This window comes from Tigriopus californicus, chromosome 9, assembly GCF_007210705.1.
Source record: "Tigriopus californicus strain San Diego chromosome 9, Tcal_SD_v2.1, whole genome shotgun sequence".
NCBI classification, from domain to species: domain Eukaryota; kingdom Metazoa; phylum Arthropoda; class Copepoda; order Harpacticoida; family Harpacticidae; genus Tigriopus; species Tigriopus californicus.
The window spans coordinates 13,846,102-13,910,168 of record NC_081448.1 but is presented as its reverse complement, the minus strand read 5'-3'; the positions used below and the strand labels follow the sequence as shown (position 1 = coordinate 13,910,168).

General features: G+C 43.6%; 3 protein-coding genes and 2 long non-coding RNA genes across 6 annotated transcripts in view; 4 read left to right on the top strand and 1 right to left on the bottom strand.

Moving 5' to 3' along the window:
• Positions 1-7,510: 7,510 nt before the first annotated feature.
• On the top strand, positions 7,511-17,279 carry LOC131887443 (T-box transcription factor TBX3-like). The gene is given in 6 exon segments (XM_059236055.1): positions 7,511-8,253; positions 12,103-12,216; positions 12,771-12,924; positions 16,970-17,116; positions 17,198-17,233; positions 17,235-17,279. Coding segments are annotated over 6 exon segments (846 nt in total). The 5' UTR covers positions 7,511-7,903.
• A 758-nt stretch (positions 17,280-18,037) lies between these two features.
• Positions 18,038-20,940, top strand: LOC131886771 (optomotor-blind protein-like). The gene is made up of 3 exons (XM_059235171.1): positions 18,038-18,075; positions 18,652-18,815; positions 20,040-20,940. The coding sequence occupies exons 1-3, from the start codon at positions 18,038-18,040 to the stop codon at positions 20,873-20,875; spliced, it is 1,038 nt and encodes a 345-aa protein (XP_059091154.1). The 3' UTR covers positions 20,876-20,940.
• A 5,886-nt stretch (positions 20,941-26,826) lies between these two features.
• Positions 26,827-37,777, top strand: LOC131887447 (uncharacterized). The gene is made up of 3 exons (XR_009374037.1): positions 26,827-27,502; positions 33,698-34,004; positions 37,330-37,777. It is a non-coding gene; the product is annotated as an uncharacterized LOC131887447 (long non-coding RNA).
• Positions 37,778-39,710: 1,933 nt separating this feature from the next.
• Positions 39,711-42,827, top strand: LOC131887436 (uncharacterized). Its single transcript, XR_009374035.1, has 3 exons — positions 39,711-40,698; positions 40,804-40,955; positions 41,436-42,827. It is a non-coding gene; the product is annotated as an uncharacterized LOC131887436 (long non-coding RNA).
• A 15,149-nt stretch (positions 42,828-57,976) lies between these two features.
• The window catches only part of LOC131886850 (optomotor-blind protein-like), an 18,733-nt gene continuing 12,642 nt past the window's right edge, over positions 57,977-64,067 (bottom strand). Inside the window, exons 6-9 of one of the 2 annotated variants that reach the window (XM_059235276.1) lie at positions 62,198-62,344; positions 61,948-62,027; positions 61,238-61,437; positions 57,977-59,656 (exon numbers count right to left, since the gene is read on the bottom strand). In XM_059235276.1, coding sequence (XP_059091259.1) covers positions 58,917-59,656; positions 61,238-61,437; positions 61,948-62,027; positions 62,198-62,344 — 1,167 coding nt within the window. In that variant the 3' untranslated portion in view covers positions 57,977-58,916. Of the gene's footprint in view, positions 59,657-61,237; positions 61,450-61,947; positions 62,028-62,197; positions 62,345-64,067 lie in introns of both variants that reach the window. The other variant, XM_059235277.1, reaches the window with a different exon arrangement.

The following is a 64,067-nucleotide window of genomic DNA, read 5'->3' as shown; positions in this document are numbered from 1 at the left end:
CAATGTCATGAAGTCTATTCATCAAAAGGCCATGATCTACCTTGTCAAAGGCCTTGGCAAAATCAAGATAGACAACATCAACTGATTCATGGCTCTCTGGTCCCTTAATAACTTGCTTAATATGATCAATCAATTGGGTAACCGTGCTAAAATGTGCTCGGAACCAATGCTGGCTCGGAGGAAGGACTTCATTGACCTCAAGAAATTCAACAAGCTTGGACTTCATGATTTTCTCAAACACCTTCGCAATATTCGAAGTGAGAGAAATAGGCCAATAGTTACTGGGGAGCGGCTTATCTCCCCCTTTAAAGATTGGAACAACACGAGCTAACTTTAGTGAAGATTTTAGTGAATTTACTATACTTTACCATATGATTTGAGTCGGGGATTCATAATCCTGCTCTTATATCCGATTTGCTCTTATATCCGATGCTCTTATATCCAATTATTACTGTAGAATTAGCCCCACCACCGTCGGTGTCCATTGGTAAAGTCGTCCTTGCTCTCTGTGAACCTTTTAATGATAAGTGAGAAATCTTTTTTTCGGTAACGGTTCAAGCCCTGCTGCCAAGCCATTTTAACTAAACATAGATTAGCCTCATGGAAGTCCTGTTCATGACCAATTATTGTGGCAAAATTCAAACCCCATCAGATTTGAGTGATATTTCTTGATCAAAAAAACTTTGTGGCCTTAATCCCCCCTCTGGTCGTCATGAGCCCAACGAATCTTGTAGATTGAATGCTCAGGTGGCGGCCAGAGTTCCCGCTCCTCTTTTACCTTCTCCCCAAAGGTTCTCTCATCCTCCACCGATGATGAGTTTTGTCGAAAAGCAGGTTTCTTAACATTAGAAGGCCTCGTCAAAGATCTGATAGCCCTAGTCCATCGAAGGGCAATCAGCCCATAAAAGGGCTTTATCTGAATGTGCATTGTCTTATTTCCAAAAAAGACAGCAAAAAGATCGAGGTTCTTGAGGAACTAGCTATTGATAGGCAAGTCTCGTTCATTCCCATGACTGAAACTTGACTTCGACCAGGGGTCTTAGATGAAGAGCCATCCATAATTGGCTTCAATCTAGCTCGATTCGATACGATAGAGCACGTCCTGACAATCCCACTTTCCCGCATAGGGGCGTACATCTATAAGTTAGAAATGATCTGCACATTAGCCATGTAAAAATGTCTAATAGGAAAGTAGAGGTCTTAGTTTGTCACGTCCAAGGTCTTGATCTGTCCATTGTAACAATATACGTACAGGCCCCCCTCTTGTTCAGTTAGCTCGTTCTTGTCAGCCCTCAAATTCATAGGAAATGGGTTGGACCGGTCAATTTGCTCAAAGGTTTTCTTTGTAGGGGACTTCAATTTTCCCGCTAGTGTTGTAGAGTGGGAGGTTTGTCTAGATGGGAACATTCCCATTTCAAAATCGACATCTCAGTCGTTCGAGAAACTGGAGGAGTTTGGAATCCTGCACAATTTCTCTCAGCATGTTGCTGTAACCACCAGAGCAAATAACGTTCTGGACTTGGTCGTTTCCAACGACCCTGATCTGATCCAGTACCTCCATGTGACCCCTAGTGATCTGTCAGATTATCATGTTCTTGAGATAGAATAGACCATTACTCAGAAGCTGGCGTGTTTTAGAGTAAGCCCGGCATAAAAGGTCTGTCTGGCTAAGTTCAAGCTCAAAGCCAAACACTGGCCTCTGATTGTAGAAAGGTTACACGAGATAAACTCAATTCTGAAACAGAAATCTTCCATAGATTTTGAGGCAGTTTGTCCTAATCTAACAATCCTTGAATGTGTTCTGAAAGGTAGGACATGGACAAAGATTCCAAAATATACGAGAAAGACTTTGTTCAAAAAAAGTTGCAAAGTAGCCAAAATGCTTCAGAACCATTTCAATCTAGTAGTTGAAGCTAGCCCCTCCAAAAAGTTGGAATTGATTCTGGGTAAGATCAACGCCCCCATCGAAAATGACCAATTTCCAATTGAGAGTAGAGTGGTTCAGGAGGTAAAGTCGAATCCGCAGGGCTTTTTTCTCTCATGCAAATTCGAAGAGAAAGATAAAACACCATGTAGGACCCCTTGAGGTCGATGGTGAAGCGATTAACAATGTAGTGTAGAGGCTATGTCCAACATGCTTGGAGATCAGTTCTCTGGTGTGTTTCACTACTGAGTTTTGAAGCAAAATTTCATCGCTCTAATGACGAGGCTAGTCCACTTGAGTAGTTAGATGATCTTATAATCACAGATCAGGATGCTTTAGCTACCATCAATGACTTGAGGCTTTCGATCTCGCCAGGACCCGATGGTGTGACATCTCAGTTTCTAATGAGATGCCCACAGGTTCTTGCTCGTATTTTCTCGTACTTGACGCGTTGCATCTTAGATCAGGGCAACTTTCCATCCTCTCTGAAGTTACCTCATGTTGTTCCGACCTATAAACTGTGCGTAGGCCAACTTCTCCTACTTCGAATATTGCGAAGGTATTTGAGAAGATCATGAATTTCAAACTTGTTGAATTTTTTAAAGTCAATGAAGTCATCCCTCCTAGATAGCACGGGTTCCGAGCACATTTTAGCACGGTTACTCAACTGATTGAACATAAAGAACATATTATTGAGGAACTAGAGAGACATGAGTCAGTTTATGTTGTTTATCTTGACTTTGCCAAGGCCTTTCATAAAGTACATCATGGCCTTTTGTTGAATAGACTTCATGACATTGGGATCCAAGACAAAGTTCTCAATTGGATATGAAGCTTTTTCATGATAAGAATCCCATTGTTAAGGTTGAGGGATCCCTTGATAAAATGCATGATGTTAAGTCAGGTATTCCCCAAGGCTCCATTTTAGGGCCTCTACTTTTTATAATATTCATTACCCCGCTTCAAAAGCTTAATATTTGTTTCAGTCTCTCTTCTTATGCTGATGATATGAATTTAGTTTCTGGTAGGAATGGCCAGGATTCCAGTAGCCTTGCAAAAGACTTAGATGGAATCTATTCTTGGGTTACTGAGAGAAGTATGCCTTGAATCGAGCGAAATTCCGCTCAATGATCTTTGGGTTCAAAGCCTTTGAACACTCCACTCGTAGATAATGGAGGTAACGATATTGAGCAGGTCTCATCTATGAAAGATCTAGGTGTAGTCCTCCAAAATAATGGAAAGTTCGATGAGCATATCCAGTTGAAGGTGGGTAAGGCTTTTCAAATATGTGGTTGGATATATCGCACGTTTAAGTCCAGAGATAGCATCACGATGCTAACTCTGTACAAGTCGATTGTCCAGCCACATCTTGAATATGCTTCACCCATTTGGGCTCCATTGAGTTCAGCAGGTTTGCAAAAGGTCGAGCAAGTCCAAAGATGTTTCACTAGGAACATCACAGGATTGAGAGAGCTCTCATATTGGGAGAGGCTAAAAAAGTTGGCACTGAACAATGTTCAGAGAAGGTACGAAAGGTATCTGATATTGTATGTGTTTAAAAGCATCCATGAGATTTGTCCCAACCCAGGATTTAGGGTCAATTCTAGTGACCGTAGAGGCTAAATGTGCGTATTGAGAGCACCTTCAAGTCCTCGAGAATCAAAGCTAGTTCGAACAATGAAGTCCACATCTCTTCTTTCTCGGACTCCTTCATTGTTTAACTTGCTTCCCCTCTAATATTCGTAGGGAGTACGTAGGCCTAATTTATCCGGTAGCTTCTTTCAAGTCAGACTTGCACCAATGTTTAGCTAGCATTTCAGATCGGCCCTACATTCAAGGACTAGCTTGGTCTGCCAAATCAAATTCGTTGGGAGACCAATTATGTGAAGTTTAAAGGGTAAAAAATAGACGCAATATGACTTTTCATTTAATACTACTGGGTATTACATTCCTTCTACCGGTTAGAAAAGCTCGTGAAGAAACAAACCAGAAAAAAATAATCCCAAATAAGCAGATTTTATCAACAATCTCCTTTGGTGCTTGATGCTGACCCAAATGGCCTTAAGCCTAGAATTGTTGAAAAAAAGTCGGAACATTGAAAACATGGAAAAATGACTGGAACAGGTTCGAAAATTGGAACTTTGGTCCATGCATTTTTCCGGCCAAAAAGGCCACAAAAATGTTAAGGTTTTTGTTAGGATGTCACTTTGGTAACCTGCTGTCAGCTAAATAATGTCTAATTTAACTGAGAGCTTGGATTCAAACCATATTCAAATCAGTCAGCTAGGTATTGTCCATTGCTAGCGGGCCAAAACTGGAACAATAAGCTTTCTGTGTGAGAGGCCATTTTGTTTGTTGATGTTGTCCAATTTTGAGGGGCCATTTGAGTTGATACAGTACAATTTTAGGTGGAAGGAGTTGATTTTCGAATCCACAGAGACTTCAGATGTCAGTTTTCTGACATTCATTGAGACATCTAAATTCATCTGAATACTCGTCTTTGAAATGAAGGATTTACCTTTTCTACCATTTCCTCTATTTATTCCTTCGACTCAGTCATCGTTCCAATATATTTGAGCGCATTATCTGTAGAAAGGAAAAAATGGAGCTTTATTGTACTATAAAATGCAATAAATATTCGGCATTCAACGCCTGATTTCTCAAAATGAATCCGCATATTCGCTCAACAGGAAACCTTATCATTACATAGTTCACCAATTTTATAAGATGGTCAGGTTTTCAAGATTTTACGGATTTTACCTAGCCACGGACTGAAATCGTGGCACACGAAACCTAGTAATTCATTGATTTGTTTGTATACACTACATTCTCTGTGGAAAAGTAAAGAACAAACAATCCTCTCAATATAAATTTTTAGTTGCAGTTGATTCATCAATTACAAGCACGTAGTCATAAACAACAATATTTCAATAATAAACAACAATATTTTGCTGTCTCTTCAGTTCCAGAGTCTAAAGTACGAAAGCTTATAGCCAAATTTTCACGCAACCTTTGTTTTTATTTGCATTTCTAACAACACAATTCAAAAGATTGAATGTGAACTACGCTTAGTAATAGCTATAATCCTATAATCCTATGGCGATTATAAAAACAGTTACTCTTCAAATTTCGCACTTCCTTCTCGACTCATGCACACTTTTTGAGTTCAGCGGCGTTACGTCAACCAAGTGTAACGAAAGGTTGTCGTTCCATCATGGAATTGGATCAATCGGTCACGCGTGGTTAGAGGGGTCTTTTGTATGCGTATGAGCCCACAAATCTAATGTCCAGCCAATCGAAAGGGCGAGGCTTGAACCAATGGTGACAGAATTGACACCGGTCATCGTTTGGCCGTCCGAAACAAAAGGGGAAATCACATTATTTCTTGTTGATTGACTTTCCCGGTTTTGCTTTTGTTCAAGCCTCGCTTCACAAGATCTGTAGACGCAGAGAGTGAGAGCCCCAAAAGTGATACGCACAATCTGGAAACGTACGGAATAATGGATTGGGATGGATAATTGACACGAGCTGACTTTCCGTTAATGATCCAAAGATTCATTCAAGTGGACCACATTGGGCCACTTGCCTCTCCCCGTCCCTAAACGAGACAAGCAACGTTTCGGCTCAAATTATGAGAGTGGACCATTGGCGAATTTTCAAAAGACCACCCATGGTGTGCTAAAGATAGGGAGAAGATAGAGACAGGGGCCTCTTTACTTGAAGGATGACGTTTGCACCCGGAGCGAGAATTTTCAGGCCCATCTGAGACAGTGATGTTTAGAGAGCAATTTTTAAGGCAAGCAAGCTCCATCTTAATTTTTCTTACGCTAAATGATTATCTAACAGCTGAACTCGAGTTTTTGTAAGATTAGAAAACTTCAGTCAACGATATGAAGCAAAGTAAAAATATTTGACGCAAACATTTATTGTAAGATGGCTAATCTTTCATTGCTTTAGGATAGGTCTCGTAGGGAAATAGGGTTGAAATCAACACATCACTTTGTGGAGGTAACGTTCAATTTTGATAGTATTTAGAATATATGGGGGAAATTAAGTGGCTCAAAACTACAATGAAAACAAGCAGCTGCCGTGGTTCAAAAGAGCATAGTTATAGACAAGGTGCTGAGCTGAAACAGCAGGGGCTTGTCCGATCAAACAGTATTTTGATATTGAGTCGCGTTAGCAATATGTTGTCAAGCTAAACCAAAAGACATTCGTTTGAATTTCGTAACACAATTCAACTGATTAGTGAAAATATATCAAGTTGGCTTAAAGTGTAAAGTGGGCGTTGGTCATGATGTTTGCCTACAGGATGCGACAACAAAACCCAAAATCATAGCACCAAACTTGATTTTTCACTCCTCTTACTTCACTTCTAAACCAATATTAAAACCTTTTCAATTAGTTGAAATATTTTAGCTTAACATTTTGGTCTCTAGTTAAGGCATATGTTTAATGAGCCAAATAGCCTGGTGGAAAATAGGAGATAGAAAAGTAGAAGGCAAATGCAATATTAGTTTTAAGCAGGTGAAAATGCCTACAATTCACGTGGGATACAATGGAAGATGGCTTGGGTGGTTTTATGGACCAAAGAGATTCGAGTTATGAGCTTGAAGTGAGGGTCCACCTCTAAAAACACCACTGAGCTCGGCCATGAAGCATTTGTTATTTACTTGAGAGTGGTTTCTTGACAGGCTTGTTTTGCATTTGAAAGAACTGCCAATTATAGTGGCATGAAGAACATTTCCATGATTTGCAATGCATTTTTGCACAGTGCTACAACTGGACGGGAATGCAGCTCGATGCGGCAATGGTGAGCAATATACAATTTGAGAGCTTCAAAGACGTGAGGCTTTTTCAGTAATCGTCACTTGCGAAGGAGTGACCAAATAGTTACTTATTGTTTGAATTTTCAAAGAGGATGGTTGTCATTTTTCCGAAAAAAATGACAGTACTTGAAAGAGGCCTAAGCCCGACATTTAAGGAAATAACATCTGCTTCAATGCTAGGACTACCTAAAGAATCATAACGTGATCAATTCACATATACATTTGTTCTCCACCTTGAGGAAACAGGACTAAATGAACCCAGTTCAAGGCTTGTAAACACTAAGGCGCCAAAAAGTGAAACTTAGATTTACGAATGAAGAAACTGAACCTCCGAAAGTGACACGAGATCATGGATGCATGAATGAATATTTTGTTTAATTAGATGTCTTGAATTCGTGTCTGCAGATGAGTCAAAAGATACTAAATGATTCATGGATTTGATCTTTACAGCCTCTGTAATATTGTTGTTCAAGTTGTCCGGTAAATTAAAGGAACGATGGTGAATGCCATCAAAGTATCATTAGATTGCTTTGTTCAAGAGATACTTCTTTCACAGGAACTTGTTCGCATCAAAAGAAACAAAAATGTAATCATTATCAAGGCACTGATCAATTACGATTGTCCACCACAAATGACTTCAGTCACGATTTAGAGTGGGGAATGTGTTGGATTGAGAGCCATTGCTTGTTCTCTCTGAGCTCATGCTCACGGGGGACCAGCCAATGGACTTGGACAGGCAGATGTCGCTTCTGAGGACTTGAATTTGTCTCCTATGCTTGATCAAGAGACGAACGAGACAGGCTTCGAAGTCGAAACGGCGCAAGTCCTCACATCTCCTAGGCCAATGGGCCGGCCAACCAGCCTGGGAATCTCGTCCCAGTCAGTGGCGGCACCTATGGAAACGAGGCGATCGTCACGTTCTCAAGCAGCTCTGCGGACCCATGAAGCAGCTGCAACAAGAGAGAGGAGGGGACGAAGAGGCGGCGATTCTCGCGCTCTTGAAATCAAGTTGGGACAGTTTTACAGCAAGATCTTGTTAGTCGGCAAAGTTTTTAACCTCTAAGGTGTCTTCATTACGATTCCTGGTGGGGATTGATTCGTGGAATCAGTTAGTGAAAGTGTCAAGTAAAATGTCGTCTTGAGACTGGGCATGCCATTGATTTGTGATAATATGGCCTTTCATCCACCTCCATCGTCAATGATGCCCAATATGCGGTTGATGCATCCACCCACTTCTTTGGGGGCGGGGGTGGCTCCTCCTGGGGCGTTTTCCCTCTCTTCGGGGATGACGGGCTTACCTCCACCCTCCTTGGCCCAAAGTTATCCCGGATTGTTTGCGCGGAACATTTTTGCAGGGTTCCCGCAGAGACATCCGGGACCTTTGATGGAACCAAAAGACGATGGAGTGAAGGACGATCCTAAAGTGACTCTTGAAATGAAGGAGTTGTGGGAAAAGTTCTCGAGCTATGGTACAGAAATGGTGATTACCAAAAGCGGAAGGTAAGAACGAAAATGAATAGTCAACTGTTTCTGGCAAGCACATTCTTTAGCCTCCATGACTGGTTGAGAAAGGCGTCTTCAAGAGTTATGACTAGTTCCACACCCCGGTTCCATTACGCAAAGAACTATTTTTCAGGGTTCCTTGAGCTATACCAGTATAACATCTCAACCACGGCCTGCACATTGCTTGTAGATGATTGTTATTCAATCGCTTACGTTCTTTGTTTATTACAATTTCTAAACCACATTTTCAGCAACAGCTGAAATAAGCAACCCTTGTTTGTATCTTCATGCAAAAGAGTAGGTAACTAAAACATCCGTTGTTCAGATAGGATCGTTGAGTAAAGATCCCACTTCCACTCTGGCTGTTCTTGAGTTTGGCTTACTCTCATTGGATTCAGTCCTTGGGATCCCCGTGGCGAACGGCAATAGGGTTGTAAAGATGTCTCCCTGCCTCCCTCCCTCCTGAGGCTCTTACTGCTTCCAGCCAACCATCTTTCAAGTTTGCTTTTTAAGGGTTGGTTGTTAGAGACAAGACGGCAGCTGATTACTTTTCCCCATATCGTCAGTTATTTGATGGAAAAGAAGGAACAATCTGATACATATTATGCCATGGATATCCATACCCTGACTATTAGTTTGAATACGATTCTCGAAATACCTCTGAACGATTTAACATAAATGAATGGGATGTAGGGAGGGCTTCCCAGGGGGTTGGCAGTCCCAGTTTCATTCATTGGTTCGTACCTCAAGCTGATTTTTGAGACGTTTGAGGCGTTCTTTTCCAGGGTGAAAAAGGGGGGTCAAGACGGTCTTAAGGTTTGGGAATGTTCAAACGTTCCCGCGAAATAATTGCAATAAAAATTCATAGCCTCTAAATCAAAGTGTACTTCAAGTACCTGGCCTCGAGAAGCTTGCCATTATTCAAATTCCCAACTTGAAATCAATGAATTCATGTGTCTAAGAAGCTTGTTTTGGCATTAGCTCACCATTCCCATTGTAATGGCCGCCAGCCTTCTAAGGGATAAATTGTATGTGTTTGAGAGTCAACATTACATAACTGTCGTTATACCTGAACGCCAATTGAATATCCATTAACACTTCCAAGTTTTTCCCAACCCACAATGAACGATATCATTTGTTGTGTTCGAGGTTTCCGTTCGAAATTGCTTTGCTTAAGAATCGTATCCGTCACGAGAATTGACACGCTACTTCATGAAGCTCTGCGTCTTCTAGTCAAGGAACCTTATGGTAGATATTCAATTTTCTTGAATCTAAATGGACGTGCTTCGTCAATGGCTTGACGAATATTCCTGTCATTTTCCCTGTCAACTGTTTTTTTTCTTGAAGGCTTGAAGTAATGAATATTTGCCAAGGTTACCGGTTGAGTTCCAGATTACTTATGAAAGTTTTTTCGTTCCAATGTTTCTTATGGTGAGATATGAAGTGCTTTAAGGTGAAGTGGAATCGGAGGTGGCATTCAAGCATTGATAATCACGAAATTTGAAAACCAAGCTATCGGTCTTTGTTGGTGTTAATGAGCGATGGTTTCAAGTGGGAAGTCTGTGGTTTTGCCTCAAACCGCCTTTGCAGCGGACCTGTAAATAGAGACAAGAAAAATAAATGACGTCGCCAGGTTTTCTTCACTTTGAAATACTTGGATCACAGAGCCACGCTGACAACCAAATCAAATCTCTTAAGCAATTAAAACAACACGCCAAAATCATGTAATTGCCTCCACCTCCTCCTCCTCCTCCTCCATGGTGTTGTACGTCTGTTTTCGATTCAAGCCGTGGCACCAGATCCGACATCAAGAGAGTGTTACTCCCAGCAAACCGTAACTAAATATACTGAGTGGCAAAGGCAAACGCCCCGTCGGATTTTTGTCCCAGACAATTACTTCAAAAACACCATTTTAAGTTAGAGCTCCGTATTTGAAAGGCAATTACTGCCGGAGAGCTAGCAAATCCATGCTCTTATTGTGTGGCGATAAAATCTTCTAGCACGAACCTCATTTCCAACAGGCAAGTTCGCATTTCAATTAAAACTCTATTTAAACTGCATTTTTCGGGACACCTTTTCGCGATGCGTTTTTGGCAATGCCCCTTGACGACGATCCATCCACTTGACTGGCAATTGACCCAATGGCAGGTCTCTTTTAGAACAATGTCCCTCACCTGCTCAACCTGTAAGTGGATGGCGTTACTCCTTCTCTCAGAAAAAGGGCTGCGTGTCTCCATTCCAACGGGGGTCATAAATTGCCAGTCGGGATGACAAGTTCTAGCAATTTTTAGCTCGGGTCAATATCTACCTGATCCTATCGAAGAGGTTGATCACCAAATTGCCCACTCATTATCTCATCCTTCTCAAAAACAAACTTCCTCTCTCTCTCTCTCTCTATCTATCTATCTATCTCTTTTCCTTTTCGTTTATCTCGATGGGATCAACCGAAAATCGCCATTCGCCACCCAGTCCAAATCTGACGCCTGGGCAAGAGTCATCTGAGCTAATTGATTTGGGATGTGATCCTTGCCTATGGCACTCTCCCACTCACTCCAAACGGACAATCATCCATCAAGCCTGCTCTCGGTCTTTCTCGCCAACCACTGCTCTTCCTCTCCAATTTTGACGAGTACGAGGGATTCAATGGTTGTTCCCGGCACGATCTGGTATCAGCTGAGCCAAGGTGACGGTCAGCTTTTTGCAAGTCATCAAGGAACGAGCTAGTCTTCGGCAGCTGGACCAGCCCTCCCAGTCAGACACCTCTTGATTATGTTCGGTTCATCATTGGGCATTGGGGGCGGGTATTCTTGTTTGGCGAGACAGGCTAATGATACTCTCCATTCAATTACCCAATTAGGGTGTCAATTCTTGATTCTTGGCTCCAGCCTGTCAGTCAGTGTTGTATTGGAGGAAACAATACCGCAAAGGCGGTGATGGCGAAACAGAAGACGGAGAAGTGATCGAACCGATCGATTCTCACGATGACCTGCCAGACAGCTTTTTCTTGCCAATGTTTGGCTGTGTTTAGACCTCTCCTAAAGAGTCCTCTTCTAACACGCTTGATGTGAAGCGATGGCCTGGAAGTAAACTCCCGAGTAAATTGACCCTGAACATCACCATACACGGGCACTCCCACGCTACAAAGGCCCTTTGATCGGGATTGGTGTACAAGGATAACGTACTCCGTAAATGGGTACGTCCAAATATGATTTTGGAGAACCAGCACTTTTTCCGTGTGGTCCTTACAGAGAAGCTCCCAACACTCAGAAGGAAGCAGGGAGGGGTCTACGATCAGTACCTTTGTACACAAAAGTAGTGTTGAACTTGAAGAGAGATAGTGATGAGTCCAAGAGTTTCGTCAGAACGAGGGTGAAAAAACGAGTAGTCGCGGGGATTGATTCGAGGCTCCATTCCTCCGAGTAATAGGGATTATCCTTGTCGCTTCCTTTTGGGTTCTTATTTTCTGCCTGACTAGACCTTCCCCAGCGAGTCTCTCTTTCTGGCCCACGTGGGTTGAAGGAAGAGTCGTGGTGATATTTTGCCCCATTTGACACTGGATTTTTAGATCCTTCGTTTTTGGGCTCGGGGTCAGCGAATGGCCTGAAACGTGAAGGTTCCAGTCCGTGAATTCAGACATCAAACGAACGGTGTCTCAAATTGGAATACCACGTATCAGAAGGGGAAGAGAAAGAGCGAGTAATTTATCTTGGAACCCACACAAGGCACCCAAAAATCGCTGGATCCAATCTCACTCCCTCTTCTTTCTGACAATCGACGACGACGTCTTCGACGACGTCCAAATGGATAGCTTGATTTAAATGAAATTTTCTTACTCCTCTATTTCAGACAAATGTTTCCTCAACTCAAGTTTCGTCTGTCAGGCCTGGACCCAAAATCAAAATACATTCTTCTCCTGGACGTTGTGGCAGCAGATGATCTCAGATACAAATTTCACAACAGGTGAGACGTCATCTCAAAAGTATATATCCAAAGTTGCAGACGTCCCACGGGAAATAGACTCCCAGTACCTTATCAAAAATCGGTTTATCAGAAATGGCAATTTGTCGGCATCTCTTGAGCTTCTTTAAACCCATGTGGAATGCAGGAGTTTTGCATTGTGTTATTGTGTTTGAATGACTACTCTGCCCTAATCTGGCGTCACGGATACGAGATGAGCCCTTTGCAATCAATTGCACTTTGAAACTTGTTTGCAAACACTGACGAGTACAAATTCGAGAATTGGAGTCCCTCCCACCCATCTAGATCCTACCACCAAGTTTGAAACCACTGTGAGAGCACATCGGAATTTCGTCTTTGATGTGGTCTTGAAGGACAACAATTACATTGGTGAATGAGACCTAGATGTTTCGGCATCTCTCAAGCGATTCTTCGTGTTCCTTTGAGTGGAAGAATTTGCGATTTAAATCAAAGGAATTCTTGCTTCTACTAATGACATGTACCTAAGCGAGTGCTCAAATAATTGGCTATTTAAGGTCTCTTTTGAATGATTCCAGTCGCTGGATCATTGCCGGAAAGGCTGATCCCGAGATGCCCAAAAGAATGTACATTCACCCGGACAGTCCAGCCACAGGGGAGGTCTGGATGCAAAAGATCGTGTCTTTTCACAAACTCAAGCTTACCAACAACATTTCGGACAAAAATGGACTGGTAAGTTAACTTTGCTTCCTCTACGTAAACTTCTTGTATCATATATTGATTACCGTTTTCTACCCCAGGTGTAATTTGAATCAAAATTGGAGGCAGACAATTCAAATCAATGAGCGTGCTTTTTTTTCTTGTATACAGCAACTCTATTTAAGGCTCTATATACGTAGACCCCAGAATTCTTAGTTTACGTTTTAAGTTAGGCTTGGGCCGGGCCATAAACATTGTGAGAAGCACCTCCTTCAAAGGTGGAGGAGGCCAATGCTTTTTTATCTCCCTCTTCGTGCCGTTGGGCTATACCCTCAAATGAGCCCCTTAACATGGCGTCAGCTCATCTCATTGGCTTGGCCTGTCAATGGCATGATGATATCTTTCTTTCGCTTCGCGTCTTCCTCTGGATTTACAGACTAATCCAAAAATGGAAGGGAGAATCGGGCAAACTGGATCACTTGCCAAGTCTACAGTCACACCAACTAGCAGCATAGCATTCTGCATAGTGTAATCATGGTTGGTGTATGTAGCATGTATCAATTACGCCTTTCCATGCGATAGCTAAGTCAGCAAAGAACAGGGAAGAGAGTGTGGCCCAACCAGTTTTCCAGTGACGCCCATTAGTGGCTCATCGTCCGTGGGCTGAACCGATTGTCCGATTTGGCTCTCACAGACTTGTTTGCTAGTTTTGGCTTTGAAAGTGATAAATCCAACACTTTTTCAACTACCAATCCGAGGTGCAACCATCGTGGTTTTGGATATGGAGCCCTTTCCACATGCAGGTGTGAGGAAACGGGGGTGTTGTCGGCTGATGACAATTTGAGCGACACCCAGGGTTCCCATTGGACTCCGAACTGTAAATGTGGTTCTTTTCCAACGACTGCCATAACTAACGAGTAAATAGGAAGAGTTGGAGAGGTTTGTCGTTATTGATGGCATTGGGAAAAAGCGTGGGTTGTCCTCAAATCGAGCACATCCCTCACATTTATGGAGCGCCATTTCTTCAGGTGGCAAACCTGAAATCCCAGTGTCAGCTGATGAGGAGAGACTCATTTTTAAAGTGGCGATAGGTTCCACCTCTGACTGTGTGACAATGACAGCCCTCATTCGTCATACCAGACACTCGCCTCTTATTGCCGTGATCGTTTTGGTCTGCGCCATTACTTTGGGACCATTTCATCCATGAGGGTTGACGCGCACTGAACAAGGGCGATTCTATCTGGCTATTCCGAGTGATAATTGGATGTCGTCGGAGTGCTTCGAGCTTTAGTTCGACCACCAAAGCATGAAAACTCCTCATCATAAAATATTGCTTCAACTAGGAAGGAGACTTACATAATCCTCATGCTTACTTGGCATACCAATTAGGATGGTTTGAAACTCATCGTGGCATCAAAATGTTATGACAAGCTCAAAGATCGTCGTCCTTCATCAGAGTATTCGACGGGTGGATGCTTGACACTTTCCGATATGATCTCTTCGTATCTGAGATGTGCAGTTTCAAGTCCATTTTGTCAAAGACTAGCTCAAGTATTTGCTTCGATCCCCGAAATCTACCTCTGATGGCATCTTGTCAGGAGTGAACAGAAGCTTTTGATCTATTTCTGTGTCTCTCAAACCGCCAAAAGGAATACGGAGGCCAAAGGACGGTGGTTTCGAAGAATTCCTGGTATTTCGTCATTAGTTGCCTTGTCATTCGGATTTTTTTTTCTCCATTCTCTTGCATGCTTGGAGGTGACCATCAAAGACATCCAGATCCCGTCACCACTAGCACTAACTAACACTTTTATTTGTTTTTGGCCATTGGAGTGTGTGTACTACCAGAGTACCAACTCCTTTGTTTCGAATTCCATCCCCGACCAGATGCTCGCATCACACGTCCAAAGTCAATCATGACCTGAATCAGTCATAGAATGAACTGAACCGGAATCAAATTGAGTTTGAGAGTGCTATAGGAAACTGCCATTCAAGATGCCTTCGATCAAATTCAGTTAAATTAGCGGATTAATCTGGCTGGAGCTGGAAAGAAGGAATGTGATGGTTCTTTTTTTCGCTTGAGAAGGCTCTCTCAGTGCTTCCGAACATGGAAAACCACTCTAAGTGTCGCTCCCAATTGCTCAATGCTCCAAAACCGACCACCAAATGGTTCCGAAGCCGAAAACCTGCTTTTTCAATATCCCACTCTCGTTTGCCGGTTGTCGTGGCAAAGAACTCCTATCACCTGGTTTTCTCATTATTCAGAGTGTCATTTAGTCTTAGAAATACTTGCTTCATGGATGTTGAGATCCAACCAAAGGCTTTGACGACAACAACACCTTTAATTACGTCGTTGTACATTTCCGAAACAACTCTCGTATCTCAGTCCTCTGTCTTCCTGACTTCCCTTTTCTCACTAAAGACACTGATGATGTCTTCTTTATGACCGAAGGGCACCCCCTTGTCGCTCTACCCCTTCAAGCTCAATGATTCCTCAAGTAGAAGAGGAGATTAACCAAATCGCAAAGTCATTGGAGATCAGCACCACTGGGCTCGCTCTAAATTGTTTCTCGACTCGTTGGCGATGGCTTCAATTCAGTCAGTCTGTTGGGGTGGCCCAAGTGCCCTGACTAGATCTGAGGGCTTGGAAAGTGGTGAAGTTCGCGCTCAATCTGGCTTAATGGGCTTGGACTACGGGACTCATTCGAAATTCCGAGACTCGGCTTTTAATTGCCCGACTTGAATTATGACTGGATCATCTCAAATATTTTATCTTGTCAACTCTGAGAGCTTGATAGTGGTGGCTTTTTCGTCTCAGGGAGAAGCCTCCAAGAGCATGAAGCACACCAGGGCCATAACAATCTCTCTCCATTTCATTGTCAGCCAACCAGCCTACCAACCTACCAACCTACCAGTCTGTGAGTGAGTGAATTAGTGAGTGAGTGCGTCCATGCTGCCAGGAAAACAAGAAGACGATGAGAGTTAGTTGCCTTATCATGGGTGTGGAACCAAGCCGTTGATCATTTGCAAACGTTAATGATCCGGCTTTTCCTGTGAAACTCACTCTCTCCGACTTGTCTTTCTGGCAGTTCGTTGTAATGCCTCGTTATGCCATCATTGGCATTCATGCAAAAACACATTGATCCACCTTCAATCATGGCTGGGCTTCATAGCTTATAGAAACTAGGTTACACTTCAGAAACAAATTACCGAACAATCCTCAATTAATCTTCCTCCACCAATGCAAGTTCGCTTGCTTTCCTTGCCGAGTGCCTTGGGCCTGATTAGTTTGGAAACAGCCCAGTCATTAATTCCACTCAATGAACATGGACTCCACGCCATCCGAACTCGTCGAAGTGGTCCGTCTAATTCTTGCTCTAATGCAGGATCTTCTTGGGTTCTTGGGTGCCATTCAAGCCATCAGGCTGATTTAAATAGGCCTGGAGATGGAAGGCAGCGATAGGTCTCGGCAGGACGCAATTGTGACAAGAGAAGAGCCCCAAAGTGAAAACATGCGTATGGTCTTGAGAATGCCGCTTTAAAGCATTGTCATCCTACTTGGTGAAGCACAAAGCGACTCCTTTGGATGGACGCTCGTCAAGCAGGTCAAGTGATGGTGATGATGATGATCTCTGAATACTTACCAGTCATTATGGAAAGCATAGAGCTCCCGTGTTGGCCCATTCCACTTGTGAGAAGGTTTTTTTTAAAGATCCAATCCATCCATCTATACTTGTTACATGCCTCGAATGCTTGTTGATAGAAGAGGGAGGCTTCTGCTTTGGCGGCAGAATTGAAAGGTGACGATAGGAAACCTGACCGCGAGAAACAAGCATCACTGCTAATGCTACCTAGTAGTAGTAATAGTAGCAGTAGCTGGTAGTACGTAGACCACTCGAGTAGGGCCACTGGGTGACGATAGGCACTCAAATGCTACTGGCATTCTGGCATTCTTCTCAGGCTCGGATCTATTGTTCAGGTCACTGTGAGGAAAAAAATGTATCTCGGAAGATTCCAACGCCATGGAGTAATTAATGTTTCTGGTGACCGATGTATACTCTGCATCTTTCGTTCTTTCCAGACGATCTTGAACTCGATGCACAAGTATCAGCCCCGATTCCACATTGTCAGAGCCAGTGATATAATGCAATTACCTTACTCGACCTTCAGGACGTACGTATTCAGGGAGAGCCAATTCATCGGGGTAACCGCCTATCAGAATGAAAAGGTACAATCATCCTCTGCTATTGAGAGCATGTCAACAGTAGATCATGACAAATCAAGACACCCTTTTTCTTTCCTCTTGTAGATAACCCAGCTCAAAATTGATCACAACCCATTCGCCAAAAAGATTTCGTGAGAGCGGAGCCGGGAAATCGCAAAAGAAGTGAGTACAACCTCTCCCCCCCCCCCCCCCCCCACACACACACACACATACATACACGGGTAGCCATTCTCCATGCTTCTTGGAAGCGAATCGACTTAATCTGTCTGAATCTGAAATGTTGATTGCTGACATGTGAGGAAACTATCTCATGAACACCACGGCCCTCCCTCCTGCTAAGTCGTCTGAACGACTAACGAACAAGCGAACAAGGCTCAAGCATATCCTCACAAACAACTGTTTGTGACTCATTCTCCATCTGTTGTCGCCTTTCATTATCTTGAATTCATTATCCGCTCGACGTATATCTTCCCGCCTCAAACCGTCAAAGCAGCGCTTCAAAAAAAGGTAGTCTTTCGAAATCAAAATTCATATAGATAATCACTCCTTTGGTTCTTTTTTATCGGATCGGGATCCTTCACGGGATGTCTTTACATGGAGACATTCATTCACTCCAGGGTTTGTGAAATCGCTAGACTGAATGAATTTCTACAATCAAGCGACATTATACAGAGTGAAACAATGTGCAAAACTCGGCACATCATATCGCGGCTCATTTAGAAATAACTTGTCGCCAGGGAAAGAAGATTCCTAACAATGATCAAAGCGAAGAGATACCAAACGAGTTTAATACCTTGGCTTCGACGATGATGAGCTGGCTGACAACCAACAAATTTCCTGTCAACCCGGGCCAAATGTGCCATCAAACTTTTCAACTTCCTTGCAATCCAAGCAACTCGAATTAAGGGTCATTTTGACGGGAAAATGACGTCGAGGGGATATCAGGATTTCATTTTCCAGATGTTCGTGACACAAACACACTCTCTAGGCCGAGTTTGCCTTGTAGGTACAGGGTGAGGTTTCCAAGAAACAAAAGTTGGCAAACAAATCCAGACATCCGAACAAGCAATCAACATTATGATCAAGCTCTTACGAGTTTTGAAGCTTGAATACGAATCATGGACTGTTTGTTCATTCTAACTCACCCTGTGATATGATACCCAAGTGTCTGGAAAATGTGCTCCGTTTAAGTTGTTGAGAATTTTTGGGTGGCCTCACTCTGTCATCTCAAGTGAGGCGTGGATTCATTCCCTCTGCCTTTGCCACTGTAGAACATGTACTACATACGTAAAGAGTACTACTACTGCAACTACTACTACTACTACTACTACTACTCTTTACCACGCACAGAGGATTCCTCATCGCGAACCCCGCGTTTTGTTCAGTTCATTGCAACCCTAGCCTCGTTCAAACTCGTAACAAATATGCCTAAGCCTGTTGAGAAGCGAAGGGGGGGAAGGGAGAGACGAGACAAAAGAGAGCAAATTTTGTGGCAGCCCACGATTTCACGTCTGTTTTTTTGTCTCCAATTTGTGTAGGAAACCTTTTGCCAACGGTCAAGCCCTTCAAGCGTCTGTCTCTCGATATGGTTCGAACTCAACCAAAAGCGAAGCATCGTCCATCTCATCGGGCCCTGACGAGGACGACGAGGATGAAGGCCTAGACGTCGTGGGCCTGGACCAGCCGGACCTCAAGAATTCAGGTAAGACTTTTGAATCCTCATAGTCATAACCGTAGGTGGTCGAGGTTCTTTTCCGACGAGCTTTAAAGCATTTTAATCACGGGTGATCATCATTGTCTGGGTTTGCGTTCGAAATGACCTTCTCCGGTGGTTGGTTGGAGGAATGATGATGTCTTCTTTATCTTGGAAAGAAGCCACTTCGGGTCGGACCCGAGAGGGAAATTGCAGAGTCGACGTCAACCAACGTGGCTGTTTCGCCCCGTGTCGCTTCAAGTGGGCTTCTGCTATCTTTAGGATGCCCCCGGGACCACCCCGATCGAAAATGACTCTTTCGCCAACGAGATAAGTGTGTGTAATCTGTAACCTTTCAACGAGCCTTGTTACCTCACAACCAGACGAGCCCACTAAGATAGAGCGAAAAGGCAAAGAGTGAGCGAGAATTGAACGAGAGGAGAGTGAGCAGTTCGTAATTGTTGTTGAAATTGAGAGGAGCAATTACCTCTCCTCCATTTTCCGAGTCCAACGCATCTGGGTGGGTCATGTGATGATACAGAGGGAGGTAGCAGAGTGAACATGAGGAATACAACCATTCTCTTACATAAAGAAGTTAGGTGTGCAGTAAGTAGATTTGTTGCAGTCGTAGTAGTAGGCGACAAAAATTGTTTAGACTACTCAAACAACAGAGTGATGATTAAAGGGTATCGGTAACCGGAGCAGAGAAACTTTAGTAAAGGAACGAGGACATGTGGACATCGGTTCTCAACTCTGATCCATGAGAGGCAAGAAAAGAGGGCCGTTTAATTCGTAAAGGCGAGACCGCCTTCCTGAGAATGGAAGTTGGGAGGTGACATTCGTGAGGCGAAGGGCAATTGACTTGAGAAATGGTTCTCCAATTTTCCGGGCTAATCAGTCTCACAAATTCACTTGAAGCCCCCTCTCTTTCTATTTCTCTCGGAAGGAAAGAAAAATGTCTTCTCCTTACATCCATTCTCCGAGTCAATAAACCTACCACTTACCTACAAGATAACATTTAGTCGTTGGTAATGGTCCTCGAGGTTGGTGTGTTGGTTGGTTAGTTGGCTGCTTCCTTGCCGGCTTACCTGCCACCTAAGGTACGAGTGTGTTTGTCGGTATTCCCATTGTTCTTGGTCTCAGCCATTATTTGGTCATGAAAGTGGTAGGACATAAAAGGGGTGAAAAGGAACAAGACAGAACAAGCCATTCCATTTTATCTCTTCTTTGTAGATTCAAACCCCGGTTTGTTGGCACTAATGGGGTCAGGGCGGCACTTGGCTGCCACGTCGCCTTTGCCAACCCTTCCAAGTGGGACCCATTCATCCAAAGCACCACAACCACCTTCATTCGCTGGGAGAAGTTGTGGTAGTCCACCCAAGTCAAAGTCGTCAGCTTTTGATGTCAACTCATTACTGGCAACATCCGTCTCACCCTCGGACCGACTCAAATTGAAATTGCCAACTTCCTTACCCCGGCCCCATAAGACTCCCTCACCAAATTACCCTAGTCCCGGGATCAGTCTTGGACCCCCCGGTCCTCCAGCCCCAACGCAGTCCTTTAATCCTTTTCTGCTTCACCCCAACCTATATCAGCACTTCTTAGCCACCTCAGGGGCGACCCAAGCACCGATCAATCCAGCCATGCTGCTTAATGCTCATTTGGCCTTGGCGGCCCAACAGAATATGTTCTCCATGCATGGAAACAATCACCATGGCCCTCTGGGCCCATTTGGGGACCATATGAGATCGAATCGTTACTCGCCTTATCCCACTACGACATCACCGTCCTCAATGCCCAACATGGGTCGAACCTCGGCTGACCACTCAAAGACCTCAGGCTCCGCTTTCAAGTCCATAGCGCCAAGACTATCAAATTCGCCAGATAACAACCAAAAGGTGCCCGAAAGTAGTGAATCCAGCACCAAAGGAAGCCAAGGGGCCGACGACAAATCCAGTAACATTGCTGGAATGGAGAAACTCGTGAACGGTCTCAATGGTGGAGCCAGCAGTGGTGGCTCTCAGTTTGGGATATCCCACGCCTCAGACTCACGCGAGATCTCAGCCTAATTTTGTTTGTGTTCTTTGTTCAAGTTTAAGATGGAAATACGAAACGAATAAAGCTCGGTTTCTGACGTTGGTCAAGAATCACATTTCTGACCTCATTAGATGAGGAACTTCGATGGCGTTATCACGCGGTGATATCTGGTCAGTAAGTAGATCCAGTGCCAATAATTGGCTCTTACATGAGTTCTACATTAGACAGACCCCGAACTCGCTCCAAAGTGCGGGGCTGACCTCCTCCGAAAGCCATTCCGATGGCACCTCGTAGAGGTCGTTGTCGTTGCTCTGATCCATAACTCGACAACTCGACCCAATGCCCTTTATTTTGCCCGTTGAAGGAGTAGCGAGCGCATTGTGTAAATGCTGCGGTCGCACTAAAGTGAGATGCCATAAAAAGTGACTGGATTACTCTATCAAATCCAAAAGTAACCTCGGCCAATTGTCGTCCACTTTAATATTGTCCCCCGAACGCGTACTTGCAATGCCACCAAGGCAATAATGGCTCGATCATTTATTTCGGGCCCTATTAAGAGCCCACTAAAGGGTGTATCAAATGGCTTTTTGAGCATCGCCAAAGGAGCTGCCGGTCTTAAGTGACATTCCTCGGCTTAGCTACCCAAGAGTCCATTCTCGATTCAGGTTTTACGAGCGGAATGAAAAAACTGATCTCCTTTTTGCAAGAGTTATCCACACAAAAATCGAGTGACAAAAGGCGCCTTTTTCGAAAGTTTCGTTCCAAGTTGTATTCCGAAGTTCGCTACTAAGTAATTTAATAGCGACGACGAGCGTTTCGGCGACAACAAAGTCTGAGATGGAAGCACAAATCCTTTTAAATGAGACACATCATGGCTATTAATCGCGACTTGAGCTGCGCATGTGAATTTCAACTTCGGGAGACGAGAAAAAAAAACAGTGGAAGACAAGGTTGGTTGGCTGGGGGTGAGTTGGTTGGCTGGTTCACCTGAGGAGCTCTGGAGAAAAGGCTTCTTCTTGTCAGTTATAATCCAATCTCTGCTCCTCAAGATATCATCTTGGCGAAGCCTGAAGAAGTGTGTTGACTTGACACTGGCTTGTCAAGTTTGAGATATGGTGCTAGATCCCAAGGCAGGACTCCCATTAATCCTTTTAATCCAATTTAAGCGTTGCTGTTGTCGCATAAGGTAAAGAAAAAACCTTGCTCGACACTACTCTCCTGGGCATCTCTATTCATGTGGAATCCTGTGCATTGTTTGAAATGCGTATTTCTCGATAAATTAACATCTGAGGATGGTCAAAGCAACCCTGAGTAGTTAGTGGTTGGTTGATTGCCAAAAATGTGGCTTTGTGCTAGTTTTCGCTTTGACAAAGGAAGCATGACGGGAATTCGAGAATGTTTGAAAGTCCCGCCAAAATTTATTTGCACTCACTCCTCATTAACTTGGAAGGGTGATTCTGAAACTACTGGACACTTGACAAAGACAAAAAAAAAGTTTGCATCAAGGACTTTTTTTCCAGATTTTGTGCTTCCAACATTCCTCTGCCAACTTCGGAGATCCTATCTGACGGGTCATGTGTCTTGTTAGAATAAAGTCCGAAAATCGACTCAGAATTGGAGTGAACAAACTTCGAAACATTCAAGACTTCTTGTCAGAAAGGGGGGGTCAGGGGGCATGTTAGAGATAGCTCACCTGAAATGGAGAGGAAATTCTTAAAGATTCTCGCCAATGGCGTGACATTCCAAAAATAGGTTTTGTTTTTTCACTCCACGAGACAAATTTCTCATGACCGCAATGGCAGTGTTGCCACTCTGGATCCATTTCAGATTGACCTAAAGCTGACTGTGCCTGATTAATTGATTGGGGTTCAAGATCTTTGTTCGCATATGTCATTTCATTGTAGTAGGATAGTCTTAGGTAGGCGCTTCGTGCACCGTTATAGATAATTCAACGCCAGCTCATGGCGTCACTGTTGAAGTGTTGACAGTTGAAATATATGACCATTTCATGAGATTTTTGTCTCTTTAAATTATTTGGAGCCCTCGAAGAACAATGAAGTAAAGAATGTAGAATTCCATTGGCAGTTCCCAATGGAAGACTTCCTTGGCATGAGTTAACTTTGGATATATTCTGTATCACCGATTTGGATGGTCAATTTGATTAGAAGTGTGCATGCACTTAATTTAGAAAATCGACCAGATTGTGTTAAGAGACCAGATCTCCCCTAGTTGACACGATTCGAGTCTTTCTTCGTCTGTGCTCACAATCTTTCATGTCATAAGAGACATTTTGGATTGATAGAGACAGCAGTGTGTGACATTTAAGTGAGATTTTGATCAGGCGACATCCATGTAAGTCCAGGAGATGGTGGCTCGAATCTTCCCTGAGTTGGTAGGAAAACTGGCTTTTCTCGAAACACGAAACAATGAGTTGAACACTGGAAGCTATCTTCGGTCCGTCGTCTGAATTTCAAATACAAATGCATTCCACATCCACATCTCGATCTAGAGTCTTTCGCCTGTATTCGAGATGATTCGAGCTCGTCAGAGTTTCTTACTACAACCACCACCACCACCACCACTACCATTAGTAGTACAAGTAGATAGAGCAGCAGCAATTGGTTCTTGGTCTTGGGCACTTTTGAAAAGTGGAGGCTTCATATTCAAATTCACCCAAGTGTGGAGAGGTGATCGTTCAAGGCTCGTCGTGAAAAGACAAATACCAAGTAAATGCCTCCCTCCAAGATCCTCGAGGGCTGTTAAACGAGTATGGTAAAAGAACCCGGTGACATTTGACAGATGTCATCAATATCTTGTCGCCGGCTCAAAATTTTACAGCTCGACCGAGTCATGTTCGCTTCTGATCATTTCACCGAGCATAAGGCATTTTGAGCTACGCACTCGGCCATAAGCACTGCCCAAATCGGTGCCAAGCTCCGAGCTCGAACTCTCTCATTCCATCGGGTGGGTTCGAAATTGATCCAGTGCCTTTTATTCACAGTGCTTGAACGCTGGGATCTGGTCGGTGCTTGGTGGCTGGTCTTGTGTGCAGTTCGTGGCGGCATTTCTATCTTTGTCCAACCTTTTTCAGAGCCTCCACGACATGTGTACATGACATCTATGCAGTCAGCACCCATTTCCATAAACTATCAAGACTCCCTTCTTCGCGTCCAAAGACAAAAGATCAGATCTTTCAAATTTAAGACCATAACAAAACACTTGGTTTCCAGCCAACATATTCGATAACTCACATCAAATTTGCATCCCTCTCTTATAGAATGACACAGCACATAGTACAAGGAGGTGTCCAGAGTTCTTTCATGATTTCATACCTGTAGCTCACTTTCCGGGACCCGTTAGGAGTCCATAAGTGGAACTGTTTCACATTCTCTGAAACAGCATTCCGATTCCTACTATGTACTGTAGGTAGATGTGATAGGGAGATATCATCTACCCTTGACCATCGATATACCTACTGGATAACAGCCTCGGGTCCGAAATAAGAGTTACCTTTGTCCATGATGTGCAGCTAGGGAGACACATTCAAAGCCTCCATCTATCCGTTCGAAGCAATCTGTGAATCTAAATGAGAATCTCGATCTCTCGCTGAAAGTGACAAGAACGCAAGACAAAAAGAAAGATTCCAGATAACTCGGATTCCGATAACACGACAGACCTCGAATTCGAACGAGACAAGTGAGCACCTTGAGCTCCTTGATCCTGATATAATTAACGAATGTCCCAATCCGTGAAGAGGTATGCAAAGCAAACGTTTCGTAAATATGGTTTAGGGTGGCCATAAATGATGGAAAACGACGACCCGCTCTCTTCCTCATCTCGGCACCTTCTCTGAGAGATGAAGGTATCGACTGGGCCATAAACTAAAGATGATTAGAGAAAGTTCCTTCCCCATTCTGTCCAATCATGTCCTACATTTGGGAATCCCTACCGGAATATCTTTGACTAACCCAAAAGGGATCATGTCAATATCATCATTGAGATTGGTATTTCAATATAACTAATTGTTATTTCTTTAAAAGTCAAAGTTCTTTGCCCAAGAAAGATTGCGTCAGTAGAGCATTTATGAATTGATTCTCACGCCCACGGGCTTGGGTGGCATTTAAACCCGGAATGGCTTGCCTACTATTTAAATGTGACCCAATTCTCTCGGGAGTCGAACGAGAGAGGGTAGGGAGAGCAACTCTTGGATGTGAAAACCCAAAGTATGTGTCACCAAGCTGTCTCAGAATTCATTGGCATCTCAAACGAACGAACGATTTGCCTGCTTGTTCCTCCCTACCCCTCTATTTTTGACGCGCTATTGGGCTGTGCCTTGCATTGAAAAAAATTCAAGCGTTTCAGATCACTTCTCATGTCAACAAAATTCCGCTCGGCATTATCGGTCTTTGTCATCTCCTCTTGACTGTGAAATTGGGAGAAGAATTCCCGTTCGGAATCTCTGTCACGACCTCTCTGGATATATATCGAGCTTCTCGGGGTCCCAAATCAACTAATAGAAGAGAGCCCTTTGCTTCCTCGAATCAGACATTTTGTCAGGTTCGAGGAGTCCTGAAAGGTTCACTCTTAATGACCTCTAAATGGGCTTGAACGTTTATTAAGACCCCTTTTTCTTAGCCTTTCTCAGCCTCGCTCCAATCGAAGCGATTGAAGTGAAATTTACGGGAAGGGAGGAAATTGGAAACAGGGGATGTTCAATCTCTCTTTCTCTCTTTCTCTCTTTATCAGTCATGCTTAAGTAATTCTGAATGGTTCTTATCTCTTGCCTCCACCCAAGATGAAGACCACGATGTTGATGATGATTTTATCCATTGAGGAAATTTCCTTCAACCTAATTAAGCTATGGATTCCATCGATTTAGGTCAATCAATTGAGACGAGACGAGAGAGGAGAAAAATCTCAAGTGTATCGAAATCATGTTAATCCGAGAAGATACCTTTCAAAGATACTCCACACATCCATCCTCTTTAGACCAGTTTCAACAGGACCATGATTTCAAGGGGTTATTACATGAAAGTGAGTAAGAGATATAAATCTACATCTGCATAGCAATGGTAGACCGGTTTAGCAACTACTATCCTTTAAACATACATTGCATGCTTCCATTTCAATAGGAAATGGAAGAAGATAGAATTATGAGGGAGATACGACATCCAGTGAAAAAGTCCGCTCCTCATTTCAGAGAGGGGAGAATTCAATCGGAGTGCGACACTGAAAAGGTGTGACCGAATTAACATTTTGGGAAGTTGGAACTGACTGTGCCATGTGGACGACACATTTCGAATCGCATGTTCCTTGAGAACATTTCCTCGACTGAGATCGATGGCCAGATACCATAAGTGTACTGCAGTGGGTTGTTCGGCGGTTGCTATTTGCATGTCTTCTCGGTTTCAGAAAACCATCGGTTAATTGGGAAAAACACATTTTTTTTTCTCGACGGACACAAGTGGAATGCTTTGATTGGCAAGCCGCAAATACCACGAGAGCCACTCACATGAAATTCAATTAATTAGCATCCACCATGGAGGCCAAACCATCACCAATGTGGTTATTGAACCTTAAATGTCAACCGACTTGGTTTTACAGCCCCACTTCTTGTTTGTCTCTTTGGCAGAACCTCGATCCACAACGCACTTGCCAACCTTTTGACGGGAACCAAATCTCGTGTGTGGCTTTTGATTGGCGTCAATAATATGGTATTTCGTGTTTGTCAGCATTTCATGTCGGAGAAATCAGCGCTCTCTCACGTGAATGCTACACGGAGCCTTAGCCGTATTCCCATGACATTAGAAACGATGGTAACTTTATTCCCAATTCCTATTCCTGGAATGTACGTAGTTCGCTGCCTCCTTGTTCAGGCGCTCAATCCCAATCCTCCAATCACAGTAAGCAAGGTGTGAAAGATCTCACCTTCAGCGCGACGCTCGGCCAATCAGAATTCAAGTTCCCTCGTCAAGGTGTCAGATTTCACACCTTGAGAACGGGCAACTCATCCTGAAGAGAGGGCGGTACTTATGAAGGCGAACACGACGCGAATAGCATTGTCTATAAATGGAGCATTGATAATATCCACCTTAAGATGGGTGGGACAGAATTTTTTTTGGTAAACCATTCTTCTACTCAGGTTTGCTAGTATGAATGGATTAAATACCACTGAATGAAAGGTACTCGTACTACTTCAAGACAAAAGGCCACTTCCATGTTGCAGCTCTTTGCTCACCAACGCTGAAATCTGTGAAAGAGCGTGTTTTCCATTGATCAGCACCATACATTATGAGCCTTAGCAGACGGGTGGAATTCGGGAGAATGGTGCCATTTAGAGACCACCAACCCTGTCAGCACCAACCAATATGGCTTCACTCACTATGCATGGAATGGACGGAGAGGTAGAAGTGGTTTTACTCTTCAATCTGGGTGGTGGTTGGGCCGAATGCAAGGGAGGCGGGTTGAAGCGATCATCGCCTTTGTCATCATCATCATCATCAAGATCGCCGGCATTGCTGCTTTCGACGGGAAGTGCCTTGAAGCAAATTTAACTGGGCAAGCCAGTTGGCCGGGCACTCAGTGTAATGTGGCCGGTGGTGAATACCTACTTATACCTCCAGTACGCAACGTCTAACCTGATGATCACTTCAAGCTGGGTGAGAAGTTCATGTCATCCATCTCTTTGTTACGGAATTTCTAGTACACCTCTATCAATCAGGGTCGCTTAAGGTATTTGTCTTGGAATGGTTTCTTCGATTACATTGGATTAGGAACATATTTGAGAGAAGGTGTTACATATGATAAACATGTTATTGCCGGTAACACAATGAGCTAGTTTGCTCAGCTCAAGTCCATTCTCTATACTGTCACACAACATGCCGTGTTTAGTGGAAATTCAAAAGAGCATAATACGCGTATTTAGCATGAGGTAGGGTTTTAGGTTACCAGACATTCATCATTTGGCTTTGGCAATCCTGAATGGCTTGTAAGCAAGACTCCAAGGTAATTCTAGGTCTCACTAGACCGATACCCATTTATTTACTCAATGAGATAGTTAACAAGGCTACCCAGAGGGGCGTTCGATCGCCTTACGTGGTATTCAGGTTTGCCAAAAGAGAAAATCCCTATTCTTTGATTCCACAAAATTGTCATTCACAATTTCTCAAGTGAACTCGACATTCTTCAGAATTTTGTTTCGACTAAGGCGCACTTATTCCTAGTCCTGCTTTTATTCGTTTGTTTCATACATCGCTAAGTTAAGATTTTTCCCAATCAGACTCCGTGGGAAGATCCTGTGGATATTAGCATCCCTGAAATCTCTAGAAACTCGTGAATAACAGCTCAATCTTATGATTTATGAGTAGACATGAAAATTGGCACGTCACAACCACGACCTGGAATCCTCGACGTGAAGAAGGAACCTTATGATGCCCCCAGTTGATAACTAAACTTTCATAAGCCCTCCAAATAATAACGAATTATGTCCGGTTGAAATTTTCCTTCCTCGCCATCAAAAGACACAATTGAAAAGTTACTTGCTTGGAAGAAGAAGGAGAAGAAGTAGCCTGTGCACATTCAAGCACGGTATAAAGTGCTTTGGGTGCTTCATATCTCCCTATCAACACATCAAATTCCAGCCTGGCATTGGTCGACGACGTACCTGTGCACTATAATACCTTCGCTTGATCTTTATTTGAAGCCCTCCAACAACTATAAACACCAATCTCTAGCACGCAATCAGATAAAACACTTTCAGTTCCAAGCTAGATTGGATGGCAATAGAACGGAAAAGGCTCATCTAGCTCTGGTTTAAAATCTATGAAAGTTCTTTGAGTGCTATAAGAGAAGCGATTTGAGCTCTAAAAAGTGCCCGCAAGGCAAAGTAGATCCTCGTCGTCGTGGTAGTGGTCCGTCCACCTCTGGAGATGCACTGATATCAAGTTGAGCTTCACTTTTCATCACGTTTATCTGGCTTAATGATCATCATCCAGCCCCAGTCTCGGAGATGGAATCAAAATTAGGCTCAAATTGAAAATTGTTCACGCTCAAACGAGGGAATTTCGTTTCATCACTTATTCATTTTTTTGAGATCTTCATTCGTCGTCGCAGTATTCATCTCATGCTATTCCATTCACCATGTGGCCAATGGATAGATAGGAAAACAACAATGCCACCACTTGATAATAGACCAAAAAGTGTGTGGTTTGTTCCTCTTATCTGCAGTCATAAAATCTTGGGAAGCATGTTTACTAAAACTCACAGACGTGATCTTTCAAATTCAGTGAAAAAGTTCCTCTTTTTAACAGAAACAGCACATTAAAGTACGTACGTTCAATGCACTAAAACTTTAGTACAAATGTCTGATTCCAATGATGACGAACTTTGGACTTTGTATGAGAAAAGTGGAAAAAAACTTGATTCTTTCATCACGGTTCTAGACAATCAATTTAACTAGACATTCATGAAACTGGCTGGTTTTGAGCCATAACCTCATTGAAGATCCTTGTTACGTACATATCTATGGTCGTTCCTCAGCTGTCAATTCGAGCACTTCATTTAGATAAACTAAGTTGGTTGGTTATCTTCTCATTCGAGGGTGCCTTCTGCTGCCATGTCTCCGATTACTGTTTCAACAGAGGTCCTTCCCAACCCAATAAATCAAGGGGAAATTAATTATCTGTGGAATAAGGGGATGATGGCCACTGGATAGGTTGGCAGTTGGTTGTTGGTTGGTTGGTCCTCTCTTCTTCTCAGTGAGCTCAATTGAAAAGTGTCTAGATTGGTTACAAGAACAACTCAACCGAAATTCGAACCATCTGTCGTTGCATTGTTGGCAGTTAGCACGCCACCGGCAACACCACCAAACAAACAAGAGCTCCCAGACCACAGACTTAAACCGTGCCGAGCTCAATTATGTGTTCATTGATTGTTCAACTTAGATGAATCAATGCATAGGAGAATGGAAGAAAACAATCCTAAGATATTTGTTAAAGAAAGGATAGCTGTAATCTCAATGGAAAATTGAACATCTGTGAGTGAGGAAGGGATGTTTGCATTGAAATGAGGTAATCTGTTCTCTCCCAGTTTTATGTGGTAAATTCGAGCGAAAATGAATAAAGAAGTCTTCAATCTTGTTGAAAAATGGGCGGATGGGTGTGTGCACCGTGCACGAGGGGAAAACGCTCTCAAGCAAATAAATGTATACTGTAAATGATACTCCACACTTGCCAAAGAGAAGAGACCATAGTACTAAATTACGATCTAACTGCGGAACCCAAAAGAGAGACACGCGCTTTTCAGTTTCAAACTTTCAATCCACGCCCACACTCTAAAAGGGAATTTCATTTTTCCTTTTGGTGGCATTTGCGGAATTGGAGGTGGAAAATTCGCTCGAATTTTCTCTCCCAGGATTGGTGGCAAGATCAACGGTGTCAATTTGATTTTGATGCATGGATAAGCTCAACTAAAGGCATTGAGACCTATCCATGCATACCCAACAAGGCTCATTAATGAGAAATGCGAGCTTGAAAAATAGCGAAAGCCACATTTCAGTCTCCATTTAGGGTTTGGACCGGGTCCAAGTTTGCAATCCTTATTGAAAAATATCCACATTTTAAATTTCCATTCCCTTTTAGTGCTTCTCTCATGTTATGCCAGGAATTATCAATCCCGATGGGCGGCAAAACGGGTTGATTACTCGGATTTTTCCCCATCAACTCCGACAGCCCACGAAAGTGAGCAATAACCATTTTTCTTCACCGCCACGACCAAGCTCTTAATCACAAGTTCACTCTGCTCTACCTACAAACTATCTGACTCGTGAACAAATGTACATAGAGCGATGGTTAGAAGAGAGGAAGGCATGTCTGAATCGTGACCTGCCAGACTCGCTTTTCTGCTGGAAATCTTCATTCATTTGGGCCAAAACCTCGCCTGCATCCCCGCTTCGCTGAGTCAATCACTGTTACAATTACTTGAGACTCTGCAGCATAAATCCGTTGGTTTTTAATAGGAAAAAATACTATCCAATGTTCAATCCTTCGTGAAGGCGGGTGACAAAGCAATCTTAGGCAGTGGCCCCCTCTGTTGAGCCTATGATGAATTCTTCAACTGAATTTTAAGAGTGAGATGGGTGCCAGCCACTTGAGCTCCAAAGATGTGCAATTAGGCTATTGAAACAAGAGTGGAACTCACACAGATAAAACAAAGAACTCAAATATATGGGCGTAAGAGACCAACGACCACCCCTTGGTTTCCAGATTACACTTCGTTCTTTTGAGGATTTCAAAAGAGACCTAGTTCTAGCTTTTTCTAGGGATGCATTTTTTTCAAACTGTCTTCCGAGATAATTTGCATTATTTTAAGTTTTGCCATTATTTTTGGATCCCCTTACACAGAATAGGGATCGTCGTGTTTGTTTGTCCTTGATTCCCATGATCCGGTAAAGTGCGAGTTTGTCGGTCGTTTGGCCATTCTTGGGGTGGCATTGTAGGTTTTAATGGCAGGGTCACGCCAAACAAGTCTGTGTTGTCTGTTGGATTCAATGCAGGTTGGCCCTTTGGACGTGGAGCGAGAATGGACTCCTTGTGTACACTTGTTCTTTCTTTTCACTCTGGGTGGAGAAGTCCTTTGAGAGGACCAGGCTCATTTTGCATGGCTTTAATGGGGCTCTAGCTTTGTCACCTAACAATCACCCCATGCGGCGAAAAACAATATCTTATTCTACAACCACTCTATCTTTTCTATTTGAAGTGTCTCCTAACTTTTGTTTGAATTTCGGGCTCAGGCTCAGAAATTATTGCCTTTGGTCAAGGGTCACAGGATTTGTTTGGCCATTGACGACACTTGTTCCAATATGGCCATTGGGACTCGATGCTCAAATTTAGAAGCTCACTTTTGAAGCCAAAGTTGGAAACGCATTGATCCGTTGGTAAGCCTCTCTGAAAAATGTCGAAGCTAAAGTATCGAATATTGCCGGCTGGCAAATCTTCTGTCATCTTAACTTACCAACCAACCATCGAAACAAACCATCCACCAATGGAGTGAGTCTTCTTGAGGCCAACAAGGAGCAAATCTGTTGTGCCACAAAGCCCTGGTCGTTTACAGCGGCAATTAACGCCTAGCCAGGGCTTCTTCTCCTTGTACGGGAAACAGACCTTAAGATCGACCCTAGAAAAGTCCTAATTCTATCTCATCAGTCCCTGCAGCTACAAGAGTAGGCCTTGGTTCGGGTCGCTGAAGGAGCCGAGTCTATTACACTTGTAGGTTTGTGATGGAATTGGACCCTTGGGTGTGTGAGTGTAGGTGACTGATATTTGACTTAGCCATTGTTTTAGGCACATTTTACCCTCCCCAAATTCGGGTCATTCTAGCTTTTCGATGGGTCTCCATCGTCGTGTAGAAGCGCTTGCCAGATTGATAATTCTTCCATCCAATGGAAAAGTAGGTATTCTAAATGTGTATATTCTCTTGAGACAACCTGATACGTCACAAGGATCTTGGCTAGTTTTATCATGTTCCTTTAACAAAGAGAAGCAGTAAAAGCTGTAACATTTCACAGCTGTAAACCATGATGAGTCGTCCGATAAGCGAGCCAGAGGCTAGAAGGATAGGACGAACCAGTGGTTGGTGGGGACACCAATTCTAGGACACTTTCTGCCACGCAATTAAGTATCAAGAGAGAATGTCAACATTAAGAACAAATAGTATTGCATATGTAATAAGTCTTCTTCGGATTCCTCAAAAGCAAACCTGAAGCCCGAGGGTTTGTAGAATGTAAGGCCATCATTCTGGACCATTGTTGAAGACACGCTTGTAAATCCCAGGGATGCCACCATACCGGCCAAGGCGGCCAATAAATGCCAATGGTTCTTCGAAGGTTGTTGCGAAACGGAGCGACTCAACGAGTTGGGTTGACACGCTTCGCACCCAGATAAACAAAAATGATGAGAATCTGGAATTTGGAACACCACGGTAACCCGAGGTCTAATCCACTTAGTTTTTGTTGGACGTTTTATTGTGCTAGCCCAAGTGCGAGAGACCATTAGTTTGCTGGCCAGGGTCTTGTGTACAATCTTCATTGACATGATATTCATTTCCGTCGTTGGGAGAATTGGTTGACCTCCTCCTCCTTTGCCTGACAGCAGTGCAAAACCACATAAAAGAGTTCACAACGGTACAAACACAAATCAGGGATGCCATGCATCTTGCACAAATCTGGTTTTCTATCCTGTCATTCCCGCCAGATCTCAAAATCAGGAAGAACGGCAACCCTCCTGGTTTTTTTAAGGTGGAGCGCTAGAAAAACCTCACGTTTTGAGATCCTTCTTCCGGTCGTTTTCTTGGTTTTGGTCAACATGCGAAAGCAAAGTCTGAATTAACTTCTGACACGGATGGTTCCAGCTTGCTTTGTCTCCACCGTATTTGACCTCTTTCGGTTGTATCCTTTTTTTGTCGGAGAAAAGATCGGAAATTTTAAGAATGCATACTAATTGCATCCAACAAATTAATCCGAAAAAGGCGAATTCAATTTTGGTGTGTCCTCTTTTGCTTTTCATGTTCCAAGCTGGCTAAAAGTTACCCAGTTTCATTTTTTATGGTTGATTACTTCCTCCAGTCCACCTGGTTTCTGTGTCCTCCGTGACTCACAATGTTTGCCCGCATAATGAGATGAGAAGTTTTTGACCACTTTTTATGCCCCGGATTTCACGTGACACACTCCAATTTCGCCTCCATTTGGTTTTATGCCAACCTGAAGAACAATTTTAGAATTAGCTCCTTCTGCCTCTCCCCCGTCTTCACTTGGTGGCTTGAAATGTAACCATTAAAATGACGCGACTTTCTAATTCCAGATCATTTCATTAAAGCAGCCAACTACCGAGCCAAGAGTTCTTGGTTTCTTGGTGGCCATAAAACCAAGCTCGAGCTGTTTGAACTAATGTCCAACCACGAATGGATGCATCTCAAGCGAGCTGGTTCTCTAATTTAGGAGGTGGAAAGTAGGTTTGATTTGAACGAATCTGAGAAATGTTGGTTGGCAGGGTGTTTGGAATGGCTCTCGGAAAATCAGACAATGACGAGTAGTCAACGAACCCACAAACCAACGAGCGGATGGATGAGGCGTGTGGAGGCAAAAAGTGGCGGAGATATTTGTTAAAGGTAATTTACAACTCAAATTTCCCAAGCCTCTATTTACAACAACTTGTTTCGGGAATTGGTTAAGTTCTCCAACGTACCTAGCCACACTCACACCCACCTCAGAAATGCGTTGTGGTTCAAATCACTGCAAAGTATATCTTCCTCCTTCGCCTCTCTCTATTTCTGCCCCTTGGATGATAGTGCAATAATCATAGCCCTGATGTTGCGTGACATACTCGCGGCTATTTTGGCATGGAACAAGCAAAAAAGCCATGCTTCACAGTAGTTATAAAATGAGAGCTTGTGGACAAATCAAATTGGAAATAGTTCAATTTCAAATTTGAACTTCAACTAGGAAATGGTGGAAACATTATTTATAGCAAATATAGCAAACTTCTAAAAATCCGTAATAAATTTACTCTTTTTAAATGCTATTGAACATTTTTAAGTACTGTACACTCTACTCAGTCTAATTCAATGACACTCATCGCTAGGGCCGGCCAAAGTTGGCAGATAAGTATGGTCTTTATTGACAGCAATTTTCAAAAATTGCACAATAACTTGTAAATGAATTGTCCAAATCATAGGCATCAACACGTTCTGGGGGTGTAAGGGTTATATTTGCCTTCCATATCGAGCAAAATGTAGATGAAAAGAAAAATTATATCATAATATCGTCAAGCATTGGGATTTAAACCTGCTATCCATAGCGAGCAGATCTTGCCTTGCCCATGCTGCCTCCTAGACTGACCAGCATTTTGCACATCCTTAATATTTCGTGAAAATGATAAATAACAGCTCATTATCAGAAAAACAATAATGCCAGAGCGTAGCAAATTAATTGCAGAACAATTTTGATAAGAAAATCCCAGTAACGGTAAGGAAGTTAGCAAACAGAAAAAAAATGACAAGTCAATTCTTCCTAAATAACCCATCCATCTCAAAACCATTTACCCCATAAATCTTGAAAACACGTCAAGATGTGCCTGATTTACAAAGGAAAAGTTCACTACTCCAACATTTGAAGTAGAGTATCTTAAAAAATGTCAATGATAAAAGAGCTATTTCAGATGGATGGAATACATAAGCAGGTGGTTGGTAATATGTCTGGAATCTATTTCATATCTACGCGTACTTTTTTTCAAAAAGATTTTAAAAGTAAAATCAGGTAGCAAAATCAATAATTTTCTCTCAAATTGATATTACCAAAGGTTTCAATGTATTTCACTATTTCTGCAGGTTTCTTGATCAAATTTGGTTTCTCTGGGTGCTTTAGTTTAGCTTTCTCTCAGGGCGAAGAGACCTGGGCTAAAATGCAATTGTTTTTACATTTGCTCTTTTGTGAGAAAGTACCGAGGTTCTATTTGCATTTTTAGGATAAGCTTGAGCTTTTGTGAGAAATGTGAGAATTAGAGAACGACTACTAAATTGCAACAAACCAAGAAGATTTGGACAATGCAGGATGCAGTATTTAAAGGAGGTGCTAAAGGTTTCTTTTACAATACATCTTCAAAAGTATCCGTGAGCTTTTTCCTCAACTAGAATTCATAATCAACTGTCGTGAATGCCAAGGTTAACACTATTGAGGCCTTTTTCTCAGAAATTTCTTTTTGCCTGACACAAATCCTCCAAAATATTATTAATTTAATTTTTCCTTCTCCCAGCTCTAGTCGACGTCCAAGATTTGCATCCTGTATATTGTGCAAATTTTGCAAAAATATGCGCATCCAAGATTCTTCTGAAACTTTATTGCATCTGTAAATTTTGCAATTTTAAAAGCATATTTGCCATTCATTGTGCGCCCTCTGGTTCTACCATGAAGGAAGTGTTACCACACTTCTTTGTGATGACAAAAAGTTGGCACCAAATATTTTTTTCGAATTTTCTGCATGTTTTTGTCACTTGCCATGTAATATCATTTTTATCAAATGAATGTTGAACTTAAATGGTTCAAAATAATCGTCGAACAATATCCTAAAATGACGAACAATTTTGTCGATGAAAATTTGGAAGCACTGGATGTGCTAAAATCATGGTAATTCTTGCCGCGATTGTGGCGCAGCCTAACTAGCTCACACGGCAGAAATCCGATCCGGTACTTTACACGTCTTTTTAGTAACGTCACAATTAGAGGAAGAAAAACGACAACAGAGCAGCTAGATTTCTTCAAGAAAAAGCCCCGAATTCTTGCCAAAAAGGTGGTTTAGAGCCCATTCGGTGATTCTGGTCGCAATGAGCAACAACGTGCTGCTGTGCAGGTCACCGCAGGCTAGATTAGCAGAAGAGTATGGGAAATTTTTTTTTTTTATTATGCAATTTCGGCCATTTCGGCACAAAAATATTAATTTTTTCAGCATTTATGATTTTTAAAATAAATTCGTGTCAATTATGGGGAAGACAATTGTGAGATTGAAGTTTTCCCCACTTTTTCTAGAAATCTGTTTGATTTGAAAATGCAAAATTGGTTTCAGATATTTTTGCTAATTTAGCGAATGTTTTTATTTTTGAAATCATAACAATAAGAGCTTATTGTATTCATCAATCAATGAGAACGTTCCTGGAAACATTGAAAACGAGCGTAAATGAGAAACAAAACCTCAATTTTATTGACTATCAAAACGGAGTATTTGACAATATAGTCAAGGTTTTAACTGAGACTAAACTTCAATCAAACAAACTCAAGGTGCAATTAATAGAGCAAAAAAAAATTGCATTTTCCAATACCGATAATAAACGAGTTTGGATGGGGAAAACTTTAAAGTATTAATAATTTGGTGATGAATTAGCATGGGGAAATCATCGATTGCAGACAACTCCATTTTTAAATAAAGGGTAATGGCTAATCTCGACAATAGCACAAGGTTGATTGCAACAATGAGTTGACTGTGAGACTCGTTGAACGAGACTTACATAATAAAATTTAAGTGAGACTTACAATAAGTAAGTGAGCGTCTCATTCAATGAGACCGCCGCTGGTGGGACGGCACGCTCAAGCGATTACTATGCAGTGATTGAAAAAAGTTCAATACGTATTTAAAAAGAAAAAAATGCCATTTTAAAAGCCCATATGTGAAAGTTTTCATTAAATGAATGGATTTTGAACCTGGAATGATTGAAATAAAAAATTGAAAATCAACCATTTCCAGGTTGATTTGTTTGCTCATTTCATAACCATTTTCCACAAACATGATCGAGCCAGAGCAACAAAGATATTTGTTTTTGGACAGTGCATGGCAAAGGAAATGAGGGTTATAAGGCCGACAGAGTGTAAAATTTGACAGCATTTCGTGCGAAGATTTACACTCTATTTTGACGAAGTCAGATCTCACGTTCAAATTGCTTTCAGAGATGAGCCATCATGATCATCACGTTATGTACCTGACAGGAAGACGCCTTACCACTCACTCGCTCCACCACATCACACCACAATCCAGTACATAACCTTCATACCATACAGTAGTAATACAGTGCGCCGTTCATTCAAAGCTTGTTTAGTATCGTGCCTCAACTCTTTATTCCGCCGCTCAATTTGGGCAGGAACGACAGTTTGTGGAATATCGTTGAACCAGCTTACCAAATAGACCTGTATAGGGTGATTTCAGTGACACTGCGGACCCATGTTGTACAGGGAACTGCCGAGACGATTTCCTGAACAAGATTGAGCCCCGGGATTTTCCCCTTTCTTATCTTGACACCTTTGATTAATGATAGGTCAGCCGAGCACTGCCTGATAGAGAGAGAGAGAGAGAAAGAAAAAAAGCTCTGGGAAATCTGACATTTCCTCAACAATTGTGACGTTCAAGACATATGAGAACATGGTAATCATTTGTCAGCTCGTAATTGTCGGTAGAGGATTGTATTTTTATCCACTTCCTCGCTCGCCAAGATCACGACAAGTGCATGCACACAACTACCCACTGGAACTAGTATGTATGTACGAGTACGTACGGGTGAGTACCTAGTGTACGTTCTACGTACCTGAATCCGTAGCCAAATGAGGTCCCAACTCAACCATGATGGCGATTTGCCAAGGCGGGGGAAGAATAAATTGATTATTTGCGTGTTCCAGCCATGGCACTTCATTTCGAAACTTGGACCGACGTCTGTTGTTGATGACCACATTGATTGAAAATGACTGTGGTTTCAAATCCAACACTATTAAAAGACGGCCACTCCACCAATGTGTGGAGTACACATTCTATAGAATATAGAATCCAAATGATCTGCATGGGTACCCGGGGGCTTTGCTCGTCCAGCTCCTCTCCAATGAGCTGGTGAGGGGCTTTTCGGATGGTTGTATATACGTATACAGTATATTCAAGCAAAAACAACGCCAGTGCCAATCCGAGCTATGGTGGAGGTCCATGTTGTGCATACAAAATTCAAGAGCTGGGCCCTCTAATCTGTTTAAATATTCACTGATACATTCAACACTTCCATGGAGAGCGAAGTCATCTGCATAAGAAAAGAAGAAAAGGCATTTTTCCACCAGCTTCACAACCATCGATCATGGTGCAAAACCCGCTGAAGAATGCCAGTTGCCCGATGGACTTGGTCCAGGACACTCTTGCACGATCTCACAAGACCTCTCTGAATCGAGAGGCCCAGGCTTCCTAACCTGCCTCATCACTTGATGGATGAGGTTAGACTTGCCACACATTGGCACAGATCTTCCAATGGCAAACTCTTCCAATATGTACATATACTGTATATCCATGGGTTCGGATAGTCTGAGGTGGTTGGTCGGGTCGTCGCCTGTCTCTGGCAATGGCCTAATTACAATGCAGAAGAATGTTTTGGCCAGAGCAATTGACTACCCTTGGGGTAATTCTTGTTACATCCATCTTGGTCGTGTGCCGCTCGAGCATTGGCAATGGGATGGCGTAATGAACGGAATATGCAGGCAGAAATCGAAACCATGAGTCTGTCTCCTTTCCAACGACTCGCCAGAGGAGTACTACAAACTGTAGATAGTTATGGCGGCGGTGTTGTCATTCATTTTCTCCTCACCAGAGATTGCGTGGCAAAATCATTATTAAATGTGGTGAGGCAACTGATTGAATATGCGTCGAACGGATGTCTGCGGTGAAGTCCAATCCCCATGGACAAACGCCATCCCGAGGTGCCAACTCCCAACACGATCAAAGATTTCAATAATAACGTCTGCATACGTGTATCCATGTACGTTGTTTACCTCAACTCTGGTCTCATGCTTCCCAAATATTGTAGTATGTAGAGGTTCACGAGTTTGTCAGCAAACCATCGCGGAGGAAAACAGATCGATTTGTCTGAGCGATTCTGCTTGGTCATGTCGTTCCAAACCAACCAACCAACCAACCATCCATCCATCCATCTATTGCATACAACTTGATAAATGGCTATCGTCAACCAAGATTCTACGCGGGTCTCACCTAAAAGCTTGATTGAAAGGACGAAACTTTTACCATCCAACTTAGGAGCCTGAACTATCAGTTGTCCAAAAATCTCGAGGGGGAACCTAATAAAACAGAGTGGTCCCAAAAATGGCTCCTGATCCAGTTCCTCGCCCTCATGGGACCTCCTCTCTCTCTCTCTCTCTCTCTTTCTTGACCCTCTCGCACCCACAACACCCGTGTTCCCAAGGTCCAGTCAACGAGCACCCAGGCTCATTAAAGATACGGCTTATTGGAAAGCCATACCCGAACAAAACTAATATTGTTCAAAGCGTATTAATTCCACATTTCTATAAACTACAATGGCATAGCCTCCTTGAAGGGGAAAAGTCTCGCCACTCGTCAAGAGTGACAGCTGTCGCTGGATCCCTCTCCTAAGGCGAGTTTGACGCGGCTCGACGACGTCCGTTCTGGACTCAAGAGGGGGAATCAAACCCGGGGCTCTTTATCTGTTCGATCTTGCCTCCTCATCAAGAGAGGTGCCGCCGTCAACAGCCTTCGCTTCGCGCCAGTTCGGAGTGTCTCGCCACTCGGAGGATGGGAGCATAGAACGAACACACACTCACATTATCCGAGGCGCCAGAAGAGGCGCCAAATGACGGGGAATCATCGGGATTGAGTGAGGAGCAAAGAGGGCGCGCGCGTTCCACATTCGTGCCCACTTTTGTGTCCACGGCCATTTCTGCCCTCTTCCGGGCTGGAAGTGTGCAAGGCGGTGCGCTCCACAAACGGCGGCTCTTTTTCTTGGGAGACTGGCCTCTACTCCTCATTTTCCTTTGGAATGGGACGAAATAATAAAGTGAAGGGAACGAAAATGTCTGTTCCAGTTCATTGCAAATGATAACTGCTTTCGAAGAAAACATACCCCGCACATGGTGTTCATGTCTGTGTAACTGCTCGTCAAAGCAAAACGGGGGGAATTTTTCCGATCGTTTTCTTGTTGGATTTTTTCCTTGAGCACTTTGTCGGATTTGCGTTTCCAAGATTGAGTTGGGCCAGAAAAATAATCATGGCTGGTGGTTGGTAAAGACAGAAAGAAAGAAAGAAAGAACGAAAGAGAGAAAAAACAGACAATAGCGGGATGGCTTGTGAGCATAATTGATTCTTATCGGACTAAGAGATAGGATAAGAACTTGACTGAGGCCGTCAATTTTCATGAAATGAAGCGAAAAGACCGCTTCGATGGCTTCGTCCGTCTACATCCCTCCACAACTACTACAACCACCACTGCCACCACCACCACCACCACACGTCTAAAAAATGGTCCATCCAGCAATCATAAGGTAACAAAAACTGGCTCTGAACACATTGTCCATTGTACGTGCACTAGTAACAACCAGGTTTGCCAATCGAATCCAATTGTGTTCTTGGCCTCGTCAACGTTTTAGTTCATCCAACCTGGCTTTTTTATGGATTATGATTGGACTTTAATACGGTTGGAAGATTTGCGATGGATGAGAAAAACGCTAATGGATTCCCACCGCCTCAGCAGGAACCCTGGACGCTGGACGTGTTGGTTGACTTTCGATTATGCACCCAGGTACGAGATGTTATGCACTCTGGCTTTTTTTATGGTTGGTTCGGCATCTCTGTCCGTTCTAAGTTGATTTAGATAAGCAGATATTAATCTTTGAGACTTCTTTGTACTCACACTTGGCACATCAAAGACAAGAGACAATTCTGTTGCTATTTTACTCGGATGCCATTCCACTGTCACTCTTCCAAGCATCTGACTGATCTATTTTTGAAAATCAAAAAAAAAAATCTACCCACGTTGTTCCAACGCATCGTTTCCTGTTTGTTAGGCAGAACACGTCATTTAAAAAAAACTCTGTTGTACCTTTAACAAATACGACAAATCTGGTTTCATACGGCTTTATTTTGAACGCAATTGCATTACCAAACAGCCAAAGTTTGGCATATTATGGCGTATAAGGAAAACCCATTCCAAATTATGGTACTTTGAACCCCATTTGATCCGAGTTTTGCATCCAATTACGAGCGAGCGAAAATGTTACAGGATATTTTAGCCAAACACTCCATGTTCCAAGAAGAATTTTTGCATCGATGGTTGGGTGTCTTTCCCAAAGAAAAAAAAATCAATCTCGTCCAAAGACGGATAAATCTCTATGAGGATGACCCTGATTCCCTCTTATTCAATACACATGCTTGAGACCACAAGAACGAATTGCCTGTGGCGGCCCACCACCGCACATGGAGACATTTAAACCAATAACCACCACCTCCACCACCAACCACCAACCACCATCACTATTGCCACGTCAAGTCAGTCATCATCGTGCATCCATCCCCTATGTCAGTTTGCATGTAAGACAGTTTTGCATGCAAGCACGTTAACAAGGCAATCACACAACACAGTGGACCCCTCCAACATGGACCACTCAATCCATGGACCTCCGTCCACGTTATCAGGCCGCTTCATAGACTCGAAAAGTGCCTGAAGATCCAACCAGAACCTGAGCCCTCCCCGATCCTCTCCCCAACTCTTGGACTGGGTGAATGGTAGCCAGCTCTCTCTCTCTCTGGTCGGATTATTATTATTCCTCGAGTTTGAATCTAATTGACATGGCAGCCAAGCCAACGAAACTCCTGCCAGTCTCAAAAGAGATGCTCGCTCTTCCAGTCTTCATCTCACTCTCAAAACAGCTGGAGGCCGGCTTCCGGATTTCTGGGTGAGGGCCAGCCAAGCAACTTTTGGAAAAGTACTGAAAGAAAACACTCGGATGATCAAATCAGATTCCTTGAATTGAATAAGGGCGAACGTGACAATTGAATAGAGGCTGATGATGTTCCACGGAATGTTTTGAGAGTGATTCCAAGAGTCAGATCCTCACGCAACTCAAACCTGAGCGAGCGTATTGACAAAAAGTCTGAATTGACGGAGAAACCTGGAGACATAATGAGAGAAGAAGGATTTAAATTGAATTCTGCTCTTCAACATGAATTACGTCGCAAGTCCTATGGGAGAGGGGAAGGAAAACGAAAAAGACGTGGAATATACCTTGAGTATGCATGAATTGATTAAATTTTAATCGGGCTTCTCGCCCGGAAAAATAATTAACCGTCAAATTGCTCGGGAGCACAAAAAACTATCGTGTTTCAATGAGCAAATAAAAAGGCCAAGATCAACCATGGTTTTCAATCTTCTGCCGGTCTCAATGACACTTTTGTCAATTCTGTCAAAGATTTTCTGTCAAATTTTTCACTTTGCCTCACATGAACCTTCAGGTGTGTCATGCACAACAAAGATTAAACGGTTCACTTCTCAGGGTGGCCGATTCCCTTGCTCAGTCAGGGCTCGGTTTTTAATTTTTAATGGCCAGAACGAGTCAGTCCTTTCCATGAAGAGGAACAAAACCATCGGGATTCCAGAATCTAGACAAGTACACATGCATCTTTGATGTGATGAAGCGAAGGAAAAGTTTATTTTTTTTGTCCTCGTTTTCATTAACTCTCTTCGTCACACAAAGACTGATCTGAGTTGGCCCTTTCTTTGCCGTTGTGTTCTTGAGCGCAATGCTTTGGTCGGCCTGTCAATTGAAATGATTGTACATCACACGGGCCTCAACAAGAATATATCAATCAAATTAGTTTTGTTTATTGCTCTTGGATTCAGGATGAATTTCGGTCCAGTAGCAGGCAAGTGTTCCATTAATGGCTTGGACTGTCGCGAGAGGCGCCTTGGAAGTCGGAAAGCTAACACAAGATTTCAGCCTCGAACAAAAGAGACACACTCCAAACTCATCGGAGCTGAACCCACACAAGTTTATGTGGGACAACGGCCATCTCTACTACAGATATATGTGCGTGCATGCTGTACATGATGCACCCACTGCACGATGAACGATGTACTTCTGCTTGGTGTAGTAAGCCCATGGGACGAGAATTGATGGATCATATCCTTTCTACTTCAATACACTTGCACACCATACCACTCGTGTGCATCGAAAACGCCCAGGATTGATCTTTGTCCGCTGAATACACTTTTTTGGGGGTGTACAAATCTTCCGATCCAATAGAGGGCGCTCGGAATGAATTGATTCTGAAACTTGGCAAATGTCTTGGACACCAGCCTTCGTTTGCTCGTTTCTTATCTCGAGGATCGCAACTGTTGGGTTGGATTGAGGCAAGGATTCTGATCAGATTTGGCGGCATCATCATTATTGACTGCTCAGAGCCCGGCTCCCTTATATGTGCCAAGACATTCACATTCTTATTAATGAGAGAGTGAGCATAATTAATTCAAGAAACTAATTACAAATGCGCCCTGCTGATTCTCAATGCCTGCCCGAAAATAATTGCCACTTGACTCCGAGGGAGCACTCGATTTGAATAAGAACAACAACACATGGCTTCTCAAAAACTGTTGTTGTTGTTCATTCCATGAGATATATAACGATTTCAAAAAACATGCCCGTTACATATTCTTGCTCATCGATCTGTGCTCAAGTCCAAACTTTGACATAGCCTTTACTTTGCGATTGATGAATGAAAAGGCTTTTCATGGAATCCTGATCTCTCAGATCTGAAGGTAAACAGGCAAAAGTTTGTAGTAATCTGAAAATACTTTCACCGATCTTCTTCAAGGCACGTCCAGACAAAAGGAACTGAGTCGAAATAATCACTCCATCTTGAAACAACCATTACGAGCCTTCGAGCAGCATTTCTTCATGGTGTGATTTAAGGTCTTGCCTTGTGTGCCCATTTGCACCAATTACAAGAGTGAATGAGTTTTTGGCCTCCAGACAATTTCCAGAACTAGTCGAGCAGAAAATGCCTCTTCCAAAACAAAAGAGCTGGCTGGCATCCTTGCCGAGGAATACTCCCTCGCCAATTACACCTGTACCACTGGTTTACAAACCTTTGTTGAAGGACGCTCTCAAATTGGAATTTTCTTGATCAGTGCCAAGAAATGATCCCTTGAAATTGATAGCAATTCCCCGTTACACGTGTAAAAGGAACATGGAGCGGTGGGGATTGGGTGGAGTTAAATACCGGCTTTTATTCCACCACGAAAAGGGTTAACAAGGTAATGGTGGGTTCTGTCTTGAGTGTGTGCACCAAATCACACACAAAATAAGGAGACAACTCGGTATTTATGTGACCAGGTGGGGGGCCCTCTCTCTCGCGTTTTCCTCGCCCTGGATTGAAGATTGAAACCAGCTCAAACGGCGCTAACATTACATTACCAAAACACATCTCCTTTCGACTAGTACATATACAACATACTCGTACACAGGTACAGCTACCCCTCCCCCCCTTTCAGATACACTCCGCTCCTTTCACGTACGAACAAGTGGATCATAATTGGACCTTCCATTTCTTCCTTGAAGAGACGCCAAATGATTCCTCGTCCAGATCAACCAATCCAACCAGGAGAACGAGATTGACCAAGAAAACGAACCCAAGCCCAAGAAGGAGACGGAGGAGGATGGGGGAGAGAAAGAGGAGGTGTTAGAATTGACGCCTGGAACGGAGGAAGAAAATGCAAAGACGTTGGTTGCTGTCGGTCTCTTATTGTGCTCTGTGGTTGAGCGGAGGGCTTCGTTTCTTTCTTGGCCATTTGGCACCTCCCACTTTTGTGCGACGGGAAGACTTGAGAGACGCCCGAATAGCAATGAGGTTAAGAGAATTTTCGAGTGGCCAAGAATTAATGGACACCGACCGCAACAGATGGTGGTGACCAATGAAGGCTTGCGTTATCTTTGGAACCAATTTCATATCTGGCTGTGAATTTTTTCCCTACTGGGGCCTCGTGTTCCGATTACAATTATCATGGGGAGATAAGGCGAATGAACATTTATCAAACTTGTCTCTCCGGCAACTTCCCTTCCACTTCATAAACCTACAGGAAGACGGCGGACAAATTAGGTCGATATCACACAACGAGGAACAGAGAGACCTACAGTAAAGCAAAAGTAAAGCGAGATCAGGGTGATTACTGATTACAGTGGAGTCGTGTCACAATCTTGATTCATGACGCTCAGAGTTGGCCCAAAGACGAGGAGTTGGGAGTGGCGACAAAAAGCAGGAAGAGCGTTCAATTGATTCGATTTCAATTCAAGCGTAAGCTCAAACGTTTCGTGGATCTCGGATTCCCCGTGTTCACTTGGCACGATGCTGCTTTGTCGTTCGAGGGATCCATTCGCAACCGTAAGTACGAACATGTCACTATCGTCGAGATTTCCTCCCCATCCCTGGGATCACCCAACTTTCAATCAAGGCGTCATTCTCGCGCAGATCCTGTCGCTCTTTCCCCGACATGGCCACCCTGTTCATCTCTCCACGAGAATGTGAGTGGTCCCTAGTGGAGATGGCAAACATAAATAATTTGTTTGGTGACAGTGGCGACGTCGGCAACACTCCAGGGGTTCCAATCTTGGAACATCGGGGGGCCTTTGGAACCCAAATAGGGGCTGATTTGGGGACAAGGAAATCCATTTTGGGGTCATTGGGTGGATGAACGGACGGGTGGATGGGTTGGTGGGTGTGCGTGTGTGGATCTTGGCGGCTTCTGTGGATACGCTCATAGATTTCTCAGCCACAGCACGACCTCAGTTGAAAGTGACTGTATACATGCGTATGTACTGTAGAAAGGCACTTACATTCATACGTACGTATGTAGAGAACTTCCATGAACACTTTCATTTATCCTGTCTCACTCTAAATTAGAATCCCCTCTGAACTTGCTCCAGACGAAATGGAGTTTGGTTTATTAGAAGAAGGCTTGAGAGCCAATCCATCCCAAGCGCAGTTTTGTTCGATTCATGTGCAAATTTACCGAGTTGATTTCCATAAAAAATAATAAAGAGCTAGCTGGCCGGAGCTGAACGAATTGAATGACTCAAAGAGGCACACTCCTGACTTGGACTCACTTTTCACACGGAACCTGCTCGCTTGCTGCCTTGGTTGGGTACTTGGGTACTTGGGTGGATGGGTGTTGACATTTTGGGTTCCCATCTCGTCCTCCGACGAACGTCCTCACCTCAGCAGGGGTGCCGGGATGAATTGTTATTGTCATCACTGCCATTAGGTTCGAGGTTGACTTTTTTAGATTGTCCTCGGGAGCACAAAGGCTATCGATTTCACTTGTCATTAGGCGCTTTGTGGGCGCGTGTCTCGATCTCGGAATCCACTCTCCTCGATTCTCGATCCTCTTCATTTCTAGGCGGGGCGAGCTGGCTCTCATCACACCATTAAACTGACTTGGGTGAGAACAAAATTGATTCAAGATGGCACATGAATCATCATCACAATGACGACGACCACTCGCCGGAAATTCGGGAATGGTATTTATGAGCAAATTTTGCTAATATCGCGCCGAGGGAGGTCTCTCTCTAGAGGCAGTTTGGCAATTTGCTTGGGAGCTTAAAATAAACTTTTTGAAAACAACTCCTCCGGACGACCAATCTTGTCTTTGGGGTGGTTGTTGTTGGTTAGTTGGTGGGTTGTCTTCTTCTCTCTTGTGACTGTACACTCGTATGTGAGTGTAACCAGTCCTCCTGATTGGGAAGAAATAGTTGAGTCTGGTCGAAGGAAGAGTTATGGGCCCCACTTAATTGGATGACCACAAAATTCTTGTTACATTGTTCTTGAACGAGGCCACATAAAACCTGAATCTATCAAGCCAAGTCGAACAACCATTACAACAACATGGTGTCTTTGGATAAACACTCGCCAGCCAAAAAAAAGACGGATTCATTTCCTAACACAACTCAGAGTTACTATTATTATTCTCAGCTGCTACTCGTACTTGGTATTCCAGATCTTTTAGATTAAAAGGCAGAGAGACTGAGAGAGACGAGCATCACTCTTCCTTCTTGAGACTTTTGGGGATCTCATGCTTTACCTTAAGGTAACGAAGGATGACGAGGGCCAAGCCACGCCCGCCCATATGCCCATACATGGGCACACTGATAGGTATCGAAAAGGACGTGAATTTCGCCTTTCATCAAAGCGAAGAGCCAAACCAATTAATTAACCAGCGAGGACCCTGCTTGAACTCATCGGCCTGAGAATGCATGGTTTAGGTTTGTGAAATCAGCCAGTCATTGGATTTTGCTTTTAGATCCTCTTTCCGTGAATTGCTCATCTATCACGGGGTTGGTGAAGCTTGCTGCCAGAACGTCAAGAAAAAAGTCCCATCTCCACGCCCACAGCTTTTTCCTTGAGTGCCTCTCAAAACCGGGACCTTTAGCCAGCCTTTATGCTTCCAAGTGGATCATGATGATGATGATCGGGCTGGCTTGGAGTTCATGATGGTCTTTGGAACTCTTCAAGCTTCTCGGCACTAATAGGAGGTCAAGAAATCACTAAACCAGATATTTGATAACCTTAAAGAGTCCGCCCAAGAGTGGCTTACCAATAATATTCTCTTGGTCCATCTGTTGCAAGAGATGTTATAAAAGAGTCATAAAAGAAGTTTGGCCAAAGTTTGCTCCCTCCCACTCCTCTCTCCTGAACCTCGCTCGCCGAAGGCATAGTTCTTTACAAACTTGTGTGCCGAAATTTACTGCCAGCCTTAAAAACCTTCACACTACACTTCATCAAGAGCTCTTTTTTCCTGTTTCCGGCAGATCCCAAGTCCCAAGTTTGGCTACTCCTGAAGAATTTGCAGAGCAACCAACTAACCAACAACAGGCTTAGCCGTTTGTTTAAATTCCACAAAACTTTGCGCCATCCTCAAGAATCTGGAAAACTGCTACGAGCATCGAGCATGAAGAAAACTTGTTCCACAATATTTTGAGGGGGAAAAAGAAGAGCTCAACAGCCACCAAGGCCATTCATTCATCCCCACCATTTTTTATGGGCAGGTCTACGCCATTATGGGTGGCGCTCCAGAGGCATTCCCTCCTCTCCTCTGTTTGCCATGGATGCTTCTTGCTTCTTGCTTCTTGAATGTGTGTGTGTGTGTGCTACGTGCAGTATGTACAAGACAGAGGTCGTCTTCCTCCAGCACCATCGCTCTTCTCTTTGACAATGCTGAAGATAAAGTGCGACGCGAAAGGCGTCGTTTAGGCTCCAAATCCCTTCCAATATCATTCCGAAAGCATCCTTCCTCTCCCCTCGAGATCCTAAAAGAAGAGGCCAAGACAGTGGTAGTGGTGTGCCAAACAACCCACCTACCAACCAACAACCACTACTACCACCACCACCGCCACCATGGATGGATCTGGAACTCGACATACGAAGTGTGCGTGTTTGGGTGTCTTCTTTTCTTCTCAACCAAGTTCCAGTCAGACTCTCTCTCTCTCTCTCACTCTCTCTCTGGCTCCACTGAAGATGTTTGAACTGAGGCTAAGAGTGGCAAATAAAGGGCATGCATACACTGAAGATACCTCGGAAAAGTCAGAGATCACTTGATTAAGCCAGAGGTATGCTAAACGTCTGCAAAAAGACCCCAATATGGAAAGTGATCATTTGAGATAACGCCCTTATTCCATGCTCTTTTTATCAGTGGATGAGCGAGAGCCCTGATTCTATCCTACTCTTCTCTTATCTATCTATTTGGCTTGCTTTTCCAAAGTTGAATGCGGCGTTAGATTCAACGGCTTTCGTGTGAGATCCAAGAAGTGGCGGATGAAGGAACAAGAACAAGAATGAGAGAAGCTGCTGGTTCCATTCGGAACGGAGAACTAAGAAGGGAACTCAAGGGAGAGGGAAAAGAGCGAGATAGCGAGGGGGGGCTACAATCATCCACTCCACACACTGCACACTGTACACGTATTGCTTCCCCTAGTACTACGATCTATCCAAGCATTCTCGTGGAGGCTCTGCTGTTTGGTAGCGAGTGGGTGAGTGAGTGAACCGAGCTCCATGCTTGATGTGGCTGAAGAATAGCAGTGGAACGATCTGGGAAGACAGCTTGGAACTCGCACCAGATCCACTGATCCGCTTCCTGTGGCAAAAAAGAAGGAGTCTCAACTCTGGACTACGTGGTGAGCTCAGTGCTAACAACTCCGAGTATGGACGGACGGATGGACGGACGGACGGACGGACGTAGACCACTGCAGAGTCGGCTCATTCGAATGTGGATGGAGACCTAGGGAAGGCAGCCAACCGAAAACATGGTCTTGGAACATGGGATGATGGACAAAAACCAAAAGTATGGTGGCGGTGGTAGAAAGTCAACAGATAATCAGCCTCTATCATTCACTGAGCGCTGAAATGAATATCCCTCTCTTCTTTGTTGGGCACTCTTTGTCCAGGGAACGAAAAAGTAATCCGACTCTGGATTTAGGTGAGAAGTGGTTGCATTTCTTATTTGACATCTTTAAGTCATCGATTCAGAACAATGTCAACCTAGAAGCATGCAAATGCTAATCCAACCTCACTTCTACGAAATGAATATGTCTTTTCTAACCACGGTCCTCTTCCGTGTTCCAAAAGTGAAATTTGGTCACATTCCATGAAAAAAAAGATTAAAATTCATCAGATTCTAATCTGATACACGCGGAACCGCGTTCAACTCCAAACATCATCCTGGAAACAATTTTGACTGTTTTTTATTTTCATTTCATTCACATCCCCTTACTTTTATCGGAAAAAGCCTTATCATTTTTTATCATCACCTCCTAGGGAATGTTTCCAAACACGGATGATTCTCAGCTTACAAATCAACGCTAATAACCCCCAATGATCTTGAGCGTCGTTGGCCAATGGCCCTTGATTGTTCGTTCCATTGGCACACTTCGTACTACGGACTGTGTGTGTACTTCATACTCGTACATGGATCCATTCCTAGAAGGGAGCGAGCAAAATAGCATTACATCCATCTCAGGAACGTGTACACACACTCGAATCGGAATCTACATGTGACTAGCTCGCTAGTAGCACTATTTCCACTTTGTCCATACACTCGTGCATCGTAATGAAAAGGTCTCTTGAGTGCACATGGACACAGATACATGAGGGACACGTGCAAAGCCAATCATAATTTCGGCAAAATGCCATTCAGACCCAACTCACACAAGGATCGTACAGAAGGCAGAAAATATGACGATGCAACGATAGAATTGGGTGATTGGTGAAGTGAGTTAGGTTGAACATCAGAGGCTTTGATGGATGGTCTCTTTGTGGTCCAAGTTTTTCCAAGTCTATTGTCTTGGGCTTTTGACAATTTTTTACCGTTGTATTTCCGCTCATGGAGTCGAGGACCGTGGATGAATCAAGGATCGTTGGAAGACAAATAGATGCCAACAAGGGAGTTCCAATTGATGACATGTCAACAGGAGGAAAGCCGTTCGACCTCGCTGGGCTAGCATAGATTTTGAGGGCGTGATAGATATCGGAAATGACCTCGTTCCCAAATGGTCGAGATATCCTTTGGTCACATCCTCATGAAAAGTTGTCCTCATTGATTATGTCCCTTGATGTAATGGACTCCACTATTTACCAACAATCTGATCCTCGAAATGGCTTCATATCGGTGGCCTGAGCGGAGGACTTGTTTTATTGTCAATGGTCCCTTGGTTCTCAAAGAGTTGCGTTTCCTCCATCCTTTCACACAAAAGAGAGAGAAAAGAGATACATGTACATATTGTACAAACAAGAAGATCCATGGGAAAGGAAGACAAAAAGAACATAATTGCTCAAGCATCAACATCAATATTGATCCTCATGTGGAGTAGAACCAAAAACACTCTCGTTCAATATGCATACGTATAAGTGGCACAGATTGGTGATAAATAAGTACCATCTGACAAAAACTGAACATATTCAATCATCTATTAAAATCTATATTAGATGCTGGCTTAATCACAGCAAGGTAGCATTATACACGTAAAAAAAACACTGTTATAACCATTCAAATTTAATCAGCATAAATTGATCAAATCTTCATCTTGAGTTTACGCTTGAATTCAAACTAGAGAAAACATTGTATTTTTCGAAGAGTTTGGCGAGTCTGGGTCCTTTGGAAAGCGGTTCTGGTCCTATTGTTCCCACGACGGGAAAACAAATCAAAAGATGATCCAGAACAAATCCAAACTATTCAAACGATTGGTGCCAACTCGGCTCATGAGCGAGAGCGAAATAATCTGAGAGTGACTAACGTGGAGCACTGAAGAAATTACCCCAACGAAACTTGGCCTTATAGTCGTTCTCAAATACTAACGATGACTCTAATATTAGAATCAGTGGGCTCGGCAATTGACGATCTGTGGTGTGACGCCATGTTTGGGGAATGGGGAGAAATTCCAAACCTTTCGTTCCGCCCAACAATTTTGTGGAAAAGGGAAATCCTCACATGTAACCAGAGACATCGGAACGAAGTCGAGAAAACGAATGAAGCACAATATTACCAAACTACATTCAAAGACTCATGTCCAGTTCTTGAAAGCTTCCAATGCGGTTTCAGAGAATCACTTATTTTAGTTCCAAGGAGCGAAATGAATCATGAAGCTCAATGAATCGAAGGAATTGAGAATTGGAAATTGAGGGCGACTTCCTTGGAATATTCATGTGGATTTGGTGACACATCCATTCATGCACGTGTCTCTAACGTTGCATATCCCATGGACTTACCACGGACGTGTAACCGCACCAATGGTTGTGTGAAGATGGTCCCGAGTCCACTAAAAAGCCACAATCAAGACCCATCAACGAACGAACTATTGTCCGCGTGGTTAAGATATGCAGGAGCCAGTCTCATAAAAAACAGTTGTCGGCGCAAGTTCTTTCGCGAAAATGAATGGTCCCCATATTTTGGGACCGACCGCAATATAATTCGATCATTTTTAGGATCTATGTTTATAAGATGGCTGATAGTTATGGATGACTCTTCACACTCCATGTAATCCACGGGGGTGGTTGTTCCCAATTTCTTTGGTTTTTGTCCCCAAAATGCTACATCTAAGAGTAGCCTCGGTCCCTAGATTGGACCCACATTACATGTTGTCTGATGATGGGGACAATGGGTCTCTTGGCCTCCAATAGGGACGAGATGACATCATTTTGTTAATGGTGCGATATTTCACGCTTTTGCGAACACCCTCATTCACTCATTCCAAGCCATGACACAAAACTCAAAAATGTCGGGGGGTGAAAATATCATCGGCGATGGTATTTCCATGGTCCATGTGTGGTTCTCAAGCATACCTAAAAATATGTTTGTTTGTTTTTAAACTTGTCATGCAAACCTTCATCGCACCAAGTAGAGCTAGGGCTTGAACAAAACTGAGGAAATGCCCTTGATGTGCACAGTTTGTGATGCGGTATTTTGTGTCAATGATTCTCTTGGGGGCATGACAACGTCAGTGTGAAGGAACATTGTGGTTCTGAATGACTGGGTGTGCTCGTTTTGCACGCCCAATTTCCAGAGTCTCAACTTGGCGGAGACCCATAAGCACACTCTACGACATGGCCCGAGTTTACCAGAAGCTAAGTTGCTGGGGTGGGGTTTGAGCGAATGTGTCCAGTTTTCCACGCCATTGATTTTGTCATCTTTCTTTGGGATTCATTCGGTCAAGCCATGTCCCGAGAGCATAGTTCGATTTGGACCGTAGCGTGGGTGACGGAGGTGTTGCCGAGACTTGGTCCGCGTAGGACAGAAAGGCCAGAAATGTGCCATAATTTACAGCTAACTAAAGAGCTTGAACGAATTCCTGCGTCTTTTAGAGACACGAAAAAGCACGACAAAAGTAGTCTTCGACTGAATGTGTTGGTGGCCATTGTGCAACGACTAGGATAACTTTCCAAACTTGGGTGCTTTGTTGGCGTAAGGGAGACTGAGTAGATTCAATGTGTTTCATGTCAGACTGGCTTTTTTAGGGAAAAGGGTGTCTTTGACGTTACTTGACAGGAAAATCCAGGAAGGGCTCGCATTCGGTTAAAGGGGGAGCGAATTGTGTACTGAGGCGTCCACAAATAGTGGATGATTATTACAATAGCGAGCAGGACTGCTGCAGCGCCTTTTCGACATCTCGAGAGCACCTCAAGCGAGAATTATTGTTCAATAGGATGGGAGATGGCGATTCCAGAAGATCCCCTCTCGTCTAATATGAGCGTTGAACGAGGCAAGTCAGGAGATGATTGTCTTTATTAGATCAATTGGGCGTATTTTGTCAGTTTTTGCCAGGGTAAAAGCGTTTCTACATTTTTAGGAGCTTTGGAATGAATTAGTGCCATTTTCTTCACTTTTATGACATGGCACCTCATGGATCAGTAATCGACATCATGTTTTGGCTTTGAGCTGTTTTTCAAAAGAAAAAAAAACAACTCTCATTTTACTCACACTCGGATAGTAACCACGATTGGACCACTGAAGGTCTGTTTTGGAACCAGAAAGGCAATCCGATTTTCATCCAATGTGAGTGTGGTTACACCAAACCACAAGAACGAACAATATCGCCTAAGTAATCTAGCAGTCAAAGATCGCAGAGCCGAAGTCTCTTGTAGTGGGTGCACAGAGTGTGCCAAGCCATAAAGGGGATCCCAATTGGACACACTGTTCCCTTCATATGGATAGATAAGGTAGATGGAAAAGGAAGGAAATGGAGCTCGTTGGACCAATGTGGTCTGTTAGAGATCTCTAATTCGTCCACTGGGATTTCTTTTGCCATCCACAATGGGGGGCCGGGGGTATAAGAATATCTCTCGGGTGGAGTGGAACAATGGAACCGAATGGAACATGTGGGAGTGCATTACTTACAACAAGCACATCCCCATCCACATATCTCTTTGAACGAAGGGAACAAAACTAAAGGTACATATGACCATTCAGCTCCTTTCAACAACAGAATTTCACTGCTGATTACGTCAAGAACTCCATGATTCACGACCCTCGTCAGCCTTTTGGCCCATTTTAAAGTGGGGAGGGGATCACTAAATGGATACATGCTTCTGGCAGACAATTACGTTGAATTGAATACATGACGTTCATAACTCCATTTGCAGAAGAAGTGGTTGGGCGAGGACAAGGTAAAGGAAGAGAAAAAAATCAAGTGTTTGATTCATTAATCATTTCTGGCATAACAACTTTACAGCAAGTGGAGGGTGAGTGGAATCAAGTGGTTTGGCGGACCCAGTTCCCAAGTTTGATGATATATCGTTATTGATAATTACGGGTTCCCGCTTTTTTATGACCTTCTCCGCCATTAACAAGAATATTCAATGACTACACTGCCATTACTTGACACGGCCTCCATGACTTGGCTTTGTCTATCCACAGTACGTAAATACGACGTGCCACACTACAGCAAGCGCAAACTCTGAGCTAGCCGCCATCGCCGTCACCTTCTCCTCCTTTGTCTCTGTTCCATGATGTTATGTTGGTTGGTGTCATTGCCTTTGTCCCAATTCATTTCCGTTATCAGTGTCATCTCCAACAGCTTTTATTGCCTTTGCATGGATCGAGCGCATAAACCCTCAAAAGGAGGCGAGGTCGGAAGGAACAGCCTCAAAGGTGGTCTCGTGTTGATCCGGGGACACCTCATAGATAGTGATCGCAGAGCTAGATAAAGGCGCTAACGCGACCAAGTGGCAGCCAGTTGTGGACGTGGAAAATGGTTAGATTCACGATCGATAACCCGGTTATATTTGTTTCTGTTTCTGTATTCGGTCTTGAAACACCAACCTTAGGGTGTACATAGAGTATGTCCGTATGCATAGACACAGAGTCAAATAACCTTCTTGACCAAAAGCCTTCAATTGTAAACAAATATCATTGGGGAACAATCCCACTCCCTCATAATTTGATTACTTTACATTTGTTTGAGTCTGGTTCCGACTTGGGTTTTATTAATTCGGATCAGCCGTTCTTATGCGCTTCTTACCTCACTGCCCCATGTCCCGTAAGTTGTTTTGTTCATCTTAAGTGCCCTTCCCATATTTCTGTACCAAAAATAATTATCATTTCATTTCTCACCCAATATCGCTCATCTGGATAACCTTTTTCGGTCTCAATTGTTTCCAAAATAACTTCAAGGAACACTAGACTATATGCCAAAAATGACCCTGGCAATTTCCACCATTCATTTATTCCAACACGATACACGGCATTTGGCAGGTGATCCTCAAACCAATTAGAACCAGACCAAGGCTGGTGTTGCAACGTGTTGGTGGAAATGTTTGTGCGAGTATTTGCATTTTTAACACGGTGCTCCAGCATTGCTTCGAGGGGTGGGTGGGCATTGGAATTGCCAACGGGGCCGGGTCACATCGATCTATTTGGTCCCCGAACTCTCCCCTGAGGTGTCGTAAAAGCCACCGCAGAAATATGGCATGTCATTTCAGGATTGGTTTGGCCAAGGGCGAGGCTCATCCACTTCTTGTTGCAATCCGTCCATTGAACCACATTGCGAGACCTCTATCTGGGACACGAAGTGTCTGTCCCAATAAAGTCATACATAAACCATCGCCGGATTCAAGACTGACGCGACTCAGTCTGTCTCACCTCGAAAATTAGAGAGAGCCGGAGTTTAAAGGGTGATTATCTTGTACTGGATATTAAGTTGGAGGACAAATTAGGCCTCGCCTTGATTGTGATTGGAATATCACGACAGGTTTTGTTTCACCCGCAAAGTGCATTAATTGGCGAGCAGTTTCTATTACAAACACTGCTGGTTTGCCATTTGACTTTTGTCTTATCTACGTCGAAATCAAACGCCTTTGACGCATACAAACAGAGAGGCCTCGAACGACGATTCGGATCATATCGAGTTGAAATATACGAGAGTTATTAAACCAAATGGATTGCGGTGAAATTAATTTGCTTTGGAATAAACTTGAAGCATTAAAGATAATTAGATATGTAGATGACACTCGGAAAGTGGCTCTTTTATAGTCCTCGACGAACATCGATCGACTCCAAAGTCCTTTGAATCTACGGAAATGTGCTGTTAATGAATTTTCCTGATACACTATGATATGTCTTGTCAGTTAGGCTTTGGCTATTTCTAATTGGCTCGAGAGCGTTCTAAAGTGAGGTCTAAAAAACACAATTGACAGAGATTCATTAACATCAATTACGAATGTGTCACTTCTTGCTTGGCATGAAAAACGAGCTCCAAATTGAAACCCATGCTAAAATGAAGGCTACACTCAGCAGTGAGGCAGACGAGTACACTGCTAATTATGAAGGGGTAATCAAAGACAGAGACAAATAAATACACCTTCGGTAATCACAAATCAGACCGAATGTCTTGCGTCTTTGTCTAGATGAGTAAAACAAGGGGTCTTCGAGCTGTTTGGATCCAACCCGGGGGAATTGAATTCAAGGGCATCATTATATTCCGATTCGTGACCTCATTTCGGTTCCTTTCACAATCAGAGCTGACCTTTGGACTTTTTTTGTTCTCATCATGAGAAGAAAGAGTTGAACATTTCTCAATGCATAAAAGGACATGAGAAAAATCGAAGCAATTCCAATCCGCTTGGAGCTCCAGAACATATTATTGAATTAGTTTGTCCATTGCTCCGCTCAGTTTTTGCCCCTATCCTTCCAACCCGACACAATGTCTAACAGGAATGATTTATCAAACCCCAACCTCTCTCTTTTTTCCACTCACGTTTCAACAACAAATGCATTAATGGTTGACAAACCTGGAACCCTTCCCAACCTTTGCCATTTTCAGCCACCCTGTCCACTCAAATTCAGATGAGCTACGTAACTATACAAATTGGCGCAGTGCCTCATTTCTTTCTGACCCCGGTTATGAGGGAAGAAGCATGCGGCAAATTCATCAGAGCTCCTACACACTCCTGTAGTGGTCAACGTCGTGGGTCGACAATCCTGCTGTCGAGTATGTAGTAAGTAGAGAGGTAGGTACGAGTAATTCTCAGGTTTCAATCTCTCTCTGCAAACACTCCTTTCATTTTTGCCTTAATGACCGTCATGCGCTAAAACAAGCACTAGTCCGAGCTCCCAAGAACGCTGTGGACACACGGGGGCATTAGGTAAACCAAACCAAAGTGAGTGAACGAGCAAGTGCCATTACCAAAAAACCCACAGTCCCCACCACCATCGACCATCCACCCTTCCAAGTGTGGAGAAGGATCGGGTGGGTGAGTGCGTGAATGAGTGAGAGAGAATGCACAGCAGCCTGAATTGTCGTTGGTTGGCGAACCGCTTCGTTCAGTGTAGACGCGGCCGAGCCCCGCACCCCAGGTCATAAACTTGATAATTACGATCCAATCTTTATGAAAAGAGACCCCTGCAACTCTTGTTTAATGGCATTGCAACATGGCATATGAGATCATTTGGTCAATATAAGCTTCTCTCTTTGTCCAAGTAGGGCCAACAATCCTTGGCGGCTCTTTCCCTCTCTCCAATGATTTGCTTAGCCCTCTCGGCTGAAGAAGTGGGCATGGAGGTGGTGTGGTCATTGGAATAAATCTTCTAATGCACTTTTAGCACGAGAATTTTTTGTTTAATTAGAAAGCTCTGAAATGAAATATTAGGTTGGCAAAATGCCCTTATCACTTAGCTCCGCGATGGCGTCAGGCCCCCTCATTACACCCTTAAGGGTGTCTCTCCTCGAATGATTTACGAAGGGGATACGTTGATAGATCAGCACCAAAAAGAAATGCGCACGTTGTGGCCTTTAGAATAATTTGTTTATTGTTCGTTCCATTCGACAACAATGGATTAGTGTGACCAAAATCGACAATGGATGTGTGGGGAAGATGCTTTTAAATCAAGCTATGGAAACACATGAGACCACATGAATCATGAAGAGTAAGGGAGAGTATTCGATGGATGTCTCATCTACATGTACGTATGTACGATGTTGGGATGGATAACAGCTGGTGGATTTCTTTTTATTCACCAAATGAACATTCTTTCACTGAAGCCTTGCTTTCTGTTTTGAAGGACACGTGGATCAAATTTCAGTTAAGTAGCTCTTTTTCGAGACGAACACTTCTAACTACCGAACACAAAATGAGCCAGACTCCTCCAGAAGAAAACAAGAAATTATTGCTCCCTTGTTTAGAAACCAGTGTTGAGCCTTGGGAATACTTTCATTCACGTTTTTCATGGATTTCAAAGTCCAAATACAGGTTTTATGTGAGATGCGATGGCGTTTTGGGGGAAAACAACTTACTTATCAAGTGGATTGACATATTTCAAGAAATTTCAGCTTTCATCTTAACCGTCAACGACCATGTTGAGAGCCGTTCATAGACTCATATAAGAAATGGGAGAATCAGCCACACTTTGCCACTTGGGCCATATTGACCATCTTAAATGGGGAGAAATCTTGAGTCAGTACAAAGCCTTCCAATTCATTTCCCAATGTTGCGCTTGAATTTTCGTTATTACTCTAAGGGATCAATAGCAGGCAAGAAATGCGCGAAAACAACTTCTCTTGGCTCACTTGCCTGGACATAATTTCATCATTATTACTACTGATCTTTTGCCAGAAATGGATATCACAGGACACTTATTTTTTTTAAATATACATTCAAACATCACTTTCAACGTGCCACATATGTAGTCTTCCGGATCGATTTCAGCATCGTCTCCAAATTGAAGGCCAAGCTACTCGGCCAGAATTGCAGGCTTTGGTTTGACGTCTCCTTCGGGGAGCGTTTTTGACTTGCTATCTAGACCGTTGACCATCTTCTCGATCGACATTAAGTCACTGGCCTTCGACTTGGGACATGGATGACCGGAGTCCGATCCGGGGCTCAAGGCTCGGGGTACCACACTTTCAAAAGCTGACCCGCCCGATGAGCCCGCCGAGATGGTGGGGCTCGTAGGTCCCGGGTTCGGGGTACTAGCCGAACTATTCGCGCCAGGCGATGGGTACGGAGAGAAGCGATTTTGTCGGAGCCGGTCGGCTGCTGCGGAGGCCGCCACGAGGCCGGATGAGTTCAAGTTGGCATAGGCCGAGGCCAACAATGGATTGTGGTGGGCTGCCAGGGCTAGCTGAGCGTTTAAAAGCATGGGATTGAGGTGATTAGCTAAGCCGGCCAAGCCAGGGAGACTGAGAACAGGCGGCGAGGGCGTTCCCGTGGCGGCACCCGATTGACTGAGTAAGTGATGGAGGTGTTGGAGACCCGGTGGATAGATGCCTGGTAGGAGATGGTGGTAGGGGAAATTGGGAGGGTGTGAGGGTGGGCCCAGACTCACGTTTTGACTCGGAGGACTGCTGCCATCCACGACTGAAGAGGACTTGCTTGCCGCTGCCACGGCTGCTGCTACCCCGCTCATGGCTGCTTCATGGGCCAGTTTGAAAGCTGACAAATGATTATCTCCGTTATTGTTCTCTGAATGACCTATAATTGGGAAAAGAGGTTAATGAAACATCAGCGAAATCGTCCCATCTCGAAAATGTGTCTCGAACCCTGGGCGAGATTGTCAAGCCGCTAGGTCTTGCTCCCCCTCTACTTGACGTATAATCTATCGGGGCCACAAATTATCAAAATTGTTCCGTTTAGACGATGACTCGACCTCACGCTCGGATGATTTTAGAGTTCATCTCACATTTTTCATTTTTTCCTGGTCCCACATTGAATTTTGAAGTCATTTCAAGATGATGTTTCTTGCCTCGAAAGCACTCCCAATGGTACTGAGCCTTGTACTTGCAGTATGTATGTACATGTGCGAGCAGTACTGTAAGCCACTTCTAATGCATGACCACCCTTTCATTAAGAAGGTGAAGAGGGTTCCAATTCATCTAATCTAGCCATCAGATTTACTTTGTGTTTATGTGTGTGCCAAAGGCAACTGGGATTTCCATACTTAGGAGGAAAAAAGGGACAATAGCTGAATACAGACGTGGGACAGTGTTCCAAGAAAATTCTGGTTAGTCAGGTGATATTAGGTGGGAGGTGCAAGAGCTTCACATTACCACACACTGTCTAGAAAAAAACAACGGTCTGAGCCACTTGGTCTTTTCAATTCTAGTTGGTGGTGTCTTTTCTCCTCAGTGTTGGTAATCTAAAGAATCGTGGAGTGATATCAGATGGCTCGAGGAAATGAATTTCCACCTGCCTTCACGGGAATTGGTTCCTTAAATGGAGTGTCTAGAATGTCTTCATCCCTAAGGTATATTTTCCTCTTTTCCTTTAAGTTAACCAACAACGCCCGTTTGTTTCTAATGTTAATATACCTACAATCAGATAGATCTGAAAGCGGTTTAATTTTCTAACGCGCCAAAGCTGTGGTACTAAATTTGTACCCACTTGGGTCCCACTGAGTCCCATTGCAGCAAGCGTGGAATGTGTGAACCACGATAAGGCCTGAGGAGAGCGTGAGGAAGAGAAACTAAATGGTGGCACACAATAATGCACACATACTCTACACCAGTGTTTAATTACGCCTCATAAAAGATTTTGAGGGAGAAATAGTTGCGCAGCATGGATCCAAAATTAACTCATTTTTAAGGTGCTGAATACAACCTACGGTATGCATGGAACTTTGATAAGGTGCACCCTACACACACCGGAAGCACTACAAAAAATGAAGGCCCTCTCCACCTTGAAGAATTCCAACCCTATTGAACAAGTCTGCCACTCTCTTCCAATCAACTCATTTTCAAACTCAAATAGCATACCAATTAAACGTCTTCAATTAGGAAGGCTCCATATTTTTAGTGCCAGTCACGTCCACAATGATGAAGTGTTGACGCATGTAGGTAGTTACTTAACTTCTTCTACGAAGTGTACCTAGTGCACCTCCGTCCCACTCCTCCCTCCCTAAGTACTCGTTCCTCGCCAACTTCTGTGCAGCATTACGTTCCTAGCTCTAAATATGGCGTCGCTAATGATCCTCGACTTTTTTAGGACCCGATTTCATCACCCACCCCGACACTTGTGGTGGCTTGGCTTTGATATGAAACCATGAACAGCACTCACCATTAGGCGAATGTCTTCGGAATCCCACCACGTCCACGCGATCCTCGTCCTCTTCACCTTCAGAATGGTGCGAGGAACTGTGAGGATGTTGACTGGCGAATCGATGGAACCCACCATGATGGAACGAGGCCGGGAGTTTGTGGTAGGTTTCGTCTGGATTGGGCGAGGATCCACCATAGGTGCCAATGCCCCCAGGCCGCCTGTTGGGAGGGCTAAAACCATTAGGAACTTGAATTTACAAGAGAGTTATAGATTTATGGTTCTGGCTCAGATCGAACGACTTCCACTTCTAATGGCCATTAAATGACACATTAACGATTCCTTTTATTGAGGGTCGTATCGTGGAGATTATCAAAAGTCATTGAAGAGCGATTCAATAACCCGTTAAGCGTACAATCAAACCGGGCTTGTAGACATAACTTTAATATATTGAAAATGAGCTCTATGGAGTCGCTTTCTTTTCTCAAACGTTGAAGCACTTGAGTCATCAAAGAGAAAAGGTCACGTAAGCGACATACTTCTTGTGCGCAGTATTTCAATCGCTTACGTACATATGCACGATTGAAGTCGACCATATTAGAGAAATTAATTCCGAAAACCTCGATGACTCTTCAGTTTCTACCCCCTGCCCCAGCTTGATACAATGAAGTCCTCGATATGTTTTGAGTGGATGGATTAGACCCAGTGACAGTTGTATGCACGTAACTTACTTTTTCTGTGATTTGCTTCCGGCTCCTGTATCTCGGAAGCCCTTGGCAAAGGGATTGTGATCTATTTTCAATTGGGTAATCTGCGCAAAAAGAGAAGAGGAAATGACATTATAGATATGATAAGGAGTCAGCCATCATTGGGAAGATTTTTATCGCCCACAAAGAGCAACCATTTCCTAATTGGTGATTCAATAGCAGATCACCGGAAGCTGTGCAAGTACGCATAATACGGACAATGATTCGACCTTACCTTTTCGTTCTGGTAAGCGGTCACTGCGATGAATTCAGTCTCTTTGAAGACATACGTCCTGAACGTGGAGTAGGGTAACTTCAAGATGTCATTGGCTCTGACAAGGTGAAACCTGGGCTGGTACTTGTGCATCGAATTTAGAATCGTCTACAAGGAAGAACAAGAAACCAAACTGAGTTGAGGATGGATAATTGAGACTAGAGTAAAGCTAGAGTAGCTGACAAGGGTGGGTTGAAGTTTCAGAGAAACATGAACGTTTCCATTCCGAGAGTTCCGAGAGTGGGATTTGAACCCACGCCCTCGAGCAAGAGATTTGCTGCTTAACCAAGATTCTCTGACTTCTCGATGGTCGATGGTCTAAGATTTTTTCCAATTCTTGATTGAAAGAAAAGATAAAAGAGGATCAACTCGTGGTACTTTTTTACATGGAGTGTCGATCGAGCAGTTCGTGGTTGATGATTGGGCCAAGTCGGCTCAAAAGAGATTTGGAGTGACATGACAATAGGCGCACATTTATTCCGGTCAGGTTCGACTGAACGAGTTGCAAATTGCCCGAGGGTGTCTCGCTAGGTTCGCTTGGTCGTCTTCTCCTTTTTGGATTGGAACGCAACCAATTGGAAGCAACCAAAGATTGTCAAAGAGCTCTTGCACAGACAGCATTCATACACATCACATGGCAATGCTCGAAGCGGATTGTATCGGATTGGTATTTTTCCACTTCACAACCAGCCAGGCAGGCAAGTTAGCAGGTAGGTAGGCAATCGATGGTTAAGCAGGCAGCATCCCAGGGATTGCAGAGAGGTCTTTAGAGTACGGTATTACTGTAAATGGAGAAAAGTCTCCGGAGTCTTTCAGTCTTCCAGTAATGAGGCCCTCCCAAAGAATACGAATGGGAGCGACATCAAAATGGTCGACGAGCTTTTTCTTTGCTCATGATGAATGATTCCAGGAGAGTCCACGCACATCATTACGGAACTTTTGTTCCAGATTTGCTTCATTTCTGACCTCAACCAATGACCGAAGTTGAAGGGGAAAGAACCACCGCACACATTTCCACAGGGTGACTCGAGTAACCTAAGGGCTGACTTAAGCCTCTACGAAACGACGTCGACCGACAACTACCATTAGTCCTTCCAACTCAAGTGAAGGGAGCTTTCAAGCCTGTTTCTTGCCCATGAGGCGTCGGGCGGCTGCTTGGACTAGCTCCAGCCACCCTGTTTGATAGGAGCCTTATTGATGACCTGTCAAGAGCAACTTTTAATGACGGGATAATTATTTTCGTTCCTTCTTTTCTCAAAATGACAAGAATCAAACCGTGAAAACGTGAACTATTCATTCTCCACCCATGCAGTCTTCACAAAAATTCGCCCACCCAACACTAGTACTACGCGATACAACAACTACCCATCGCTTCAGAGCCAGCGAGACCTTCAAGATCGAGAAGGGTGATACTGGATTGGATTTCTGGGATTTGGAAGCTCAGCGAGGTTGATTGACGCCGCTTTGCCGTTTGTGGTTGAGTAGCCACGTTTACAACAAAAGCAGATGTAATTCTTAAAGACATTCCATTCCAATGGACAGGGAGAGCTCCAAACTGATGAGTGCAAGGAGGAACAAGAAGGAGAAGAGGAGGAAGGGATTGAGAGGAAGGGAGAGGGAAGAAGGGTGGAATGGACCATACCAGCCAGACATTGGCATTCGTCGGGGCCAAATTTGTCCCTCAAATAAGGAAAAGTGCGTGCAGCGTGCCGTATGCTTAATTTGATCAGGGTCGCTGTGTGTCATCTGTCAAAGCCAGGGACACTTTCTGGCATTTCGCCTCTCCATTTGTCAAGAATTCCATTTGAGAAGGCGGTGTGTGTAAGCATCA

Bases quoted from the DNA above. Each gene is read 5' to 3' on its own strand.
- LOC131886771 (XM_059235171.1), top strand. From the start codon at position 18,038: ATGACGTCGAGGGGATATCAGGATTTCATTTTCCAGAT. The intron at 18,076-18,651 runs GTTCGTGACACA...CAATTTGTGTAG, and splicing joins CAGGATTTCATTTTCCAGAT to GAAACCTTTTGCCAACGGTC. The intron at 18,816-20,039 runs GTAAGACTTTTG...TCTTCTTTGTAG, and splicing joins GCCGGACCTCAAGAATTCAG to ATTCAAACCCCGGTTTGTTG.